The sequence below is a fragment of the Dermacentor andersoni genome, chromosome 1 (genome assembly GCF_023375885.2).
Source record: "Dermacentor andersoni chromosome 1, qqDerAnde1_hic_scaffold, whole genome shotgun sequence".
NCBI lineage: Eukaryota > Metazoa > Arthropoda > Arachnida > Ixodida > Ixodidae > Dermacentor > Dermacentor andersoni.
In genome coordinates, this window is record NC_092814.1 from 107,067,295 (window position 1) to 107,139,383 (window position 72,089).

General features: G+C 45.9%; 1 protein-coding gene across 1 annotated transcript; it reads left to right on the top strand.

The window, feature by feature from the left end:
* The first annotated feature begins 7,350 nt into the window (after positions 1-7,350).
* LOC126545579 (uncharacterized) lies at positions 7,351-47,941 on the top strand. Its single transcript, XM_050193500.3, has 3 exons — positions 7,351-8,270; positions 30,033-30,337; positions 47,418-47,941. The coding sequence occupies exons 2-3, from the start codon at positions 30,033-30,035 to the stop codon at positions 47,509-47,511; spliced, it is 399 nt and encodes a 132-aa protein (XP_050049457.1). The 5' UTR covers positions 7,351-8,270; the 3' UTR covers positions 47,512-47,941.
* The last annotated feature ends 24,148 nt before the right edge of the window (positions 47,942-72,089 follow it).

Consider the following 72,089-nt stretch of genomic DNA (forward strand, 5'->3'; position numbering starts at 1 on the left):
GCGAAACGACCACCGATGAAGAACGTTCCCGCGATGCTGAACAAAAACGACAATCGCGAGCCCGGGCACCTACTCGGCGCTCCTCGTACGCATGTTGTTCTTCGGGTGTACGAACTATATGTGTCCGCCCCATCGATAACGCAGCTGTTTTTAGCGCCGATACCTCTCCCGCTTATATACTGCGATAACCTTGACGTCATGCTATTATTAACAGCGAGCGTTCTAATCTATTCCGCATTTTGACATCGGCGCCACCGCACTGCACCCGTATGTTCGTTAGAAATCGATAAGTCCGTTCCTGTTGCCGGACGCCGAAAAAACTACGGAAGGTTAGTCATATACAGCTTTCGCTGTAAAAAAAGCAAGACGAATAGATTAACATAATAACGAGCACACACACACACACAAACACAAGTCCCAAGCCCATACTCAGTGTCACTTTAGAGGCACCAGCACCAGAAGCACGGTTTGATCGGTACCTGGGACAGTCGCACATCGCACTAGATTGTGTGTGTGTGGGGGGGGGGGGAGGGGGGGGTGAAGTCCACACAAGTCCTTTCATGCATGCATACATGTAGCATCCATCTTTGCTGATAAACCTGACCGTGGAAAGGACAACACCATTGCAATACAAAAGTGTTTTTAAAAAGAGTAGAATAACAGTGCAGAGCGCATAAATCAGGAAATGTCACTAATAAGCATTCCGTGAGATTATTGTCCACTAAATCTCGCAAGCGGTGCTGACGGCACACCTCTGCTTATCAGGGTCTGACTCTGTTCCATGTACATTGCTCACTATGAGAGGTCGTCTGTCAGTGTCAATGATGTTCAAACGGTTACGCAGGCGAACATGCTGCTGGTCATATTGAGGACATTATATGTAAATACGCTCCACTGAAGCGTCGGGGTTGCCAGAGAAACTACAATCTGAAAACTGTATCTTTTTTTTTTTTGATACGACACAAAAAGTGAAGTGTGAAGGTAATGCCTAAACATAGACGAATAACTGTGACGAACATGCGGTCTATCTTTCATTTTGGTGAGAACCGCAGGAATGGATCAACGCCGTACAAGAGCGAAGATTTTTTCTGTTCATGGAACTATACATCCTTGCAACGTTCGTGCCGCAGAGTGCGAAGAACAATTTGGTGTCTGATACGGAAGATGTAACAGGGGTCAGTATATACTTAGTGCGTGACCTGCAGTAGCTAATATTCCTGCTGCGCCATTTCCTACGATATACAGGGTGGTACAGCGAACACTTTCAAAATTCTTAAAGGTTGCCTATGGCAGACAGCACAATTCTAGTTTACGAGGTGGTCCACCCGAAGCGGCGGACACTACTTGCGCAAGAAATTGAAATCCATAATCGACTAATTATCAAAACTTCACTAATTAGTTTATGGTGCATATTGCAATTGACAAATCCTATCCTTGTAGTTCGCAAGGCGATCCACTTGGAACGAATTCTCGGGATGACACCCGTTTCGTGATATTAATTCCCGAACTTTGCGGAGAAATGCATTGGCGTTCCAGTTACCTTATATATTGCCCCATTAGGCGAAAATCCAACGTTGTCGTCGGCAGCGTGACCGAAAAGATGGTACCGAAAGTGGCCGACGGCGCGACGAGTTAAAATATGTCAAAAATGCTCGGATTCACGTCAAACTTGTCAGGCAGGTTTCTGTAAACACAGTCAACTTACGCAATCGAAAAGACAAATAGGTAAATTTCGGTCTGGGTGGGAACCGAGCCCGGGCATCCGGGGTGCGAGACGAGCATGCTTCACCGACGCCACGGTTGTGGTTGTGCCTAGTGCGTGCGTCATTGCACAAGTCACGTGACTGCCCCCGTCACTGCCTCCCACTTGTCACTTGCTCTTCGAATTTTATCGGTGCTGTGTCTACTGGAATGCACTGCGAAGCGTCTACTTCAGCGGCATCTGTGACATGGGGTCGCCCACGGAAGCACGCCGCAGTAGACGAAGCAAGGGAACATCAAATGGAATGCCGTGCAAGTTTATACAACGTGCATGACGACATACGGATAAATACTTAAGCGAAAACATGTCCCCAAAGTGACTACAATTCTTTAGCATTCCCACACGTAAGCAGTCTTAAGTGTCTCTGCCGAAATTTTGTGCTTGAATGCATAAAACGACGTTTTCGTAAGAGAGTAACTGGGACGCCGTTCCATTTCTCTTCAAACTTTGGGAATTAACATCTCGAAACTAGTGTCATCCTGAGAATTCGTTCCAAATGGATCCGCCTTGCGAACTCCCCGGTTAGAAGTTCTATGTTGTAATGTGGACTATATAAGCTGAGGAGTTAAAAAGTTAATTAGTGATTTTTGTTAATTAGTTGATTATGCATCTCAATTTTTTGTGCAAGTAATGTCCGTCTCTTCGAGCAGACCAGCTCATGAACTAGAATTGTGCTGTCGGCAACAGGCAACCTTTGAAAAAATTTGAAAGTGTTCGCTGAAACACCCGGTAGATGTGGCTCTGTAGCCGCTGAAAACTGACCTCGTGACCAGTTAGAGAAGCAACGGGCAATTGTTTTCATAATTTTGTACAGCATGGAGTGATCAGCATAAGATTAAAAGTCTTTTATAAATTATAGGGCCCCTTTGAACTCGGAATACAGGGTGATCATTTTAAGTTCTACAGAATTTTTAAAATTAGACTGTTGGAGATAACAAAATTCTAGTCCTGAGCTGGCTTATTCAGAGAGGCGGACATGCACGAGAAATTAAAACAAATATTCAGATAATTAACAAAAATTACTAATTATATGCTGAATTAATTACTTTACGGCGCATATTGCAACTTACGAATTGTAGCCGGTTTGTTTGCAAGGTGTGCACTTGGAATGAATTTCCAGATTGACGCCAGTTTGGAGATGTGTGCCATCAAACTTGCCGTAAAAGTGCCCTGTTGTTCCATTACTTTTTTTCACAAAAAACGCCTTTTTATGCATTGAAGCACAAAATTAACTGGAACGCCCATGCATTTCGTCCCACACTTTGGGAACTAATACCTCGACACTGGTGTCATCCTCGAAATTAATTTCAAGTGGATACGTCTTGCAAACTCGCTGCCTACAATTCGTAAATCGCAATATGTGCCATAGAGTAATTATTTGACAAATTATTTAGTGATTTTTTGTTAATTAGTTGAATATGTGTTACGATTTCTCGTACCAATAATGTCCGCCTCTTTAAATCATCCAGCTCAAGGACAAGAATTATGCCATCTGCCACAGGCGATTTTTTAAAAATTCCATAAAACTTAAAAATGATCATCCCATATATCATCCAATGTCGACGGCGATCATATCCGGCAGTGAATATTGAGGCCTGCAAAATTCTGAACAGCGCTGCCACTGTGGAAGACGTCTTGTGAGGTAGCCGATAACTTCTGTCTACTTTATATGCTGGGATATGAAAGGGCGCAGTCCAGCTCCTTTTTTTTCGTACAGATCCGTCGGTGAAGACGAATGTGTAGCTCTCCTGGAACTGGCGTGTTTGATGAAGCGTCAGAAAATTTGACTCTAGGTAGTAGTGCATGGCCGATTTGATCTTTCCCATTGCTGGGATGTTCAACGTGGTGTGGGATTCTCCCAGTGTGGTGTGGTGACTTGTACTAAATAAATAGACCGTGCATCCGATGCTGATGCCCATCTTGATATTTTACTTGTGTGCTTGTGACGTCTGCCTATAGCGTATGCAGAGTTATAATTTATCTTTTGTCCTTCTTTCTTTTCCCGACTGTGCTTGGAACTTCGGTATAGTCTGCCCTAAAGAGTTGTACTTTCCATTTTTTTAATTAGAAAGAACTTCTAAAGAACTGCGCTGTCTTACGCGATTGAGTGATATGATGTTGAGCAACCGAACTTTGAATTCCGCCACCATTTACCCTCCTTGAACGTGAAAAAAACTGGGGGACATTGCGGAAAGTACAAAAAGTATCGTAAATACATATTATTTCCCCACTTTCTTGCAAGAATACGTTGCATTCAGTGCAATCAACCCCAATTCGACCACCCCGAGGACATATGTGAGGCTGTAATAATGAACAAATGTTGCCCAGGCAGTTTTCAACTCGCTCCACGCTTGAGCAGTTCAGCCACGCCAGCTTGACGCTTCAGTTTGGCTCTGCACCCCTGCACTGCACGCACATTTGCCGTTTTCTTAGCTTTACTTTTTCCAGTCTAATACTTGGTGCTAATCTCTGGTCTTGGTCCGGCGGGGGGCTGGACCTAAGCCGAGACGATAGAGAGTCGGTGCGGGCTTTGGGTTCGACACGAAACTACGTAGATATGTTCACGAGTTAAGCGTATACGCTTAACGATGACTGCCATGTCATTAAATTATGGCGTTTTACATGCCAAAACCACTTTCTGATTATGAGGCACGCCGTAGTGGGGGGCTCCGAAAATTTAGACCACCTGGGCTTCTTTAACGTGCACCTAAATCGAAGTACATGGGTGTTTTCGCATTTCGTCCCCATCGCAATGCCCCCATTTCACATTTCGCCCCTATCGCAGGGATTCGATCCCACGACCTCGTGCTTAGCAGCCCAACACCATAGCCACTAAGCAATCACAGCGGGTTGCCATGTTATCGCACAGTATCTTAGTTCCTGCTTGCTATCTCGGTGAAGCACTGTAGACGCTCTAGCCCACCGGGACGCCTTGGTGGCTAGGGCGTTCTGCTGCTGAGCACGGGGTGGCGGGTTCGATTTCCAGTCGCATTTTGATGGGAGTGAAATGCAAAAAACACTCAGTGCTATACTTCATTTTCGGTCTGCGTTGAAGGTGGTCAGTATTAATCCATCCACTACGGCGTCTCTCATAGACTCACTGCTGCTTTGGGACTTTAAACACATTGAATCAATCAGTCGTAGTCGTTGCTGAAATTTTCTCGGTGGTTTCTTGAAATGTGAAAGACGTGGGAGATTTGCAACATTAAGAAGATGTTTCCTCTCGGGCACTTGTATTTCAGCTTTTCTGGATTGTAGATAACTACAGCCTATTAGCCACTTTTTTTTTTCTCGCACTGAACAGAGAGAATGACGCCACAGAGCTTCTGCACGCCACTGTGACAGCCACGGCGCCGTGATTGGAAATTGATAGTGCTTATGACATCATCGCCCTATGTCACACAAAAACAACCGAAGACTTTAAGGCGACCGCCAACATCGCGTCTTCAGCTCCGTGCAACCCCGCTTCGGGTTTTTGGAGCTTGAATGGCACCACAGGATTTATCTTGTACTACCACGTACGAGTGTCGAATCGTGCATTGATCATATATGTATTGCTCTTGAAGCAGTGAATGAGTACATCTCTGTAGGCCTAGTGATCATGGAAGAACCGGATCAGGCGACCGAGATTTGCAGAATAATTGCAGCGAATTCGGCACACACTCCCAGTTGGGGAAAGGTGTTTTAACGATAACGACTATTCAGCCAGTAGGAGGCTAACAAAAAGGGGGAAAAAGAAAAGAACGAGAGAGAGGGAAATAGAGAGAAAAGAAACGAAAGAAATAAATAAATTAGCACACAGAAACGGTGAAAAACAATGAACAAAGAAAATCTAAAGAGTCCTTACACGAAACTGCAATAGAAAGGACTTGCGATGGCAATTTCAGGTCTCTCTTGGGCACGGTGCCACTGAAGCGCGTGCCACTAGCGCCAGCAAGGCGCAGATACCACGTACCTTGGTGAAGCATCTGTATTTGCTGCTGCGCGGTATTGTGGCGCCATCTAGCATGTGCCCGTCGGCTGACGGCTGCTACCTCCGAGATGTTTCTGCAGACTTTGCGTTTGTTCCTTTTTTGTTTATTGCGTGATTGGATTATGACACTTAAAAGGCTTCAGACAAGACATGAACCAATGCAAACACTAAGGACAACTTGCGATCCCACGCAATATTTCTAAGTGATTACAGGTCTCGGAGGCACACATGGCACACAAAAGGCTTCAGACAGGAGGAAGCTTCAAGGACCAGTGCAAACACAACGAATAACTTGCTATCGCAAGTAAAATAGATAGAAGGACCGCCGTATTGTTTAGGGATCAATGTGGATATTGCAGTTGAAATCAATAATGGGGTCGGGCAGGTCGCGTAAGGCTCGGAAAGGCATACTAAAGTTACAGAATATATGGTATATGATAGGGAAACGCAGTTGATGGTGGCAGGGAATTACATGACAAGACGAGATTACAAAATATGGGGGCAAAGTGTGCTACATGAGCTGACGCAAGACAGGGGTAATTGGAGATAGGGAGAGGTCTTAGTCCTATAGCGGACTTAGCTAGGCATATGATATAACAATATGGGGGCGCTGTCGATATATGGTTGACGCGCACATGTTACGTTCGTTGATCGTTAGATTTGGATTTAGTGTGCTGTGTACGAGGCAGCCAGCTGACTTCCGTCATCTTCAGCTAGTGATAAAACGCAGGGAGTGAAGTCGGAAGGTCTTGTGGAAAACTTTTGCTTTTGTGAATTACAACTGAAGTATTAAGTTCATTCTCTCTAACACAAATACCGATTTTTCTTTTCTCCGTGGTGCCTCGGTCGTTGTTTTTTTCCTGCAGTGCGCAACGAAGTATAAGGGTACCTGCTTTCATCATGAGTCACCTGTAGCCTAGGTCACTTGTGCGCATAGCAGACGTATATATATATTAGATGACCAGCTCATTGGATCACTCATTGATCATTGTCTTAATTTCCTGACGAATAAATCACACAACGCACACATAATACAAAGCCTTTGTGCTGTCAGTTTTCGTACACATGAAAAATGATTGCTATATGTAACTTCTATTTCTTAGTAGAAGCTGCGAACAAGTTTGCATACAGTTCCGGCTTCATTTGTTTTTCTTTCATGCGTACGCGTTTCTGTCGGACGGAACAGGATGAAGTCGCTAGCGTCTAAAAACTCGACGCACACCTGCTTTTGCATGGCCCCACCGCCGCTTGACGCGAGGTAATCGCGCGGCCTGCGTGATGGATGATGACAGTGCGGCTTGGCTTCGGGCGAGAAAGGGTGAGCAGGAGTGCGCCCGTAGTCCACCGTTCACGGAATGGTCAAAGGGCACATGTATAGCGGACGAGCAGTCTCACTGAACACCGTCGCTCGACCCGCCGCTCTTCCGGTCAGGGGAAGGGCCATCTGAACGAAAATCTTCCCAGATTGGGGCGCCCTCCGGAAGGAAGGGCACATACGGTTGGCCCGGCGGTCACGTTTGTGTTTGCGGTAAACACGTACCGTTTCTGCGCGCATGCGCCATCGTGCACACGCACATGCAGAAACAGACACTGCGGCGCGCACGCACAGGAATGCGCGCCGCGCGCTCAGGAAGCGGTGGCGGCGTCCGCAGCTGCTGCAAAGCGACACATTAGCTGCGCAATCGTTGAAAGGATCGCGCGGCGGCGATTACTTGCTTCCTCCTGCGCCGCGCTCAGTGTACGATCACTGGAGCGGGCCTCAAATGGGTTAGCCCTCGACTATCTATAGCGCAGGTGCAGCTCAAGCAGATCGAATTCCGGACTCGGCCACATGCACGTACCATAACGAACGATGTAACCCTTTCCTCGTGGCGCCAGCATCGGTGAACGCGTGGCGGCCAACGTCGGGCAACCCGCTGGCGCCGCGCGCGAACATGGCAGGGCGAACTCTTGCTTCGGGGCTAGCCGGAGCCGGTTTTAAAGCGTTCCGGGGGCACCTGAGCGGGTGGCGCGGTGATCGCGAGAACAACTCATCTTCACGTGCCGAGAACTCTTTTTTTTTCTTTTTTTTTTTTTTCGGTTCCGTCTGGCGCGTGCGGCACCGGGGAGACCGGGTCCGTGCCCGAGCCGAGGGAGCGGCACCAGGAAGAGAAAAAATAACGAATTGAGAAACTTTCGCTGACTTGTCTGTTATGCCTTCACATCCTTCCCGCTTCCTCCATTCCCTGGCTGAGCGCGTGCATCGTCGAGCGTGTAAACTTGCAACGAGGGAACACAGGCCGAGCAAGGAACGATTATTTACCGTGTGGTCACAGCATCCGGACTCAAATCGGCCCATACATCACGGTCGCGTGGCAAAACGCTCTGCTGACCGCGCAACATGACCGTGACCGCACATAAAGTAGGAGGCATCGCGCTCGAGTTGTAGATCCGCGCGAGAGTTCACTGTGTGACGGTGCAACAAGGCTGCTTAGTTCGACTCGGCAGGGACCTGCAAGTGTTTTCGGACTGGTGCGAGGCATTCCTCGGTAAGAGGTACGTGGGCCTGAATCACCGTGGAAATTTGTGTCTTGAATAGTGCTTGTGAGGCGACCGCACCGACATGCGATCGCCTCTCAAATGAAGGCACGCGCCGATGAGTTGAAAAGAGATGCCACCTGGAGAGGCTGTCCGAACTACTCGGCCTATATAGGGTAACTAAAGTAGAGCTGAATGCCAAAAAGCGGATACGTTTCACTGACAAAACAACCACGAGTGGCACACAGCAGTACATCTATAGATAATGTCTTAAATGTCGATTTTAATGCGATAGCTGTTATGGTCTCTTAACTGGACTTGCCATGTCAGGAATCGTCAGTTGTACACGACGGTGTACATGCTTTATTAGTGCAGGTGCATTAGTGAACTGCCGCGGCTCCGCAAGACAGTTTCGCATTAAACATAATCTGGAACTGGTGCATAGGTATGCAGGGCATCCTAACTATCATGCGCCAAGATTTAAACATGTTCAAATGCCACGCAGCTGGACAGAACCAAGGTAATGCTGTTTGCCATCGCTTGAAGATACTCTGATTATATTTTGCGTTCTGCCTAATTACATAATTAGTCTTAATTATTTCATAAACTTCTCAAATATTATGAATAAATAAAAAGTGTGAACAAGGAAATTGTAGAGCAACATGAAAAACTCTCGATACAGCTTTCTGTTGCTCAATATCTGTTACATAAAAGTGTTTTTCCGAGTGTGAAGGAAGCCCGCGAGTACACGCAAAGTGCCTCGAGCGGCCAGTCGCGCGGCGATTTTGCCTGTATTCGCGGGTTTCTTTCACGCTCGGAAGAACACTTTTATGTAGCACGTATTGAACCGCAGAAAGCTATATCGGGAGTTTTTCATGCTGGTCTACAATTTTCTCGTTGACACTTTTAATCTAATTATAATATTTGAGAAGTTGATTAATTAAGACTAATTATGTAATTAGGCGGAATGCAAAAAAAATCGTCTGAATATCTACAAGCGACGACAAACAACATTACCTTGATTCTGCCCAGCTACGTGGCATTTGCATATTTTTAAAAATCTTGGTGCATGATAGTTGGGCGACCCTGTATATACAGTGTACTGTCCACATGAAACCGTCCTTATTGAAATAGAGTGTAACTTTACGTACGCCTTAAGTGTCACGAGCATTTGCTCGCCCTGGAGTAATTTTTTAAGTGCATGTTTAAGGGTTGTCCCCTATTTGTATTCTTTAGACAATGTACACAATGTACAATGCGTGCGTAGGCCAACTGTTAAGCATCGTCAGGAGGCATGCAGGAGGCCCGCTGGACACTCGGCGTCATACAATGTGTTTGCTTATGCGTGTACATGTCTGTCAAGTGGAGCTGCAGCTCGTGCAGCGGACGCTGTAGCTACCTGCCTTTAGGTGGACACCTATTGCATGGCATAGGGTAAACCATACGCACCCATCATTTGCAGGTGGTCCCGAGGACTGACCGGGTTCAATCTGACGAGAAGACATAAGCCGCACTCAGCTATTGCAGTCCATGTTCTGTGGGGTACTCACAGGGCTCCGAGGTTTTTATCCAAGAGCTATATAGATAGCACTTTGAGGGAACTGCCGAAAGTTCGCTAACGTCAAAAAGCGAAGCGGACTGCCTCATAGGCCCGAGATGCTGTCGGTGCAGTTCACAAAGCAAGATACATTGGCGTACAGGTATACGCACAGGTCAGCGGACTGATCCCAAAATTATGTACGCCGATACAAAAGTGACTCGCAAGTATGCGTTCGAAAAAAGACGCCGGCCTTTTTTCGAGAAGGGTGCTTTAGCGTACAGCATTGACTACATACGCGTATTTGTTCTTGGAATAGGCCGGTCGCTCATGGCACGTAGTATGCAGCACAGGAAGCTGCCGCTTGCGGACATCGCCACACTGTCAAGCTGACTTACTTCTGGACCAGTGTTGACGATAATAGCACTGTGTCGTAAGAACTGTCGCAATGCGATAGGGTAAACACAAGTACCTGCAGAACATCCAGCATTCGAGCCTTCGGATTATTCTCCGAATGGCCCATCAAAAACGCACACTTGATTACTTTTTGTTTTCCGCAGTTTAATAGTGTTTTGCTATGTGTTTGGTAAACGGGCTCTATAAGTAAGGAAGGAGCTGTGTTGATCACATTTGTCGCCGATGTGTGCATTCAACTGCCCGAATGTCTTCGGTCTCTGGCCATGGCTTTCCGTAGCCTTGTTAAGAAGTGTGCCGTCGCTTACTCAAATTTTGATACTGTAGACGACAGTGCTTTTGTAATGGCCTGAGCCGAAAACAAATAATTTTTTTTAGGGCAGGCCGTGCATATACTAAGTTCTGGGTTTACGCGCGGTAACCAGCACCACCATCTTCAAAAACTGTAACCCCTAAAGGAACGTTCATCGCAGTTAGAAAATCAGCGCTGCAATAAACTCGCATTGTTTTTCATTTGACGCTCCCTATAGCAGCTTGACACGGCACATGCAATGCGCATTCGTCGGTTTGCAAAGTTGAAACGCTAAATACGACACCCGTCCTTCAGGTTCACCGCCAGCGCTGCGAACGTGCCATCGTGCGCCGCCAAATGAATGGCCCCTGTGGTGGGAAAACTTCCTGCAACGCGAGGAAACACGTCCACACGCCGCACACTCAAATACTTCCTTCCCTCGGCAAAAGGAAAGCCAAGTGGTTGAAAGAGCGAGAGAGAGCTTAGAATGCGCTGGATTTATAGGCAGACGAGTTAAAGACGAAAAAGAAAAGGAAAATAAAATAAATAAAACGAACAAAGCTGCGCCATTGCTAAGCGGCTTGTTCGACTGTTGAGGAAGACTTAACCATTTGTTCCTACTTGAGCGCGCAGCATCCATGTAACCCGTCTAACTATAGTTGCGCTCTCTAAAAATAAAGGAGTACTAAGCGCCCATACATCCGGGAAAGATACGCGTCGCCTGCTTCCTTGGCGAGAAGACTGCTGCGTATAAAATGCCTCGCATAGGACTGCTCCACACGCTCCCTGTAAATACTTCAAACAATAAAGTTTTTCAGTCAGTCAGTCAATAGCATTAACATCCCTCGATCCTTTACATGGGCTCGGCCGATTGGGCGAAGCAGTAGCGACGGGTTTAGAGTTCAAAGTCGTGTGAAACTTGAGCGATTCCACTTCTCTAATAATATTGAATGGGTGAGCCGACAAAGTTGCCTATAGTGGCGCCAATCTTTGAAAGTGAGATTGGAATACACTGACTCTCTTCGTAAGCATGCATCGAAGGGCGGATCGGATAGTGAGTATCCGGCCGTGTGCAGAAAATGTACCACGTGCGGACGCACCCTAAATCCCTTATCTATTTTTGTTCAATGTTATTCTATGCTGGCGGCCTGAAGGTAGCGATGGAAATCTTCATCGACACAGCGTGCGGCGCGAGGCTTCCATTTTATCGCCCTGGAATTTTATACGGAACGTCACGGCGACGCCGACGGCAAAAATGCTCCTGGAGTGTCCACATAATTGCTATCGCAATAAAAAGTATCTGACGTGTGCGAGGGAAAGCGCGCGAGGGTGAGCTGGCGAGCGGAGGTCAATCGCGCACGCAACGGACAAAAGCGGGGATGAAGCCCGCCGCCTTCCGTCGCGCGCAAGGCCTCGGGGGTATGGGAAGGAGGGGGCGGCGGGGGGGGGGGGGCGTTTTAATCAGGGCGGCCCGGGCTAGTGAGCTATTGAGCTGCTCCGCTGTATTTTGAAAGCCATTTGCGACGGGTACAGAGTCCGCGCTGCGCTGTTTTCTCAGCATACTTCGCGTTGATGCGAGCGGCAGCACGAAGGTCAAAGCGCTCGCTGCTACTGCCGCGTTTCCTCACTGTAGCGTTTTTACAGTGAGTTTCCGCTGTCATAGAGGGAGATGTGTTCATGTTTGTTTGTGCGCGCGTGACACCATGCTTGTTAGCATAGTTAGTATGCCTATGTTTACAAGTTTATACGGCCGATAAAACTACTATCCTTACTTCGTATAGCTCTCCACTGATTTTCATTGCAATCGATGCTTCGCCTTCCGGGCGAAACTGCGACTTTTTTTTGTTTAATGGCGAAAAGTTTCCTAGCTTTGTATAGGCGATATTTGGACTCGGACAAGAGGTGCTATACAGTGGTCTTCAAAACACGTCTTTAGTCCAGTGACTTCAAGCAGACGCTAAAGGTTAGAGATGCGGGGACACTGAAAAAAAGAAGGCCTGTATTCACAAATACTTACGCCAGAATTGTTCGTAAGAATTAAATGCAAGCCTATTCTTATGTTGGACATATTAGTTAAGGCAACCGGCCAATTGGCAAGGAGCACTTATGAACGATTATATTTGCGAGTTCGGCGCTAGAATATTCGGGAAAGTGTTTATTGTCTGCTTTTTTTTTCGTTTTTTTTCTCTGTATACAGAAAGTGAAAAAAGAACAACATAGGGGTCGAAATTTATTCGATAACATGAAGCACATTGGAGGTAAATGGTGTAAAATTGAGGTTGGTGTTCCTGTTGTGAGTATACATGTTTTCGGTATCCGGTCGTGTGCTGCATCTACGCTATTAATTTTGTTCCCATGAGCAGCAACCGCGACAAGCATCGATCGTTTGTCGCTGGACGCATTCAGAACTCGATGTTTTACGAACGAAAACCGAGAGGGAGGTAAGTCCACGTACAGTTCTTATTTACCGATATTCTGCAAAATCTGGCATCGATGGCCACCTTGCCTGGTGTATACATGGACGTTCGGGACGCAGAACAGACTTAGCCCTTGTCGTTACACCGTGTTTAAGTGCACAGGAGCTGAGTGAGGGACAAAGCTTTGCGACATTTTTCAATAGCATGCGCTATAATTACGTTTCTAGGAGTCAAAGCAAGAGCGCTACCCTAATTAGTTTTCACCATGGTTGCACAGAAATTGACCTGAATAGTTAGAAAAAGCCTTACCAGTAGCTGTTCCATGTAAAGCGAGCAGCTTAGCTCGTCTTTCCATCTGATTCTGTCAAGAAAAAGCTTTATATAAGCTCCTTGCTTCGCTTGACTCCGAAGTTTCCTGCACGCATTCATGCAGTTTAAGGCCACAATCACGATGAAAGACCCGCAGAAACACCTGATAGGCGTATGTTCTGCATCGCAGTTGCGTCGGTGTGCTGCATTATATCGATAAGTGCACCAACAGCCCAGCAACGTGTCCTCCGGCACTATACTCTATAGTTTTCCGCTGGCGGGCTGTCTGGCTGCATTGCTTGAGTTGATGGACTCATAGACAGAGACTTTGAAGATTATGCTACATAAAGATAACTTGATTCGTAAAATTTACCGTCAGGCGGACAATCTGGGCACTTTAAATTGTGCGGCCATAAACTGGTGTCAGAACGGAGTCCACACTTACTTATGTCTTTTGCTACAATTCAGTACATCTAAAGACACCCAAACGTTTCACCTGGCTTTACCCATGGCGAGCCTGCCCCACGAGTGTCCACGTCAAACACTATACTCCGAAAAACCACGCCGTAAAGCTCAACTAATGCAAGCGTGCAGGCCTGCCTTTCGTAAAAGAGCCCAAAGTTTACCAAAAATGTCCGAGCGAATAAAATGTGAAGTGATTGTTATACAATGTCAGCCATCACCGTAACCGGTCGAAACATCTTTCATTTTTGTCTTCGCAATGCTAAAATAGTTTAGTATATCTTTCCGACGTTTTCATTGTTTCCCAGAAAAAAAGTTCGTGCTTCTTTATTTTTCGCCTTCAAAATTTTCGAAAAGTTCCGGAGTCGAGGAATAAGATAGCGTCGAACCTTTAGGAATACGGGAGTTGCTCCTCTTGTCAAAAGAAGCCCGCGACTCGAATGCACAGCAGCTGATACGCTACACCAAAGAGAGCGGTACACGGCAGACTTCACGCAGTCTCCTGTTCACTGCATCCCGATGCGGCTCGAGCCAGCACTGTCCCGGCAGTCAGTCTGCTGTGCTGGACGTAACCGAGAGCAACACATTTATCGTTTATTTTATTTTATTGCCCTCACGGCGCTCGGTTCATCATCTATACAAAGAACGGCGTCTATAGATAACATGAGCGGATGCGTGCGTTTCCTCTTTACGTCGCGGCCATGGACCCTCGAGCTGTTAATGCAGTATATAGTACAGGCTCGAGCGTGAGGTAGATATCCTGGGTCTGCCTGCAGGCTTGATAGGATCTCCCTCGGCTCGGCGGTCGCACATCTCAAGGTACATCAGTTTGTTGTTTACAGATGCTATCTCGTGCCTGCTGGCGCTTGGCTACGCCGTCACGCTAAGGGAAGGTTTAACGGGGCTTCAGACAACCATCAGGTGGCGTTTGCGCAACTTTTGCTGTTATAGCATCGAGTGGTCTGCCGCTGGCGCTATCCCATTCATAAAGAAACCGCGCTATGGTCAAGGATTGAGGGTATAGTTTAGTATATACGCGGCAGATCGCAGAGCGGCAGATCTGCCGTCTTGCTTTTGCCATTCTAGCCCCTCACCTGTCTGTTGGATCGAAAGTGAAAAACCAGAACAAGTTTCCAGCTATTCCAGATTGATATGTAATATTATATAAGGTAATTACGAACAAAAACGTAAGCTCTGCTTTATTTTCTGCAATGGCTTTTACGCGATGCTCGAGGCGCGAAGACACTCCGAAGGCTCTATGGGAGCGATCGGCTTCGCTCCATATGTGGCTTAGCGTTTTCTGACGCTATGCCAGCGCCTCTTCATGACATGGCACTGAAGTACTACAAATAAAAGAAACATATAGGGTATTACGTGCCAGTACCACGATCTGATTATGACGCACGCCGTAGTGGGGGACTCCGGAAATTTGTACCACCTGCGGTTCTTTAACGAGCACCTAAATCGAAGTACACGGGTGTTTCCGCATTTCGTCCCCATAGAAATGCGGCCGCCGTGGCCAGGATTCGATCCCACGACCTCGTGCTTAGCCGCCCAACACCATATCCACTAAGCAACCACGGCAGGTAGAGCAAACAATGTTCCGTACTTTTAAATAAGGCGGCAACGCTGTCGACCTTGCCTTCCAACAGCTACGTGCCCAATGCTGGCCTTGTTGTTTAAATTTAAAAAATTTACCCTGACTCTATGGCGGGATTTCGACGCGGTCGTTCATCGATTGACAGTGTCATCGATCTAGTATCATCTGTGGAACAACAAAAATCTCGGAAGCGATTATCAGTAGCGCTCTTTCTTGACGTGAAAGGCGCTTACGACAACGTTTCCCATCAAACCATTCTAGACGCACTTCTGACAATTGAACTAGGAGGGCGAGTATATCGATGGGTCAGTAATTACTTGACACAAAGGTCCTTGTTCGTACGAACGGAAGATGGTCCGACTACCGACCACTACACATGCCGAGGCGTTCCCCAAGGCGGTGTTCTAAGCCCTATTCTTTTCAACCTCGCGCTTCTTGGACTGGCCGAATCCCTACCGGAAACAGTGAGTGTTTCAATCTACGCCGACGACATCTGCATCTGGACATCAGCGGTCACTCGCCTGCAGGTTCGCGCACGGCTACAGAAAGCAGCAACACAGGCATCTGACTACCTTCACACACAAGGCCTTACCATCTCAACAGAAAAATGTGCATTAGTCGCTTTTACGCGAAAAACGATGACTCCTTATCCAGTATGCATCAATGGTCAGCCTATCTCCTACAAGAGAAATCACCGGTTTTTGGGCGTCATTGTAGACCGGGACCTCACTTGGAGCCCTCATGTTGCCCACTTAAAGAAGAAGCTCACATCTATTGTTCACGTGTTCAAGTTCATCGCCGGCAAAACATGGGGATCGTCAGTGGGCTCCATGCTACAGTTATATCGAGCACTGTTCATCGGATTCCTACGCTATAGCTCCCCCGTGCTTGCTAAAACATGCAAGTCAAATCTTCGAGAACTTCAGAGCGTGCAGGCGCAGGCACTACGTGTTTGCCTAGGCCTTCCGCGCAGCGCCTCGACAGCTGGAACCATTATATTGGCCCAAGACCATCCGATCACGACTTACATTAGCACCGAAACGCTTAGAGTCCATGTTCGTCATGTTTCACGGATGCAGTCAAGCTCTCTTGCGTGCCTGCCAGAACGACGACCACAGGCGTCCTTCTCCAACAAGGTCAACATCCATCGTGCCTCCTTACCATCGGGTTTCACACCCTATGCTCGTTCAACCTCAGCTTTGTGGTGTTTAAAACAACCTCAAGTGCGTCTTACGATTCCAGGGATAAGAAAGAAGACCGACCTGCCTACCTTGGCCTTGAAGCAAGCGGCTCTGGATTGTTTGCACACTTTCTACTTTGATCGAGTACATATATATACGGATGGCTCTTCCACTCTGACCAGCTCCACCAGCGCAGTGGTTATACCATCCCGTTCACTAAGCATCCAATACAATATTTCTCACTTGACAGCATCGACTAGTTCGGAGCTTGTTGCCCTCCGAGGTGCCGTTGATTATATTAATAACCAACCGGCTAATCGGTGGGCTATATTCTGCGATTCGAAGGCGGCCTTACAATGTCTTCTGGCATCTCTTCGTCGCGGGTCATGCGAACAACTCGTGTCGGAGATACGAGAAATGCACCATCACATGATCGCGAAAGGACACGACGTCGTGTTTCAGTGGCTGCCTGGTCATTGCGGTATCTCCGGCAACGACCTCGCTGACGAAGCTGCTAGAAAAGCTCACGAGGGAGCAACCCTTGTTTCAATACCTTTATCGCGGACCGACGCAGCCCAACACTTAGGCAAGCTAGCGCACTCTTTGACATTGGAGAAGTGGCACACACCTGAATTCACTCACCATCGCTTGCATTCCCTCGATCCCTCTATGCAACTGCGGCTGTTACCAGGTCTTCCGCGAAATGAGGAAACAGTGCTGTGCCGCTTACGTTTGGGCGTCGCATTCACAAATGCTTATGCATTTCTGATTGGAATGGCTGATAGCGCCGAGTGCAATGCCTGCGGTGTCGAGGAAACCATAGAACACCTACTGTGCTACTGCCCATCTTATGAAAATGAAAGGCAAGACCTCTGCACAGCTCTCAATCAGCTAGATGGAAAGCCGTTCACCTTGAACAAGGTCTTGGGATCATGGCCTCGCATATCACAGCTACAAAAGGCCACAAAAGCGCTGCTGCGATACTTGAAAGCGACCGGATTGAGTCAGCGTCTATGATCCGGACTGAGTGACCGACTGATATCTCCAGTGGACTTTCTCTTTTTTTTTTAATATCTTTCCGTCCCCCTTTCCCTTTCCCCAGTGTAGGGTAGCCAACCGGGCACAGTCCTGGTTAACCTCCCTACCTTTCATTTATCATTTTCTCTCTCTCTCTCTCTTGTTGTTTAAAGCAATTATTATAGTCAGAATTATCCTTGAGGTGAGGAAACGTCACAGCGTATGCGTACAGCAGCTTCGAATTTCGAAAGCCCTAGCATGGAAGATATAGGCAGTAAGGTAGAACACAGCTGAAAAGGAGCCGCATTCACAGTGCTTTTTGTTCGTAAGTGCCTTTTGCCATTGGCCGGCGAGCATTTTTACGTGCAGCATCCGATTGGCTCGCATATGCTAGAAATGCTCTTGCGAGCATTTTTGGGAATACCGGCCCAGATTAATTAAATTAATTGCTATTTGTAGCGTGCAGTTTAGGTGGCAGCATCATATACCATGTACCTTAGCTAACGTCAGCCAAGTGGTTCAACGGAAAGAAAGATTAAAAAACAATGCAAATTTCATGCTTAAATATTGGAAGCTATGTAGAGTGGAAAACGTATACTGGGGGTTCTTGTAATGTAGAGGTGATGCGTGTATGTTGATAAATTATGCTGAAAAAGAATGTCCACACATTCAGCGTGTAAAAATTTTCACGCTATGTTGCTCAAAACGTGAAGATTTCCTTTGTCATTTATAGTTACGGCAGACACTGCATTTTACACGGAACAAAAACCTTGCCATTTGGTGTATTGTAAATGAGCATAATAAGAAGGACATTGTCTGCAAAGCCTTGCATCGAGCTTCTATTGGTCTGGTGAGTTGTTCTAGTGAAATGTACGCACTACATTAATGCGTAAAAGGAAGACTGAGACGCCCATTCTTTATGAACTAACTTGCTACTACTGTCTCCGTTCTAAACAACAGCCGCTTAGAAAAAGCGTTGTTCATGGCTGTTAGGCTGCCTGTCACATATAGTATATGGTTCACCAATACATAAACACTAATCGCCTCCAATAAACATTTGTGTTTAATGAGAGGCTTTAGGACGGGGCCGAGTCCGATTTCCCTATTCAAATACACGTAAAATGCAGAAATGCTTTTATGAGAAAACCGCTGGAGCTACTCGAATGAACTTCGTTGCATTTGAGGGAGAAAGTTAAACTCTAGGAAGTAGAATTGCGATTTAGGACCTCGGAAAATTTCTATAAAAGTTGCGAAATATTGTAAGCTAAAAAAATAGAAGCACGAAGTTTACAAATCCATGACTAGGCACCAAAAACAGATATCGCAGTATACTCAAGTTGCATGTAGTATCTCCGAATGTCCAGGACGGGTCTTTCATTTCCCTCTGTCTCGAGAAGCGTAATTCTAAACTGAAAGCGTGTTCAGTGCTGCATAAAAATGTGAGCGTGGAATGTTACCTACACGTCTTAAGGGGGCTTTGCCGGGCGACGACTCACTGAAACGTAGTAGCTGGGTCGTGAGAGTCTGATAAGCCCGAATACGCAGAGGGCGTGACTCAGCTGCGTAGAGCCCTTTTTTTGCTCGTAGCCGGCTGAGGGACTCCAAGGCAGAGTCGAAGACCTAATCTCGTATTGACTATCTGCGCTCGTATTGACTATCTGAGGGTGACATCAGAGACAACTGGTATAGGATCTGACTCGTAGCCAACGCTGTATGTAGCCGTAGCAGCGACGTCGGGTGTTTGCGCCAGTGTATGCCAGCGACTCGTTTGAGCACATGAAGCCTCTGTGACGATGAGGCCACCACGCGGTCAACAGCGCGGCGCCAGAGTAGCCTGTGGTCTAAGGTAATGACGAGAAATCGGACGTTGGTGACTTATCGAATCTGGTATCCATCCAAATTCAGCTTCAAGTGTAGGGATTCTTTTAAACCCAGGAAATAGTATGAATGGTGATTTCTCTGCTGATAGCGATAAGCCAAGCGTTGCCAAGTGGCCCTGAATGGCATTGACTGCTCCCTGGGCTTTTCGTGCGAGGTGACGATGCTGATAGCCGGAGACCCATATGCAGATATCATCGGCATATACGTATAGACGTATTCACTGGTGTTCGATGGTTTAATATTCTTGGGAGACTAGCCATGTGGATGTTAAATGATAAGGGAGCTAAAACACTCCCATGTGGTACGCCGCGAAATATACGTATTTGATCGCTCAAAGTGTCTCGAAAACGAACTCTGATGCGGCGATTATTGAGATTTAGAACGACAGAAAGCTGAGCTAGTTGGTAAGGATTCATTATGCAAAAAAGAGGTGAGGCCTGCAGACAGGACACAAGAGTAGAGAAGTGGACAACACGAACGCCGACTATCAACTGAAGGGAGCACTGAGGCGAAAAAAGAAAGAAGACACAAAACTCATCTGCGCAAGCTCAGGAATGGTATCACCACGTGTAAGTCGGGTACATGTGCCGGTCTACGTGAGAGATAACTGTTAAGGCACTTAATCTCTTCCTTATGTAAAGTAATCGAAGGCTGGCTCACGCATGCACTTCCACCATTATAGATATGCCATGCCTTGTACAGGCATAAGAATGAAGATACGCGTCTTATGGTAGAGGCATGGCATATCTATAATGGTGGAAGTGCATGCGTGGGCCAGCCTTCGATTACTTTACATAAGGAAGAGATTAAGTGCCTTAACAGTTATCTCTCACGTAGACCGGCACATGTACCCGACTTACACGTGGTGATATCATTCCTGAGCTTGCGCAGATGAGTTTTGTGTCTTCTTTCTTTTTTCGCCTCAGTGCTCCCTTCAGTTGATAGTCGGCGTTCGTGTTGTCCACTTCTCTACTCTTGTGTCCTGTCTGCACGCCTCACCTCTTTTTTGCATAGCGATTATTGAGAGACGTACGTATGAAGTGCAAGGGGTGACCCGTGACGCCTATAACTTGTAACTGGCTGACGATGGCTGTTTGAGACACGTAGTCGTAAGCCTTGGAAATATATATAAAAACAGCAAGTGTCGACAGGCCATCCGTACTGTAATGTTCTATATGACGTAGCAGGCCCTGCACATTGTCTTGAGCACTTGTAGAGGCTGCTGAAACCCAGTCATACACGACGGTAGTTTCCAACCCTGTTCGACGAACCAAGTGAGTCTTGTTCACGCCATCTTCTCCATTAGCTTCGCTGCACATGAGGTCAGCAATATCGGTCGTATGAGTCCAGAGCTGCAGGATTCTTTCCAGGCTTCAGCCCCTGTACCACCCATGCTACCTTCCATAAATGTGGGATTTCCCCTCGCGCGCCCACACTTGTTAAAAAATTTCAGAAAATCACGCCGTCTCTCAACCGGTAGGTTAGCCAGCATCTGATTACTGATAAGGTCAGGTACCACAGCGCAGCAACTTTGGAGGCTGCTCATAGCTAGTTCCAACTCTCTCAATGTGAAAGGAGCATCCATCAGAGACGACGATAGCGGCGGAGGCGGGTTGGTTGTGCCGGCTGACCTTCCAAAAGAGTATGCTTGAGCAAAAGCATTAGCAAGACAAGCGATCGACTTGCCTAACTTTAATGCTAGGGCTTCAAATGGCTTCTTTAGTCGTAAGTTTCCAGCAAGGTTATTAGCGACTCACCATACGCATGGTGTGAACACCGATAGGCTTGCACAAAATGCTGCTGATTGATCTTTCAGTTTCCTTGTGTAATGGCGAATCACTGCGTCAATTCTGTTATACATAGTCTTCACTAGTGGGTCACCCTTCATCGTCATCAGCTTTCGTTCCACTCTTCTATGGGCAGCGCATAGATTTTTGAGCTTTAAGTCCGGAGCGGAGAAGTGGTCGGGTAGCTTCAGCTCAGCGGCAGCTAATCTTTTGCTACGTAGCATATCCGCGAATAGGTCTCCAGAAGGTTCGCTTGGACCACCCTTGCACCTATTCCAATACGTCACAGGACAGGATCCTTGGTCGGTGGTTCGAAATCCAACAGTGTTGACGAAGACAGGAAAATGGTCGCTGGCATGCTCTCTTTACTCGTTTACTCGTTGTTGATGCAGTCAAAGAACTGCATTCCATCTGCAGAAGCGAAGTCACTAGTCCTGAAACATTTGAACACGACTTACCCGAATCGCCTACAAGTATACAGAGATGGCTCTGTCAAAGCAGACGAAGACCGCTGCGCAGCTGCATTCTATATCCCCTCTCTAAGATATACGTGGTCTGGCCGTCTGGACTGTATAGCTTCGTCGACAGTCGTTGAAGGCGTGGAAATAGCTGCTGCTCCACGTAAACTAAAGACATTGCCTCCACAAAGTGTGGTCCTCCTTACGGACTCAAAGGCCGCGTTGCAACAACTATACCGTGGCCTACCGTCCATCAAGTTCCCACGCAAATCACTAGCCTTCGTGAAAGAACTCGGCAACAAAGGCTTCACAGTACAGTTCCAACGGATTCCCTCCCACATTGGCATTGCTGGCAACAAAAAGCTGATGTTCTTACTTACGTAGCGCTCTATCATCCTCCCAACGTCTAGGCCCCAAAGACTAAACAAGTTAAAAAGGCTGACCTTCGAAATCACTTTGGGTCACTTTGGGTTCCACAACACATACGCCCTGCGAAATCAAGAGATTTCGTCGAGAGGTAGCCTCACATCTATATCGAATATGGATAGGATCTGCTCGAGCACCAGCATGGTCATCTAAGACGGGGCGTATCAATGCTCCGAACTATACGGCATGTGACGAGACAGGAGACATTGAACATTTTCTGTGGTCGTGCCTGAACTGCCAAGATGAAAGGGACGCTCTCCTGGAGAATCTGCAAAAAAAAGAAAGAAAGAAAGAAAGGAGCTTCCGCATGCGTGCCTCCAACACCTTGTGTTCCCATAAGGATCAGTTATAACCCGCAAAGAAGCTTTACGTCTCCTTATTTCATTCTTAAGAGAGTCTGGTTTGATGGACATGTGGTGAAACACCGCAGTAATGTTGTGTGACCCGCTCGGGCGGAGCAATTTTTAGCTTTGATCGCCAGGGTAAACCCGCGTGTTGCTACAGTCCACCACCACCACCACCACCACCACCACCACCACCACCACCACCAGGTATCGCAGGTCTATAAATTGCATCTGTTAGAGTAAAGCAGACAAATTTTGTGTACCAATTGATGGCTTACGTGAGATTGTTATAGTGTTTACGAGGGTTTTGCAAAAATCGTACTCACAAATATTAGCAGAACATTTCAGAGTGGTGTACAATACATCAAATCTGTTCATTTTATGTGTATGAGGTTCAGTTTACAGAACTGTGATATCGTTTTTCATTGTCGCGTTAGAGTTGTAAACTTGATACTTGAGTTTTCAAATATTGCAATTTTGAATAATTCTTCTAAGTAAAATTGATGGCATAAATTCAAAATTCACTGCCTCCAATAACTAGCTTTTGACGTTTTCTTCTAAATTGAACGTACCTGATTAAAATTGGTGCATTGGCTGCAGAAAAATACGATGTCTTCCGTTCCCATACATTTATATACTGTAAAGATTCCTTTTAAGAGCGAGAGCCAATCCATTCAAGGTGACGGAATAGTTCATATAAGGCAGCAGCCTTCATACGACGGTTCGGCACACACATCTCGCCACAGCAACAAACGGCCATCATCGTGGTTAGGTACTTATTGCTCGCAGACCAGTCCTTTCACTACAACTTTGAATCGAAACCACAAATGAGTACTTTACAGCGCCAGTTAGAGTATCTACGTTATATTCTAGGCAATAGAACTGAGCTTGAGCTTCCTAAAGAGGAAAATAAAGTACTTTGTGCAGTGAGATGTTCTGAACCCTCTTGGTTTAAGTACAAACATAACTATTCACTTTGTCTGTCCATAAAGCATCTCCGCATCAAGGAGACACCACGAGTATCCTATCAATGTGCTTGATTTTGAACACCTCAGTGAATTAGTGGAATTTCAGTCTGTCCCGCATTCTTAATAGAGCTTCAACTTCTTTTCTGCTCCAACCATAAGGTCTCAGAGACATATGTAGCCCCAAAAGTTGGGCCGAGTATCCATGTCGAGCTTTGCAAAACGAACCCGTCGTAACTGTTCCTGAAGCAACATAAATATGTAAATAACTGATCTGAGTTGAATTTGCAGCATTAAATGTGAATAACTGTTGGTCACTGCCTTTCTGTATATCAACGACAACTGACGGTCTCAATAAGTTACTGTCTCTTGTAACCGGCGTCAAACAACCTACTACCTACTGGCGGCAAACGGCGCCAGCAGAATCTCGACTTCAGTGTTAGTTCAGTTCCCATGCTACTTCCGGACGTTTCAGTTTGTAAATGCGAAAATTGGGTGTTTTACCATGTACCACTTGTCGTGATCAAGCAAGCTTTAATGGAATAAAATCAAGGTAAATGTCTTAGAATTTATATGTTGCGAGGATTTCTTATATTCTTATAGCAGTGCAGCATATATTCCTCTGGCCCGTATTCACAAAAAAACGTTCTTACGCTAAAAGCGTTCGTGCCAGCCAGTAGTGCTGTGGGACATATTAGCAAAGGCGATCAGCCAGTACTGAACAGCACTTACGAAGGAAAAGCTTTGCGAATGCGGCCCCTGATCTTTTAGTGAAATCTTCGATCCTATTTTCACGTTTATGCTTTTATTAGTCTCCTGAACTGTCGCTCCAGAGCTTAGAACCACGCATCAAAAGTTTTCAAAGAAAATGTTATTTGAATGGACCATCAGAAGTGTCCTAGTGTAGGGAACTAGAGCGAACAAGCGGAAACACTGCGGACTCAAGTCGACCACAGAACGCCCCTACAGGCCGCGCTCGAGGCTAGGCACTCTCGCATGCGCAGTGCTGTAATTTCTACATCTCTGGCTCTATTATTATTATTATTATTATTATTATTATTATTATTATTATTATTATTATTATTATTCGAACGAGTGAACGTCCAAAACTACATTTGCACCATATCACATCGTCCCCGTCCATTGGCTACCTCTGCGCTCGCACTCCCCGCGATCTTTAAATGACCGCGTGAGTTTTAGTCTCATCTGGAGACATCTCTTCTGCCGTGGAAAAGAGGCGGCCGTGCATCCGTTAGCTGGGCGCAAATGACGATGAGAATCGTGCTATGCACCCGTTCCCTGGCGGCGCAGTTTCTTTTCCCGCGCGCGCACCCACACACACACGCACAGACGTCTCGCAAAACACCAGCACGTGCCACAGCGCGGCGTTACCCTCTGCGCGGGCGGCGATAGTTATGTGCTCGGAAGCCACTGACGCGCCCATCCGCGATCGCTGGTGCGTCGTGCAAGCTTTCGGTCGCCGCAGCCGTGCAACGCGCAGTGGGGTGCACCGCACGCCGACCAGGGTGGAGTCGTGCAGCAAAGATCGGTGCAACGGTTCCTGCGTGCGCCTCTCCCGTGCTTCTCGGCGCGCGGTTCGCTGAGCACAAAGATGCCTGCCGGTAATGTCGCACTTAGTACCACTTTCACGCTCGGCGCTCAGAAGGCGCGCCGGGATATCGCTACAAGATAGAGATAGAGATAGGCGTGCCCTCGTCTGGGTAGGGCACGCCGCCGACGCCGCAACGACTCATCGAGTCGACATCGAGGTCGCAGCGGGTCTCCGTGGTGTCGGAGGAAGCGTTCTGCTAACCCGGCGGTTTGTGGTCACTGGGTCCCAGCGCCGTCTCCGCGCGCGTTCCATTAATTTGTACGCGAATTAAAGCGAAATTTTCTTTACTTCTTCCTTCGACTTTTTCACTGGTGCAGCTGCGGCTACTGTCTTGCACGCCCCGTCGGGGGGTGGTTGAGAGCGTGTGTAATCTGCATGGCAGGAGCGCGGAAGAGGGGAAGGACGACGTGAGTAAGCGTGCCTCGTTTGGGGTCTATTAAACCTTTCAACGAGAGTGCCCTATAGGCATCACCACAATGTCCTCTGGACAGTTGTAATTACGCGCCAGCCTCCCGCAAAAGCGGTGCAAAAACTGCAGCGCTTACCTTCGTACTCATGCGCAACAGTCCAGCGAGGAGGTAGAGTGAGGAGGCAGAGCATGGTTAGAGCCAGAAGCCCTACCCATTCAGCCACCGACACTGTCACTAAACAAGTGAATAACACCGTTATCACTTTTCGCTCGTGGCAACTCGCATACATGGGAGATGTATGGGAAAGGGGAAAGGCGACGTCAGAAAGCATATATCGTTTGGAATCTCTTCAATAAAAAAAAAAAAAAAACGCTACGACGCTACTACTAGACATGGCAACAGCTACAAACCAATCAAAGAAACGTAAATTCAATGTACAGTATGGTGCATTTCTGCTATTTCTGAAGAAAAAAGAAAGTGAAAACCTTACAAGTTCGTCCGCGTGAATATAACGCAAGGCGTGCAGTCGCAAAACCACATTAAATCACCGGCCACCCAGTCAATCAACACTCCTGCCACGACGCGATGCGTCGTGTAAGGCGATGACAGTGCTAACCTCGCTGGCTGCGAACAATGGCGCGCAACAACGCCTCAAGCAAACACGCCTCTCTGTGCGCTCAGTTAACTGCGACAGCAAACACGAGTGGGTGCACGCATGGTAACGTTAAGCATCGCTCCGCTCGCGTATTGCACTAAGCGCAGGCGCAGAACAACTTGAACAATCGCCGTAAACTTCACCACCAATTATCGTCAATCAACGCAAACAGCACAGAAAGCTTCGCTTACACGAATTCTCAAAATGCGTGGGATCCGCATTATATATATATATATATATATATGTGTAGCTTTCACATCGCTGTCGAGGCAATCCGGGAACGCAAAATCATTGTCTATTCTCCTCGATTCTCTGTGTCAACAACAACACAGTTGCGCAGTGGTGAACAAGCAGACGGACACAAACAATAATAATAAATAAATAAACAAACCTGCTCCGAATCGACGAGGTTTCAGGGACGAAACGAGTTCTAGTGCCCTGTGAATTCGTCCCACTTTTTTTGTATCTTTCTTTTTTTTTTACTTTCGTAGAAGCGGGACGGCATGGTCCGTGTTACAAGCCTGAAAATGAGAACCAAGCTTAATGGAACGCGGAAGTGGAATTTGAAGAAGGCCCTAGTGCCGGATAAAAGTCTGCTCGCTTTTCCCCCAGCGCATGCAATATTGCGCGACACCATAAAACGCACTATAGATCCGAAGTTCCTGCTTAACGACATCTGGACCAACACACCATAGGGTTTTTCGCAAGTGGAAGGTGTACGCGAAAACCTCGTTACTTATTTAACATACCGCGAACTTGTTGCAGGACAATTGTATGTGAAATACCTGCCACAGTGTGTCGCGCGCAGGAAAGAGGTTGCTGTTCTAGTATAGATAATAGCATATTCTAAACAGTTTCACGAGGACGCTTTGTCCTGAGATTTCACGTTCAAGCAGTTCCTAGTTTAGGCCCATGCTTGAAGTATTATGAATCCGACAATCAGATTTGAATAAAGCACATAGGAATCAATACACACTCGTGCTCCTTCAAGACGGTATGAGCCTTGGGTTGCGATGGAGAACAAAACATCGAGCTTGATAAATTCGCACAGTGGGGCACCTGGTAGCTATGAGTGAAGTATGAAAGCAAATTCTACAATAAAACCAATAAACAGAGAGAGAGAGAGAGAGAGAGAGCACCACTAACGGTTAGTATGCAATATGCTCATGACCGTGAATTAACGCCACTTAAAGAACGTTTGAACTGAGAGAGTTAGAGAGAGAGATAAATGGGGTCGGAAAGGCAGGGAGGTTAGCCGGAAGAGATTCTGGTTTGCTTCCCTTCACTGTGGAAAGGGTAAGGGGAAATGAAAGACGCAAAGAATAGCGGAGAGAAAAAGCAAAGGCACGAAAAATAAATATACGAGGTTGGAAACGTCCATGAGAACTAGAGTCTCTCTAATAGGCCACTCGAACACAGAAATTTGTAAAGGGAAGGAAATGTAGGGAGCTCGACAAAACGAGGAACCCGTTCTATTGAAGAACATCGAAAAATACGAGCATCCAGGGGCCGCATCCTTTGATGGTTCTTTTCATTTTTGATTCTTTATGTCATTCGTCATCGGCTCGCACGAAGCCACGCTCCTACTATCGCCGGGATCGTCCACTCGGCAGGATGGATGATGGAAAATGAACAGAACTGGAGGGAAACAATCCTTAAAAATACGAACACTGGGCCCATGCACTCAAAGAAGTTTGCACGCTTAAGCGCATCAAACGAATACGTGCAATACAATCGCGACAGTGAAACATGTATTAGCGCAGGCAGCCGGCCAGTGACGAACAGCTCATGAACGAAAGCTTTCGTTCCATGAATGGCATTCATAAAGTATTTCGCATGCAAGACCTGGGGTGCTATGCAGGAGGACCGGTGTTTGGCAAAGTTCTGGATCTCCACGAGCTCTGGCAACGCCCTCAGATGAATGAGCTAATGGTATCAAAACATAAAATTCAACCCTGGGCACGTACGCTGCCAGTTTCATTAATTTAATTCACTCTTGAGTTATCACTTGGGCGTTCCTTCATCCATGGGTGGCCGAAAATGGAGTCATATGGTCAAACCGTTGCTGCCTTCGTTCATTTGTTTATGGTTCCACCCAGTGGAAGTGCAAGTAAACCACAGAATAAATGTTTTTGATGTATTTTTATTAAACACTTTATGGTAGTTTATAAGCATCCCAAGATGAGGTAGATGTGCACTGAATAGGCTTTAAAATAATTTGCAGGTTATTACATTTCGCGTTGTACCGCGAGGGAATAGTGTATGGCCAGATAACGTCTGAAGCAGGTGATCACGCCCGCGACGCGCTCCAGGAAGAAGTGGAAAGCAGGTTGCGCCGAATGTGTAGATAGATAGCGGGACAGTCACGGTATTGAGGTATTGCGATTTGTGTTGGTAACAATAAGCGGCGCTGGCGCGTAACATTGCACAGACTTCTGTGTTTGAAACCGGGAAGCGGGGTGCGCAGGATGCGCTCCTGTGATGACATACGTGACTTTACGTTTTAATGTCCGCAGCTTTCATGTGTTCCACGCTTTGTTCACTGGCAGCCCGTCGAGCAAACTCAGGCGAGCGAGAAACTCGGGACATCCTGCACAGCATTCCTGTTCGCAAGTAGGGCCAACCGATCTCTATTGCTAACGATATGATAGAAAAGGCCCTGGACATTGGCTAACTGCCCACTTCGAGAATCGAATTCACAAAGCTTTTAGTAGCTAACGCTCCTTGTCATTGGCCGGTCGCCCGCTCTAACATTATGTTCATTATAACGATTAGCAGGCACCTATTCTTAGACTTCTCAAGCGCACAAACTGTTTGCAAATACGGGCCCTGCGGCCGTAATGACAAAGCTTCTCCGACGTGAGGGCGTTTCCTTATTGGCTTGTGTTCAGACCACTGCTACTCATGATAGCGAATACGGGCCCTGAGTCGGTATTCATGAAGTGATTTGTGCACGCTAGATCGGCTCATAAGAACAGGCCCCCGTTTATTGTTATAGCAGACATCATTAATGAACGCGGTCGGCCGGCGAACGAGAAACCGTTCTCACCATGAAAAAGCTTTGTGAATTCGACCCCAGAGCATCGCTTCTTACTTCAACAAGGTCCGTACTTTAAAAGAAACTCTTGCACTAGGTCCAACACATTGAGGAAATTAGATGATTGTCCTCTGAGTGAACAGACAGTACTAGAGCAGCATCCCCACCGATCATCGGCTCAGAAGGCAGTGAAGGCACTTTTGTGCTTTCTCAGAACGTCTGGTTTGCACGAGGGGCTTTGACTCAAGTACTCTCCATGCACGTCTCTATACCCTCTCTTTCTCCGTTCTCTCTCTTCCCCTTCTCCCTTCCCCAAGCGTAGGGTAGCCAACCAGACTCTTGACTGGTTAACATCCCTGCCTTCCTTATATATTCTCTCTCTCTTACACTGGAATTATTCGTAAGAAAAACTTTCAGCCAATCGCAATGCTGGACATATTGTTACGGCAACGATAGATCGAACACTAAATACTATTTACAAAGTATATTTACAAAAGCAACTGCAGGGCTGGCATAGGTGGTGCTGGTTCAGCCGACAGCTCGAGACTCAGGAATAGTTCGTCTTCTTCGTCGGGGCTCCTGCGTGCATTCTCCAAAAGAAACATGCAATATGCACGCAGCAATCTCATTAGCGATGGAGGTCGGCCGATGACAAAGGGCACCGACAAGCGAAAAACTTTGTGAATTCAGCCGCATAGCTCGTATGCGTAAGACTTCTCGTGCGTAGCATTTCCTCGTCCGCCGGTGTTCGTGCACCTGCTATTCAGGATAGTGATCAGGGCGATTACGTGATGATCTTCGCGGCGATGACTTATCACGGGCCGCACCTAGGTGAGCAAAGTTTTTTGAACATGGTCCCAGAAGGAGGTGCCCAGAAGGCCTTGCTTCGCGTATTCGCGCAGACGCGGGGAAGCGCGCGAGAGCGTCTGTTGTGGCTGTCGTTTAACCCGCCGCTCTTGCGCACCTTTTCTTGAAGATGAGTGCTGGCCGTTCTTGGAGCCCCCGCTGCCGCCTCGTGGCCGTGCCGCCGCTGCTGGTGCTGCTCACGCTGCTGGCAGCAGTCCCTGCGTGTGTGGGCAAGAAGCTGCACAAGATGGCTGTGCTGGCCGGTGCGTACGGCATTGGTGCCGGCGGACACTTGCTGGGCGGCCTGGGCCTGCTGCATGGCTTGCATGGTCTCTACAGCCACCACCATGGGCACCACCACGGCTACCACCACGGTCATCACTACGAGCACCACGTATCGTACGCCGTGCCAGTACCGGTGCCGGTGCCAGTGCAGTTAGTATCACGTGTGTAGATCACTCGCACTGGCGTCACCACGGCTGTCATGTTGAAAGGCCCCATGGAGTGGTGAAAACAACCTAATTTGTTTAATTTTTGTACCTTGAGCAGCGCTGTGTAAGCTATGAATTTCTGTACCGTGTAACCGAACCTTCCCGATGTGCTCGTAAAAGTGCGGAAGGAGGTATTGTTCCATCTCTCCCGGGAGTGACATCGCTTAGGCGAGAAGTTTCTCGAGGTGTGAGGCTGGACTGCTTTCATTTATAGGAAGTATGGAGGACAGGTACTACATATCCATCCAGCTATGAAGAGTCCAAGCAAGGTTCTCGACTTGGCCGTGTGTGACAGTCGATCCACGCGTCCATAATAAATCCAAGAGCCAGAAGAGAGAGCAGTGCATCCGACTATGGTCATGTCACCGTAGTGACGGCTATCTTGGTTTTCATGGTTGTTCGCCTTGGCACCCGTCGTGTTCATTTATGCGTCGAGTGCAACGACTTTGTTTACGGTGCCGTATGACAGACCCCTTGTCCGGGAAAGACCATTATTCTAAAACAAATCCCCTCACACATTGACACAGGGTAGTGGAGGGGGGGGGGATTACAGAGGTCAATGTACTGGGTGATGACAGGTTGATGAGTATGTAGCTGTGGGACACGGCACTTTCGGGTGCTATGTCGTCTTCCCATCTGACAGCGCTACCAAGAAATTCAGCCTTCGTGTTCCCGCGCGATCTGCGTCCCGTCAACGACTCATTGGCGTCCGCTTCGACGTCCAGACGTGGTCTGCCGGGGATCCTGCTTCCTGCTAGTCTAGGGGATCTCAGCTCATCATCACCGGCCCCGCCGTCACACCCCGGGGATGTGCGAGGATGGCGTCGAGGCCTTTGCCACTGGCGCCCCCCAAGAAGCACTGTTTTAAATTCGAAGGGTGACAGAACTCCCGCATATAGTTTCGCTGTCCTTGAAGTATGAGTTTCTCCGATGGGTAATTTTATTTATTTATTTATTTATTTATTTATTTATTTATTTATTTATTTATTTATGGATACCTCCAGGGTCCCAATAGGACATTACATGAGGAGTTGGCACGTAAAAGACGGGAATGATGATGATGATGACATTAGAAAGATGAGTCGGAACACTCGATGGCAGACCTAAAGCGCGGTGTATCGCGTATGAGGGCAGTTTGTCTCGGAACGCCATTCCAGTATCGAGCAGTTCGGACAAAGAATGACAGCAAGAAAGTAGTGGCGCTGGCTTGAGGTGGGATTACCGAATTCGGATGGTCTGTTCGACGAACACGATGAGCCAGCTGGATCAGCTGGCCGTCACGAGGTATGGAATAAAAAAAAAAAAAAAAAAACGTGTGATAGAGGCATAGGCGTGAGATGCGACGACGAGAGGCAAGAGGCGATAGGTCTAGTTTAGATTTTAGTGATGAAACGGTAGCGTGATATGAGTAATCTGAAAGAATAAATCTAGCAGCACGGTTTTGAACAGATTCAAGGGCTTTAGGGAATTAGTTTGGTAAGGGTCAAATATAGCACATGCATTCTCAAGTTTTGGTCGCACGAGTGTTTTATAGGCAACTGATTTGACGGGTGGCTGTGCCATGAAAAGATTACGGCGAAGATAACCACGAATTTTGTTAGCTGAATTAATTATGTGGCTTACATGATTTGTCGAAGACAAATCTTTGGAGAGGTGAATTCCTAAGAACTTGAAGGAGTCGGTGGTAGATATAGTACAGTTATTAATCTTGTAGGCAGGGGGGATGTAGTTAGGTCGACGATGGAATGAACTGTGTACAGTCTTACTAATGTTCAAGGACATCAGTCATGTAGCACACCAGTCTTGAATATGAAAGAGATCCTCTTGAAGGGAAGAGACGTCAGCGACGTTATTGATAGGGCGGTGCAGGATGCAATCATCAGCGAAAAGACGTATTACAGAGGTTACAGTGAATGGCAGGTCACTAATGTAGAATAAAAATAGGAGTGGCCCAAGAACAGTGCCTTGAGGTACACCAGACAGAACGGAGGAAACGGAAGATGTAAGGTTGTTAGCATGTACGAACTGTTTTAGGTTAGTTAAAAAACAATGGATCCAGTTAAGAACAAGTGGGTGGATGTTTAGGCGTGATAATTTTAGCAAAAGACGAGAATGTGGAACTTTATCGAAAGCCGTGTCGAAATATAAAGAACAGGACGTCAGTTGGAGTGTTACAGTCAAGGTTTAAATGAATATCATGGATAAATAAAGCTAGCTGCGTTTCGCATGAGTGATCTTTCAGGAAGCCATGCTTATTAGGGCGAAAGAACTTCACTGAAGTTAGGAAGTTAGTAACATGAGAGTAGGTAACGTGTTCCATGATTTTGGAGCATACGCTGGTGAGTGAAATGGGACGGTAGTTACGTGAGGAAAACCGATCACCTTTCTTGAAGGCTGGAGTGACCTTCCCTATTTTCTAGTCTCTTGGAACAGTGCCCGTGTCAAGTGATTGCTGAAGAATGATACAGAGGATCAAACTACACACATAATTCGTATTTTTTAACACTTTGGCATTAATACCGTCTATCTCACATGATGATAAGCACTTCAGGCCATCTATAACCTTAATGGTGCCTTCTGGCCTAAAATCAATACCTTCCATTGGTGGAAAAGCGAAAAATGGTAAACCTGGAAGTTCATTGGTAGGCTGTTTTGTACACATTGAACAAAATGCAAGGTTCAAGGCATTAGGAACATCTGATTCAGAAATGGGTGAACCAGAATTATCACATAGAAAAATAGAGCTATTATTTTCAGGTGTTATCGTTTTCCAAAAACGCTACGGGTTAGAGTGCAGCATGTTTGGGACGGTAGTAGAAAGGAAATCACGTTTTGTGTGTGCTTTTAATGAGTTGTACTGTTTAGTGGCTTCGTTATATTTTTCCCAGGCAGGAAGAGAACCTGAAGATTTGGCAACGCGAAATAATCGTTTCTTTCTTATTGTTTAAGGGCTTTAAGATAGTGTTATACCTGAGGGAAAGCGCTCTTTCATTTATGGTGATAGTCGGAATGTAAAAACCTATTAAACGCAGCATTTGTGCTTTGAAAAGCGCCCAGTTACTCTCGGTCGACGGCTCTGATACGTAAGGGCAAGTTCCTCGTGAAAGACAGAAAGTTTACGATTAATACTTGAATAATCGGCTTTATCATATAGCGTTAGTACTCTATTTTATATTTTACTTTTGAGGTATATTGCAAGGAAACGTGGCATGGATGACGGTGTGATCGCTAAGACCACAGACATACGTAAGAGGAGGCATCTTATCGGGGTGTGACGTCAAGACGAGCTCTAGGATATTTGACGAGTGTTGAGTTATTCGCGTAGGTTTAGTAACCACCTGTGATGAACCGAAGAGCAAGCAAACATCTGCGAAAGATGTTTCTCATGAACATTTATCTCTCTCCCTCAGTACCCATTTTGTTACTCTCATACGCCAACATTTATCTGCTCTATGCGTTACATGACCTGTCTAACTTCACTTCTTAATCTCAATCACCCAGGCCGGTAGATTTTTAACTGGAACGCCTTTTGTGTGTGTGTCTCCACGTGTGCGTGTTTTTTTTTTCTTTTCTTTTTTTAGCGTTTTCCTCTCTGTCATCTTTCTAACCCCTATCCCCCATCCCCAGTGTAGGGCAGCAAACCGGAGACTCATATCTGGTTAACCTCCCTGCCTTTCCTCTTCATTCTCTCTCTCTCTCTTAATCTCAATTACAGTACCAGCTCTAGCTACCCGAACTCGCTCTCTAATCCATACCGCCGTCCTCCTGTCTGTTAACATTACACCTATTATTTTCCGTTTCGTCGCTCGTTGCGCAATCCGTAATCCTTCTCCAAGTTTCGTTCCGAGATATAGTACTGGGGTATACACTGATTATCAACATCATTTTGATGAGGGCTAGTTGTCCCACCTTCAAGATAAGCTGAAACAGGGCAGCCGAATCTGTGTTCGTGTTTCTTTCTTTGCCCTTGTTTAGACGCGCTGTTTGAGCTTATATAGCACAATTTTCTTCAGATTACCCTTCTTCCAGCGTAGGTTAGCCAACTAGTCACTGTTGCGGTTAAAATGCCTGCCTTTTTTTCTCTTTCCCTCTATCATTATGTCGCGCACATGACTCTCTCTCTCTCTCTCTCTGTCTATCTTGCCCCTTCCTTTCTCAGTGATAACAGTAAACGGTCATTCATGTTTTGCCTGTTATTGCCTCTGCATTGCCTGCAATATGCGATCGAATACATTTTTATTCGTCTGAAGGTTTCCTCTTGGCTAGCCTGGTTCCTGTGCCATCCTCAATTAGATAAACTTAATCCTACACAACATCAAGTGGCTGGCTACCATTACGAACCCCTGTATCCTGGCCAGGCTATAGAACATTTGTTTCCTGCGTAACGATCCGTTCATGCCTACCGTTAGACTTTATCGCTTCATTTCCTCAATTATTCTTATTTTTTAAGCATCTCTAGCGTTACTGAACAGGACATTGTTACCAGCAAATCGCCGTTTGGCGCGATATTTACTGTTAATCCTTCTTACTTACATATACTGGGCAGTGAAGCTAGGCAAGTAAAGGAAAGGAGGCACATCCCTTAACCCCCTGTCCCTGCGTATAGGATAGCAAGCCGGACGCACGTCTGGCTGACCTCACAACTTTTCCTTTCTCTCTTCCGTCCTCTTCCTCCAAGGTAAGTGAATGATTTCATCTGCCAAACATTGAGTAAATGTCTGATTTGATCATCAAAGTGAGTAAGGAGCTTTATAATCCTTGTAACATGCCCTTTCCCCCACCCCCAGTGTAGGGTAGCAAAAAGGGTGCTCGTCTGGTTGACCTCCCTGCCTCTCCTATCCTAGCTCTCTCTCTGTCTCTCTCTCTGCACCACGTACGAGTCGTGAGATCAATATCACATTGCAGATTTCTGCTCTCCGTTTCGCACGTGTCATAATCGGCATGATACGCTATTACTCACTTTATTTTTCCCCATTGCTTTGTGATAGCGTTATCGCACTAAAATTGATCCAACTGAAAACGTTAAAATGAAAACGCGCCATGAAAAATAAAAAGGAACGGCTCTTCAAGTTCAAGACGGCAATGCTCAGGGACACTCCCCAGTCTTGGATGAAACACCAGGCTGTGGAAAAAGAGTACTGTCATGCTCTTCGCACCGCCAAACACAAATTTATGTCATGTGCAGTGACGTATTAACGGGGAGGAGGGGGACTGTGGACCCCGAGTTCCAAGTGCCAGTTGGGGGGGGGGGGGGGTTGTGATATACGTCTGAAGATCCCTCTCTTTTCGCCGGCTTGACTGGGAGTAAATGGCATAAAACGCTCCGATAACCAGCAGCCCGAGCGCATGTACCCGGTGTACCAGATGTGTAGTGCCGCATAATTGTCGTCTGCAGCTTTATCAACATCTTACGTGATAACTGAACGTATATGTCGGCTAAAAAAATTTAATTCGCTATGTGGTCGCTCAACTACTCGCCTTGGAGGAACGTTTCATGTGCGGGGGGCACTCGTTGGATGCGCTCATGCTCATGCGTCGCTAAACATACAGTCTAGCGATGTGTCTCTTGGATCCTTCTTCCGTTCAGTCCGGGCTATCTTAAAATAGAATATATTAAATAACTGGTTAATTAAAATTATACAGAAAACCTTGCAACGCAGGAATTGAGGACCATATTAAAAAAAAACTTCTCTAAACAAAATCGTCTTGGGTGCTAGAGCCTCCTGTACTTTGGCACTGCGGGCGGCCCAGTATGACAGTACCGAAAGAAATATGAAATAGTGCACCAGTGACGCCGATCTCTCTATTCTGTCCATTGCGAGTGCAGACCAACAGTAGCGCAAGCTTTCGTCGGCACGGGTTTGATGGTGGCCTTCTCTTTTTTTCCCTTTTTTTGCGTGGTGACGCCAGGAATCGACGCGAAGCATGCTCTATTCCGTTCCCAACCTTGTGGCGGTACCGCAGCTCGGATAATTACGTTTGCCAATAGCAGCAAATAAAGTAAGGCAAACTCAGTATATTGTAGTCAAGGGCGATTTCAATCAAAAGTGGGAAAATTGCAGAGTGGTGAACAATCAATTGGCAACTACGGCGTGGATTCTAGGAACACTCGAGGAGAGATGGTAGAATTCGCGGAAAGGAATAAGCTGAGAATAATGAACACCTTCTCAGGAAGCGTTGGAACAAAAAGTGGACCTGGAAAAGCCCTAATGGTGAAACAAGAAATGAAATTGATTTCGTACTTTCTGCCGGTCCCAGCATAGTGCAGGATGTAGAAGTGTTAGGCAGGGTTAAGTGAGGGCTAGGATTTACCTCAATTTGAAGAGAGCAAGAGTAAAATTGGTCAAGAAAAAATAGGCCAACGTAGACGCAGCAAGAGTAAAAGCAGACCTATTCAGGTTGGCACTTGCAAACAAATATGCAGCCTTAGAACAGAGAGATGAAGATGACATAGAGGTAATGAATGAAACCGTAACTAGGCTGGCTTCAGAAGCAGCAATTGAAGTGGGAGGTAAGGCACCAAGGCAGCCAGTAGGTAAGCTTTCTCAATTAACAAAGGACCTAATAAAGAAACGACAAAGAATGAAAGTGTCCAACTCAAGAAATAAGATAGAATTCGCGGAACTGTCTAAAGTAATCAACAAGGAGAAAATAAGGGATATACGAAATTATAACGTGAGAAAGACTGAGGAAGCACTAAAAAATGGACGCAGCCTGAAAACAGTGAGAAGGAAACTAGGCATCGGACAAACCAAGATGTATGCACTGAAAGATAGGCAGGATAATATCATCAGCAATCTCGACGATATAGTAAAAGAAGGTGAAAAATTGTATACTGACCTGTACAATACCCAGAGGAGTCAGGATACCTCCATTAGAAACAGTAATGAACAGGTTACAGAAACACCCCCTATAACTAGCGATGAGGTCAGAAGGGCCTTGCAAGAAATGAAACGAGCAAGAGCGGCAGGAGAAGATGGAATAACAGTTGATTTAATCAAAGATGGAGGAGACAATGCTCGGAAAACTCGTTATACGAAGTGTCTATCAACTGCAAGGGTCCCAGAAAACTGGAAGAATACAAACATTATACTAATCCACAAGAAGGGAGACGTTAAAGTATTGAAAAAATTATAGGCCCATTAGCTTACTTCCAATATTGTATAAAATATTCCCCAAGATAATCTCCAATATAATAAGGGCAACACTGGACTTTAGTCAACCAAGGGAACACGATGGTTTCAGGAAGGGATACTCTACAGTGGATCACACCCATGTCATCAATCAGCTAATCGAGAAATGCGCAGAGTACAATGAGCCTCTTTACGTGGCTTTCATAGATTACAAAAAGGCATTTGGTTCAGTCGAGATGCCGGCAGTCATACAGACGTTACACAATCAAGGAGGACAGGATGATTACGTAAATATCTTGGAAAGGATCTACAGAAATTCCACAGCTACCTTAATTCTCCACAAGGAAAGTAGGAAGATACGGTACCTATAAAGGAAGGGGTCAGACAAGGAGACACAATATCTCCAATGCTATTCAGTGAGTGCTTGGAAGAAGTATTCAAGCTATTAAACTGGGAAGGCTTAGGAGTAAGGATCAACGGCGAATATCTCGGCAACCTTCGATTTGCAGATGACATTGTCCCGTTCAGAAACAGTGAGGACGAGTTACAACGAATGATTGAGGACCTTAACAGAGAGAGTATAAGAGTGGGGTTGAAGATTAATATTCAGAAGACAAAGATAATGATCAATGGCCGGGCAAGGGACCAAGAGTTCAGGATTGCCAGTCAGCCTCTAGAGTCTGTGAACGAGTATGCTTATATAGGTCAATTGCTCACAGGGGACCCTGATCATGGGAAGGAAATTTACAGAAGAATAAAAATGGGTTGGAGCGCATTCGGCGGACATTGTCAGATCCTGACTGGAAGCTTGCCGTTATCATTAAAAAGAAAGGTGTACAATCAATGCATTCTACCGGTGCTGGCATATGAGGCAGAAACTTGGAGATTGGCAAAGAAGCTCGAAAACAAGTTAAGGACCGCGCAAAGAGCGATGGAACGAAGTATGTTAGGCATAACGTTAAGAGACAGGAAGAGAGTGGTGGTGGATCAGAGATCAAACAGGGATAGCCGATCTTCTAATTGACAGTAAGAGAAAGAAATGGAGCTGGGCAGGTCATGTAATGCGTAGGTTAGACAACCGGTGGACCATTAGGGTTACAAAATGGGTGCCAAGAGAAGGGAAGCGCAGTCGAGGACGGCAGAAGACTAGATGGGGTGATGAAATTAAGAAATTCACGGGCGCAAGTTGGAATCGGTTGGCGCAGGACAAGGGTAATTGGAGATCGCAGGCAGAGGCCTTCAACCTGCAGTGAACATAAAATAGGATTATTATTATTATTATTATTATTATTATTATTATTATTATTATTATTATTATTATTATTATGACCGCGCAGAAGTTCCTGAAATGGAGCCTAAACAAAAGCTTGCGCGGTATCCAAGACCGCCGTGCTGGCGCTGAAACATCAACGCCCGTCCCCGGAAAATTTTCTCGGGTATCCTCGCCTTCTTGACTACACCCAGGGAGGGGTAGGGGGGGACTGAAGACTTATGGGCCCCGGGTGCCAGACGGCCTAGCTACGCCACTGGTCATGTGACCTTGAATCGCTTATTAAAAATAACCCTAGAAAGTTTTGGAAATCAATTTCTCCCACCAACACTGCCGTTGAGATCATTTCACTGGTGGATGATGATGACACAAACGTTAAACCGGAGAATTCTGCTGCTTTATTCAATTCTTACTTTACGAGTGTTTTTACAAAGGATGACTATTCCAGCATCCCATCTACGGAAGAAGTCGATTATAGATACATGGATCCCATAGCCATAACTACTGCTGGAATTGCAGCATTAACAACCTCAAAGTATCAACATGCGCAGGAATTGATGATATTAATACTAAAATCCTTAAATACACAGTCACAGTATCTAGTCTCATAGTTGCCCACATCTTTCAACAATCATTATCAACGAGTGAAATACCGCACGAATGGAAAATCAGGAAAATCATACCAATATTCAAATCGGGCAAGACATCTAATGTTAGTGATTATCGTCCAATATCTTTACCGAGTGTCCCATGTAAATTACTTGAACATGTGATTGCTTCCAACATCGCCCAGCACCTAGAAGCTAATAGTGTTTTTTTTTTTTGCCTGTACCAATACGGTTTCAGAAAAGGTTTCTCATGTGACACACAGCTCTTAAAATTTACGAATGATTTACTCATGCGCATGGATAATAACCTAGACATCGACAGCATATTCATCGACTTCTATAAAGCTTTCAGTCGAGTTCCGCATTGTCGTCTAATATCTAAACTTTCGTCCCTTAATTTAGATTCCTTAATTTTATCCTGGGTGAGAAATTTTCACACCTTCCGTACACAATACACCATCATCAATTCCTTCTCATCTGCTCTTAGTGATATCACCTCCGGCGTCCCCCAGGGTAGTGTTCTCGGTCCCTTGTTATTTTTAATTTGCATTAATGATCTGCCAGCGGGTATCTCCTCTAACATGCGACTTTTCGCAGACGATTGCGTAATCTACCGTAAAATCTATTATTCAGCTGATCATCTTGGTCTCCAACAGGACCTGGATCTCGTAACTAATTGCTGCTCACGCTGGCGAGTGTCTCCTAATACCGACAAATGTATACTAATGACCTTCATCCGCAAGAAATCAGCTTCAGCATCTAACTACACTCTTAACTGCCACGTAGCAGGCACAACGTCTTACAGGTACCGTGGCGTGCATCTGTCACCCAAACTTTCATGGACAACTCACACAGATAAAATCACAGCACAGGCATCACGCACCCTCGGCTACCTTAAATGAAACCTTCACGACGCTCCTACTTCGACCAAATCACTAGCATATCTAACATTTGTCCGTCCTCAACTTGAATACGCGTCATTAATTTGGTCACCTCACCAAGCCTATCTAATCAACGCTCATGAACGTGTTCAAAATCGCGCCGCGCGTTTCATCGCCAAAGAGGACAAGCCGTCGTTCCAGTGTTACTAATATTAAGCCATCTCTGTCCTTATCCTGCTTAGAATCATGCAGAAAGATAGCTCTAATCTGCTTATTTCCTAAAATAACAAACCGCCAGCAGCAAACCTCCCTCCCTCTCTCCCAGTCGTTACGAACATCTCGCCGTTTGCAAAACAACCACTCCTTCAAACGTATCTTTGGGAACACAAACGCCTTCAATCCATCAGCCTTACCCCTAGCGATTGAACTATGTAATAGTCTCCCTGATAATGTTGTGACATTCATGACCCTGTTTAGTTTCGTCATGAAGTAACCGCTATTTTTTCGTGACCAGTTGCCTTAATTAATTTTCTCTTAATTATGTACGCGCTTCTCGCTAACTTCTGTAGTTGGCAATGTCAAGAAATGTGCCCTTGCATTACTTTTGTAAAATTTGACGGTGTTAAATGATGTACCCCTACATTGTGTATGTCGCCATTCATTCCGACATCAATCAATCAATCAATCAATCAATCAATCAATCAATCAATCAATCAATCAATCAATCAATCAATCAATCAATCAATCAATCAATCAATCAATCAATCAATCAATCAATCAATCAATCAATTTTATTGTTACATAAAAATAATATACAGATGGAAGTATACAGAAGGAGGTCCCATAGTTAAAACTGAATTGGGAACTCCTGTTCAGGGTATATTGCGCTTCGCTAACTATTATGTAACGTCACCTAGTTTTATGTACCTTAGTATAGGTCTCATATACTCGTTATCTCTTTACATTCCTTGTAATGAAGATGTATATTGTAGAATCCCCCCTCACACAATATTCCTGCTGAAGCCTGTAAGGTTATTTTCAATAAATAAATAAATAAATAAATAAATAAATAAATAATCATAACACGCATTCTGTTCGTACCATAGTTTGAAGGCTACTGCTCAAGTAACAGTAAATGTTTCTTGAGAGTGCAGCAGTTCTTCCTACGGCGCTTTAAAGGCATACAGTGAGGAGGGCTTTTCTTCATTTCTAGGGGGTACATATTACCGCGACGTGGAAATAAAGACTTAGTAGAAGCGAGTAGGGAAAAACAGAACGAGAACTAACCTTGCCCTTTCCTACTCACTCCTAAACTAAGTATTCGTTTCTACGTCGCGCTAATATGTACCCGTAGACTTGAACTAACTCGCCCAGCTAAATATTTTCTTCATTTGTTTATATCGGAGTGCCGCATTAATTGTCACTCACGTTCGAGCACACAAACATTGCAACAGTAGCGATTGCGCGCGGAGGGGCCTTGGGGCCTTTAGACTTTGGTACGGGGACCTCTTTCATAGACAAGCACAGCCATGCAGTGGAAAAAGATATGCAATGTTCTCAAAGTTAAACTATAAGTAATTTTAATGAATAATAACAGTTTCGCCCGAAAACCAATACATTGATTGCGATAGCAAATTACTAGACAACTATACGCAGTAAGGTTAGTATTATCAGCTATATAAACTGCTGTAAAACGTTCGCGTACGAGCTAAATTAACAAGTGCGGTGTCACGCGCGCACAGGCAAGCACGAACACATCGCACTCGATGAACGCGGACACGCTGTCAAAACGATGGCGTGGTGACGAGCAGCAGCAGCGGCGAGCGAGTTCCCCTTCGGGATGCCTCTCGCTTCAACGCGAGCTAGGCGCGCGAGAACATAGCGCAAACGAAGGCATCAGGTCAGCTCTCTCGGGTCGGCTAACCTTCGAATCCACCGCAGATTACCTCCAAGATCGGACGCGCGCGGCCACGCTCTGTTTAATGCTCAGCAGCGTCATGCGCCGCCGCGGCCGGAGTAGAAGCGGAGACGCGCGCTACCTGCCCCCTCCCCCCCCCCCCCTTCCCCTCCTGAGAGCACGCGCACATCTCCCCGTTCCCGCTCTTGCGCGCGCTAGAAGTCGGCGCGTCCCCTCCCCGCCTTCCTCCCTTGCGAGCGCGAGAAGACGCGGCCGCATGAAACCACCATGCTTCTCGGCTCACCCTCGCAACCTTTCCTTCCCACCTATATACAGCATACGGCGCGCGGCCGCGATCTTATTGAACGTGGACTTAATACCGAACATCACTGTGACGCTGACGCCAACGCCGACCACAGCGGCGGAAATTCTGCTGTAGTGTCCATATATCTGCCATCGCAATAAAAATAATAAATAAAAATAATAAAAAAGGCTAGCCCAGCTACACAAATGCTGCTTGCACAGGTGGTTTATGCGCTTCGGCGAACACAGTTTTTGCGACCAAGTAGAGTACGCAAGTACAGAATTAACACAAACCTGTTAATGAACTTTTCAAATCTCACCAATATATGACGTTTATATTAGTTACGTGAAGATCATCGCACAAGTATATATCAACGAGTATATTCGAAGAGGAAATTTTTAAAAATTTTAGGAATGTTTCAGTCGGAACTTAAGCAGGTGTGCTAAGACGAAAATTTTTTTGAAATTAATGCTGAGGTAGCTTATAGAATCTTCTTAGAAAAATTTGCTGCAACATACAGAAATCACTTCGTTTCTCAGGAAATGATGTGCAACAAGAGCATTAGAAAGCCGTGGCTAACTAAAGAATTATTAAGAAAAATTAAAAAGCGAGAAAGGCTCTGCTGGCTAATCAAGACACGAGAACGTACCTCTATACTTGAAAGAATTTTAAGCTTTTCCGTAATAAATTGTCTAAAGAATTAAAGAAAACAAAGAATTCATATTTTTTGCGACAAGTTTTATCCTGTGTAGGAAACAGTGATAAACTATGGAAGAAAGAGAAAGAGAGAGAGACAAAGAGGAGGAAAGACAGGGAGGTTAGCCAGTTTAAGTACCGGCTGGCTACCCTGTGCTGGGGAAACGGGTAAAGGGAATAAAAGGAGAAAGAAGAAGAAGAGGAGAAAAAAAAAAAGAGAAATCGGAAAATTCACGCAGTAACGCGATAGTACGCGATACAACACTCAAAGGCGATCAGACAATTCGCATGTCCTTAAAAACTTCAGCAAAGCCCTTAAGGCCTTGAGTGCCGAAGCCCGTCTGGACCAGTGTCCTAGAGCTTTTTCTTCTGTAAAGGGGCGATAAGGTAAATGCTATTGCTGGGCGGAAAGAAACAGCTGAGCAGATAGGAAAAAAATCCATAGATGGACATGTAACAACTCCACAGGACATGGTAAATGCGTTCAATCATTATTTCGTGCACAGCGGCCTTATGCAGGTATCAGAGCATCCGAAAAGTCCTTTGCCTTTCAACCAAAGCACAATTTTCTTACAGCCATGAAACACTGCATACGTTCGTTCAATATTCCAAGACCTTCGTAACACCTCCAGTTGTGACACCGATGGCTTACAAATACGACAAATCAAACACGTAATTCATGATATAGCTCCTATTTCAGTCTATATTTTCAATTTGTATATTTTCACAGCAACATTTCCTTCTCGAATGAAGACTGCAAGGATTGTAGCCCGGCATAAGAAGAGTGATACATTTGACATTCGAAGTTACCGACCGATTTCTATTCTCCCAATATTTTCCAAATGTTTAGAAAGAGTTCTTGCGTAGAAGTTGTCCTCGTTTCTTTCGAAATACCAACTCCTCTCAAAGACTGCAGCACGGTTAAAAAATATCCTGTCAACGGAGCTTGCGCTTCTTGACTAAAAAGAATTCATCCTCCGTAACTTCGAACTCAAACTTCTGACCTTTGGCATATTTGTAGACGTTACCCCGGCTTTCCATGTTATTAATCAACAAATATTATTTCAGAAACTTGAAAGATACCGTATAAGGGCATCGCACCAGAATTTTTCAGCTACCTCACAAACAGACAGCAGTTTGTGTCAATAACTAAACTAAAGTCACATTTAAAGGAAATATTTTCAGGCGTCCCTCAAGCGACCCTACTAGGCCCGTTGCTCTTCAACCTCTACGGGAATGATGTTGCATATATCCATGAAGAGTCAAAGCTCATATATGTACGCTGACGATCATAGCATATTTATATCTTTCGTCTGCAGAAGGATCGACATTTGGGCGAGTTGGTACTGGTTGAACATCTTGAAGGGGCAGCGCAATGAGACGGAGACAGAAGGCAGGAACACACAGGACAGCGCTGTCCTGTGTGTTCCTGCCTTCTGTCTCCGTCTTATTGCGCTGCCCCTTCAAGATGTTCATCCGTCGTCTGTCCCAACAAGTTAGTTCGCCAAGCAAATGTAATTCTTCGAGAACTGAGCACATGGTCCATGCAGAACTTCCTTCAAGTTAGTGTCACCAAAACAAAAGCCGTTATTTTCCACACTAAAGGTACACGTATTCTATCAGACAAGTGTAACATTCAATTCAGCACAGATTGACATAGTACTAATAAGATTCTTGGTGTATATTTTTTGCCATCTATTGTGGGACAACGAAGTTTAAAACTTCGTCGCTCACAAAGTTAGCCGCACTGTAGGCCTATTAAGTCGAAATAGATATATTTTTCCTACGTCAGCAAAGCTCTTAATATATAATGAATTATTCGCCTCCCATATATAGTATTGTCATTTTGTATGAGGTTCTACAACTGAATCGAACATTAACAAACCGTTACTACTACAAAAAAAAATCTTGCGTATTATTGAAAACTTACCATATACAGAGCACACGGAAGCTGTCTTTGCAAAGTATCACCTTCCTTCAATTCAACAAATAAGTACCCAAAGGCTATTAAAGAAATTTTATCTCATCCTTGCAGACATCGCAAGACGTTCTGCTGAAATAGCTAACTTACAACAGGGTCAACCTGCGCGACTTCCTCGTCACACAGAAATGTGGAAAGTCCTTCGGTCTTGAACTAATTATGGCGATCAAATGCTTCAGCGTCGCCTGTCAAACCTTCTGAATAGTTTCCACGATAGAGGCATAGAAATTCACAACCTAACTCAATCAGAATTTAAACTGCTCATCAACCGTCACCCTCAGTCAATATGTTCCACTACTCGCTAACACATTTTAACACTGCATTAATCTGACCCCATTATTTGACGTGGTTCTTAATTGTTTGATTTTGAAGCTACAATACCATCTTGAAGTTTGCATTATAAACATTTGTTTCCAGTGTATTGCAATTCATATTACTCTGTTGCTCTGTGCAAATGAACCAAAACTACTTTTGTATTATTTGATTTTGAAGCTATAAGATAATTTTGAATTGTATACTATATATTTGTTTTCTCTGTATTGTAATTCATATTACATATTCTATATTTATGTGTTGCTCTGTGAAAGTGCTCCAGAATTATGTAACCATATGTGTACGCCTCTTATAGTTGCTGCTTGTGTAGGGATCGAGGGCTCCTCAAGCTGCTTGTACGCAGCTTTTACCTCGACCTCCTCCATTCTAGAGAATGGGAAATAGGGAATAAAGAATAAAGAGGAATTCGTTTTTCCGCACATATAGCGCGTTTGTGTTCCGGAATGCTAATAATAAAATTAAACGCTAAGTACGCCAATCTCGCATTCAGAGGCGGTAGTGTCGATACAAAAATGACCCCCCTCCCCCCTGCCCCCTCTGAAGCAGCCGATTGCGGGGGAACATAGGAAACCAGTGTTTTTTTGCCATCCGAGAGCAGAAACGTAGCTATATCATCAGCTCTACCCTGAGCTGCGCCACAAGGGCGGTTAATCTTTGGGCCGCGACTTCCGCCCCTGAATGCGAAATAAACATATTGAGCGTCAAATCTGAAAATGAATATCTTTGAACACATTCGCTTTAGGAGTGACAAATAAAATTGAGTTGTATTCGAATATACGATTGTCTTCAAGTTCCTAAGTACACATGTACTACATCACGATATTAAAAAAAAATTCAGAAGTTTTAGTTAATTATGTAGTTGTGGACTCGTTCTCGAAAATTGCCTCCACCAAAGCGCATCAACCACTTCCGCAAGCAACTTTTGCGTAGCGAGCATAGCCTTTTTTATTATTCCTCTCGACCATCCAGAATAATGATTGTAATTTACGAACTACTTATAATGCACTGTCCTGTGCGTGTTGTATTGTGAGAGCTGGGCGGCGATTTTGCAACGATGTATTTTCTTATGCTATTCCTTTTCACCCATTTCCCACTTTTCCTGCGTCGTCAGTGGTCAGAGCGATGCTCTGCTCGCGTTATCAACGAGAACAGCCGGCCGTGAACTGTGGCGATAAGAGTGGCGTAGAATCGACCGGAAGGCGTCGCTAGAAAAGCGAGGCCCTGATTCTACTAAGTGTATTTTCTTATTTGAGTCTTTATTGAATAAAGGGAAAATCAGACATCCACCCGTTCGTAGCAATTGCTACAAAGGAAACCCAACATGTTTACATATTACACATGTTACATACATATTACAACATGTTTCTATTTCTTTTTTCGTTAATAGCGTTATTACTGGTATTTTCCTTTTAGTATTTTAACACATTTTGTATTTTGTTCATCTACGTGCCCATCCTGCTAAATTCCTGTAGATGACAGGCAGTAGCAATAAATAAATAAATAAATAAATAAATAAATAAATAAATAAATATTACCTTAAGTTTAACTTTGAGGACCCTGTATATACTTAACTTTGGCACTAGTGGAATATTTCCGTGGATGATAAGCGTCGTGCTCTACCTCCGCTTACACTTACACTTCCAGAAGCTATATCCTCAGGTAACATCAATCCCAAAGGAGGCTGTCTGTTGTAGCCATCACAAAATCTGGAAAGCAGGGACATCTATGACATAGTGTTAAGCCCTCGCGTTTACAATCCTGGCGGAGGAAGTTATACTTTTCGAAACAAACAAACAAGCAACCAATCAGCTTTAGCCATGTCTTTCTCATTGCATGAATAGCAACCGCAGGTGGCGAAAGCCATGCCCTTATGTAAACTATAAGTGGCGGTGTCAATATAGAGCGTTGTTGAAACATGCAGCGTCCACCATGTGCACACGGGATATCACCATGACCTCGGCTACCACGGCTTCGGATACCACAGCGGCTACGGGGGATACGGCGGTTGGTGGTGAAGCCATGAACTATGACCTCAGCGGAGAGCACCAGCTGGCTAAGCAGCAGACCAGAACATCAGGGACTCCGGAGTGTAGGCCTATGTGTGAATATTGCATGTGACAGCACGTTCCGACCCGAACGAGCAGGTTACATAATGTAAGAATCATTTTTAAGGCAGTTCTCTTAACAGCAGAATTTCAACCAGCTATCTGCAGGAGCAGCCTTGTGATGGCTCAGACTGGATCCGCCCGCATCCTCAGGAAAGTTGACAGTTGCCTTTCGATACACTGCTCAACAACTCGACATGATCCTTACGATCTACTTGAGATCAATGAATTTCTGACAGGTGATCAATTTGGCTCTGCCATTAGTTCCTAGTTTCCACCTGTATCGCGACACGCACGCACAACTGTGCAAGCTCAATAAATATATTTTAGCCACCCGTCCCGAGCATTTATTTATTTTTTTAATAAAGAGTTCACCAGAACACCATTACGCTTCACTGTAAAACCATTAACACATGGCGCCTGTTACCCATTCTATTAAATACTATACAGTCGAAAGAATAACGAACGTCGACTGAATAGTCCAATAGTTACATTTCGCTTGATGTAAACCTGAAGCCATACTTTGTGTTCGCATGTTTAGCGTGATTAATGGTTATAAACACACGTATCTTCACAGTTAAACTAACCGCAACTTTAATAAAAATAAAGAAGTTATGCTAGATTCGAAGAACCTGCTCGCACAGGTGGTTCATGCGCTTTGGCAGACTAGAACCATCCTAAGAAAAGTGGCGATTAGTCGCATTTACACGAAAAACAATGACTCCATATGTTATACGCATAAATCGACAAGTATTTGGTTACGAAACAAAGCACCGCTTCCTTGGAGTTATCGTCGACCGTGATTTGTCTTGGACGCCACATATTTCAGATATGAAGGAAAGGTTCACTGCAATAGCACATGTATTCAAATTTGTCGGAGGAAAGTCTTGGGGAGCATTTGTGCAATCGATGCTACCCCTATACCATGCATTATTTATGGGCTTCCTAAGATACAGCCTGCCTGTGCTTGGCAGCAACCGTAAAACGAACCTTCGCACACTCCAGAGTATACAAGCCCAAGTTCTACAGAATTGCCTCGGCCTCCCTAAGCATGCATCCACAGCAGCCACAATTGCCATAGCGCGTGACCACCCTACAGCAACGTACATTACAGTCGACGCTCTAAGAGTGCACACTCGACATGTCGATAGGATAATCACCATCTTGCTTGCCGGCCAACAACTAAGCCAGATACGAGTTTTTCGCCGTTTCCTGTCTACTCACGGAGCATCGCGTTCACCTCGAGTATATATGTGCCTTTCCATTCTAGGCATCAAGAAGGAGGCACAAATGCCGTCAGCAGCATTGAAGCAGACAGCATTATTGCTACTACATTAAGTCCACAGTGACCGCCTTCGTGTTTACACCGATGGGTGGGTCATGCACTCTGGTTCAGCAGCTGCAGTATTTGTCCCAGCAATATCTACAGTGATGAAATTCAGGACATCGCACTTAACATCAACGACAGCTATCGACTTTGCAGCTCTGCATGCAGCAATTCAATTGATCAATCAGAAACGCCCCAGAAATTGTCCATCTTCTGCGATTCCAAGGTCGCGCTCCAGAGGTTGTTATCTGCATTACGCCGTGCATGGCGTAATGCAGATAATTCAGGTAATGCAGATAATGCAGATAATGCAGGTAATGCAGGTAATGCAGGTAATGCAGGCAATGCAGGTAATGCAGGTCGTTCGTGGGGTCCATGGACCCCACGAATGACCTGTCGAGGACGCCCGCGAAATTTACCATTGTTCAGTTGAGAAAGGACATGACGTCGTATTTCAATGGTTGCAAGTCATTGTGGGATCCATGGAAACGAGCAAGCAGACACAGCCGCTCTATCTTCACATAACAATGGCGATTGCGTCGCTATCCCGATGTCGAGAACAGACGCAGCGAGAAAGCTCCGTGCGCTTGCTCGCAAGGTTACGTTGGATTTGAAGATGAATATTCAACTCTGAACAGAACCACTTCAGGAGAATCAAAGTGAAGTTGTCTTCAAATAGGATTGCCGTGACGTTTAGACTATAAACATATGCATAAATAGCAAGAAGTTATACGTCTTTTATTAATTATGCATTTGATGACTCTAATTGTTCGCGAAAACTGTGTCTGCCAAAGCGCATAAACGGCCTGCGCAAGCAGATTTTGCCTAGTTATATAGCACCACTTTTTTTTTTATTGAAATACTGTTATTTTAACTTTGAAGACCCTGTATAGGAATGTTTTTAACAGAGACAAATGAATGACGTTTAAGAGACAAGCTCAAACACTGAAGTCTGCCAAGCATGACGGAGCGATACTTAATTCTTTACTCCTGATAGGCCCTAAAGCATGGCCACTTGTTAAATGAAAGGAACTATACGTCCTTGCATGCGCTGCGTAAGCTTACCGAGATAGCATGTGGCCGCCAAGTTGGGCTGTTTATTTTGACATTGTGTTAAACCGACCCTGCTACAGCTTACGACAAATGAGGCTCCACTTACGCACACGCTGACAACTTCCCATTTCACGGAATTGCCAGTGCCAGCATAGATTCAACAAGGGCATTTTACAGCGATGCTGTCTATGGCTATGATCCCGGGATTTGTTCGCGGCGTAACGTCGACAGACAACTGTCAGCATCTATGGCTGATATCCCCGAAAGGCAGAGGCTACAAGCCCTCAGCGAAGTTAAGCGAGTAGTGGGTACATGCTTTGGATTCACGCGTACAACATACAGAACGGCATACGCTTCAATAAAGAACAAGCTCAAAAAAACGCATCCGAACCACATAACTGATGATAAGGCGCTCCTGCGCCTACACGCAAATGCGAAGCACGTAGCGCTTCCCGCATACGCTTCCCGGTAAAGATTACTGTGGCGCAAGCTGCCGCGGCGAAGGCAGCTGGACCGTAGCATACGAGGCAGGGAGTGGCGTAACTGCCCTTTCTTACGTAAAAGAAGGACCCGCCTACCAACTGATCTGTGTTGCGGCAGTATGAAGGCCGCGTACAGTGAGGACTCCTGAAGAGCAGCTTGCGTAGGAGGCGCGGCGAATTTCTCTTCTCTCTGGTCCACTCTTTGTAGGTATAGGTGTACGAAGTAGTGGCGCAAGCCAAGTCGCAGACCATCGAAACGTCTTAGGCTAATAGTTAGGTAAAGTGCATGTGAATGGCGCCAGGTGAATAATTTCAACCTACGTCGCAATGGGTAATCATTATATTTACTTACAGGTTCGCTGTCCAACCACCCTCACAGCGTGGATTAAAGACCTTTTTTTTTCTTCGGCAAAGTACATTTCTTTATTTAATGCTTACTAAGCTGAACTTACATTTATTAAGCAGATCTTCAGTTCGCCTAAGTGTGCACAAACTAACGAGCGTTTCACTCTTCAGTGTCAGGTTCCGTATAGGAATGTGGAATTACAATGTCACAGTGGAAATTTATGGAAGGATACGACAGAATTCCACGTTCGCACCATTCTTACTGGCAGATATTAACTTAGCCTAGTTGAATTTATTAAATATATGTAAAAAAAGCCTGACCACTAATACAATCTGAACTCAGGATAGGATGTGCCTGCTTTCACCAGAAATACTTGCTTTCAAAAATGCTGTGCTTGATGAGTTTTGCAAGATCTATTCGTTATTGAGTTAAAGAAAGGCATAACATCGAACTTGTTACTGAGGTTTCATTTATTTTCTAATTATGAGTTTTCCCTAGTTTCCTTAGTCTAGCTTGACCTTTGACAAAACAAGAAACGGCAATTTATGCTCTCATACCAACGTGGTAACAGCTAACCTGCATTGCATGTCCCTGCTTGCAAAGCATGCCTATTCTGGGACCCGCCGTGGTTGCTCAGTGGCTATGGTGTTGGGCTGCTGAGCACGAGGTCGCGGGATCGTATCCCGGCCATGGCGGCCGTATTTCGATGGGGGCGAAAACACCCGTGTGCTCAAAATTTCCGGAGTCCCTCACTACTGCGTGCCTCATAATCAGAAAGCGCTCTTGGCACGTAAAACCCCATAATTTTTCTTTAATTCTGGGAATAAAGGTTTTCTTTTAGTAGAAACAACACACGTCATCTTCACTAGGAATGGCTTATAGGAGCCCGTTATTCCGTATATTGTATTAATTTTGCGTATTATCATTCCGTGTTAATTACGTAACTTGAGACGAGAAATTTACTCCGCACTGGCAAATTCGATCAGAGACACCTAGCATTTCAAAAGAAGGAAATTTAAGAGCACGGGTGGAAAACTCTGTTCAGAAGACAGAAAAAAAAAAGAGTTTAGAGCAGTGTGGTGCGCTTCCTTGGTCACAGCGGGTCGTTGCTTTGAGCACGAAATCAAGTTAGGGAATCTTTTGCTACAATAGTCTACTTGCCAATGGGCCGTTTTAATTCATTCCGCCCTTTGTGCACGCGCAGTCGTCCACTGAGGCTGATATCCTTTCTTCTTATTAATTTTTTCGCTTTATTCATCTTGCCGTTGAGGAGGCGAACGTACTCCGGTTGGTCTCCTCTCTGCGTCCAGGCTTGCAAACAATGCAAAGATGAGAATAAACGACGCCACTGAGCGAGCAAATCACAATGGAAATTGCAAACAAACCACGTAGGCATACCAGCATACGCAGTGTCGCTCGTCGCATGGGAACGAGGCGACTGATGAAGAATACTTTCCTGAGGTGGCGCAGCGAAGCGAAAGAGAGTGAGAGAACGAAAAAAAAATAAGAAAGGGATAGAAAGGACGCGAAGAATCTTGGTAACTGTTTGTATAGTCGGGCGACGAGAGATTGCGAAACTAGGATGGGTGCAAAGGCGACCGCGGGAACCGCGACCAGCGCAAGGCGTGTCCCCTTTGTTACGCCGCCGGGCCACGCTCGACAGCGGTCAACGGCGGGACCGCAGGACGACGAGCTCGCACGGAGTCGGAAAACTAACGAAACACTTATGTCTAGGGGACATTTCATCTGACGTGTGTGCGTAAATCCGCTGTCCTACGACTTCCTGGCGGCATCGCGAGCGCGTCGCATTGTACGCTCGATGCGCTTAGATGATAACAGTGCACGTTCTACATTTTCCCTCCGGGTGCTTACTGCCGGGAGGCACGCGAAGCGTATCTTTGTGGGCGGCGCCCGCCCTCGAAGTCGTCCGGACGACTTGTCACCGCGTTGAGCGCTGCGCGACGCCCACTTCGGAGTTTGGTGAAGGTGCCACCGTAAATAACGGGCCGGCGAGGAAATATAGCGACTGTTAAGCGGCGCTGGTTCGGTAGCACGGAAGGAGGCGGGAGAGCGCACGTGTGAATACGACGTGGCTGCAGTGGTAGTGCAAAAAGTACTAGTGATAGTCGTAGACTGCGAGAAAAATATTTCGTATGACGCTTACGAACGCTCACTCTCGAAACAGGGCTAGCCTACTGACACCATGAGCACTCTCACTTTTCTTGCGCCCGCCTGCTTCACGAGCGGTACGAATGGCTATAGATCGACGCACTGCGAGAATCAGAAATTCTTAAGCATTATTGTTTCTTTTATTCGGGTCAATTTGCTCGAATTTGCTCACCGTACGTCGGTGCTTAGAGTACAACCTAAACTGCCTCGTCGCCACCAGTGCGCCTTAATCCTGTGCAGCCCCTGACCTTCTTCTGGGTGGAGCTTCAATTGCGATGGGCGCCTGTTTCACTAAGCTCCAAGAAGTGTCGCATTTTAGGCCGTTCTCTCACAAAAAAAAAGAAAAGAAACACCTGCGACACACAGAGGCACAGATAAGCGTACCCGCATGCATAAAGGCATACCAGCTATCAGCCCAAACTCCGCACAAAAATAAGTTGCTCACTCGAACCATGCGCGCGTTTTGTATGACATGTGAGCAGCTCCATAGGGTATATATACGCCCGAAAGCAAGTACATTTCAAAAATTACTTTTTTTTTTCTGTCAGCGTACACGGTGTTTACGTGAAGAGCTTACGGAATTAAGTTTACTACCATGACGCAAATCGGCTAACCGGGAAGCTTTCGCGAGAACGCGCAATTCTTCAGCTGTACAACGGCGTATATGCTAAGCATAAACGAGAGCAACGTGCCCACTAAGCGGTCTGCTTGTGTCCATACGCTTTTTTTCTTTGCCCATGCTGTCTTCGACTGGTGCAGTCTATAACTGTGATCTGCACCGCAGAATCACGCTCTAATCACTCTGACGAGTTTATCCGCTCAAAAGGAAAGTTCGATTTACCATTGCCTCACGTGCATTTCACCGAGTGTTTTACGGTGTCGTGTCACCGACTTCCTCGTCCGAACCGTATTTCAGCGTCCATATTAAACACCGACATGTCCAAGGAAGCCGCTAATTCGCTTCGGCTGGTACAGCACACCGTGCATGGGTCCGCCTTCAATACGTGGTACACGACTGAAACTTGCCTCCCGATAGAACACGGTACCGGACACGGCGTCGTCGGTATAGGCGAACACTGACGTGGCATGACTCAATCGCTTCCCGCTTGCACCGCTTCGGGTGGCCTGCGCTCGCTTCCTCGTGCTGTTCCCCATGCAGACAGCTGCAGGACAAAAAGTGTACACCAAATTTCGTGAACCGTAGATCCGTTCTAAAACGAGACCACACTGGTACCCCTTTCTCTGCGTGTAGCATCGCCGTGGGCTAACGCATGCAAGCGGAGCCCACTCTTATCAGGAGGAAAGAAAAACACGGCGCGTCGAGTAGCGTCATCCCTCGAAGGTTACACAATGTCTCGCCGCGCACGTCCGCGGCGGCACGACGGTAGGAGATGCGCGCGCTCTGCTTCCTCGGCTGCTTTGCGTGTACACTCCTGTCAGCGCCTTTCCTCCACTGATACGGACGTTGGTCCGCGTTAAAGCGAGTCGTTCAGTAACATGTTCTGTTCTAGCTTCGTTTACTGTTGGCCGCAATAGCTATATAGTACTGCGCATGCGGAAAAAGTAGACCCCAGGCGTATCACTGGCGCTCATCAGTTGGAATATCTGCGAGACATCTCTTATGTGTGGTTACCGATAGTGTGAGTCCCATCATATATATATATATATATATATATATATATATATATATATATATATATATATATATATATATATATATATATATATATATATATATATATATATATATATGTAGTTGCGGGTGGCGTCGAAGGGCTATAGCCTATACAGGCGTTGTCGTACTTCCGCGTACACATAGCGCTCATAGTGCAAAGCCATTTACGAGTATGTATCATATTAAATGGGGGCTCGACACGTCACCCAACAATTAGCGGTTTTCTGTGAGAAACTGTAGTAGAGGGTCTATTATGGCTATACACGTGTAAAAATTGGGCTGTAAGAGCACATTTCTGTCCAAAATATGAGCTACAGCTCGCCGGCTCTAAGCCCCACCCTCCGGCGCCGACAGCCATGTGTGACGTCATGTGCTACCTGGAACCGAGCCATCGTCTGCTACAAAATCAGCCACCGCACCATGTCAGGTCGGAGCATAGCTGCCGTTTGTTGCCGTATTTGCTCCAGATATCGCGTGCCGTGCATTCGACGCCGCCAACTTCGAGTGAAGAAGCAAGCGATGGATCTTTGAGCAGCATAGGCAGCGATGGCGTCTTATATAAGACGTGCGCAGCGTATATACGCTGCGCATTTTGACTTCGGCCCCATCGCCACCGGTGACGAAGACAGCGTAGAAAACGCGTTTAACTGAGGTGACGGCAGTGGTGTTGCGCGAAATGCTGGTGATGCCCTTCCGCACTGCTGAGTACTGTAGCTTTATTTCATCATATTTCATGCGTTTAGCATCGCTCAGCCAGCCGTTCACGGGAGATCAAGTCTGGCACTGCTTCGCACAATGTATATCGTCATGTGCGTAGGTTGTTTGCTTGCATGCATTCCTTGCATGCATGTCTCTCGGATCCGTACTCAGCAAAACTACAATTTTGTTAAGCTGCAGCGCGTTCCCACCAGTGGTGGCCCAAATGCGCTAAATTTTGCCCACGTGTTCTTGAACGCCCAAGGATTAACTCACACAATACAGGTTCTGATCGAAAATTTACATGTTTCCTCTTTAAGGAAACAGATATATTAAATTATGGGGTTTAACGTGCCAAAACCACTTTCTGACTATAGAATATGAGGCATGCCGAAGTGGAGGACTACGGAAATTTCGACCACCTGGGGTTCTTTAACGTGCACCTAAATCTAAGTACACGGGTGTTTTCACATTTCGCCCCCATCGAAATGCGGCCGCTGCGGCCGGGATTCGATCCTGCGACCTCGTGCTCAGCAGCCCAACACCACAGCCACTGAGTAACCACGTGCGGGTAACAGGTATATTCTTAAATAAACACTGGAGAGGTTTGCCTGCTCATATACGACTAGCACGCTATTGTATATGATACGGATTACGTATGAAGGACATAAACCTACACAGACCAGTCGCGCATAAAGGCAACAGACGTTCAATAATCTGCTATAGAGCGCATTGTATTAGGGCTACATGTGGTGCCATCTTGAACTCTTGAATCTTTATTTCTAAACCACCTTAATCGCTGCTTTCGCTCACACAAAAGTACCCAACATGTACAACACTAGACAAGTGTGCAAGACTATTTTGTTATTTGTCTATAAGTGGCTGTAAACGATGACGCTTCTAAATCTACAGTGGTATGGTTTAAGCGTTCCTAGGTGGTTATGCCTTGAAAGCTGCAGATGATACGCATTTCTTATAATGGTAGAATACAATGTCACATAACGTGACAAAGTTCTCTGCGTTAAGTTTCATAAAGAAAAATGTTAAAGCATATCTGGCACGTTTGGTGACTATATCTATACTCCTGCGTTGTATTCAAACTCTCTAATAATACTAATATGCTTATTCATTAAAAACGTTCCTGCAGATAACATGCCGAACTTACTTGACAGGGCGGATTGAAAGAGAGAAAAAGCAACTTCTTTAATGTCATGCGGAATATTTTGCCGCCATGTATGTAGCCGCCTCCGTGCTATAAGTATGTGTGGGGTAAGAAATCGGTGCATCGCTGAAGGCTGGAACAGCATGGTGAAAACGCCACTGGCCTTCCACATATCTCACAACAGCTATGATGTGCGCAACAATGGCGTTCATTTGACTTCACACAAGAAGCAACATAATGGTCCGCTTCGTGAAAAGTTCATGGGCACAAACATAACATCGACACACTGACACGAACGATTGGACCATGCTATAAAGAATTTCGCGTCCACGTGTAAAGTACCCATATAACAAAGGTTTCACCAAAATTCTAAATATATGATTGGCGGTTCCCGCATAATAGCCATGAAGGCACGACAAACTCTAACGGGGGTCATTCCGTCAAGAAACGTCGCTTTGCGCCGTATGGGCGCGCAGCCTGGTATGCGGGTTTCAGGCTGTACTACTACTTGCGTACACGATATCGTACGATGTTACCTACTACGCGGTCGCAAACTGCTCGGAGATTGTGTTTCCGCTGATTCGGCGGTCCGTAAACGTTGGACGCCGATGGCACATTTTATGGTCCCAGAACACAGCAGAGACGAAGATAAAAAATGTTTAAGTGCAGTGCCAATCGTTTTACTCATAGCGGAGGACAAGGCCTGCGACACAGTAGTATGTTATGTTGTTTCACTTCATGGAAATAGGGAGTGAAACAAAAAAAATTTTTTTTTTTTAAAGTTATACAGATCGCACTTACTGTAGGAATCGGTGCTGTACCAAGCATTTTCCACGTAGCTGGCTATCCAGTATCATTTGCGGTTCCGCAAGGCGCCAACAGGTGGGACAACGTGTTCGTGTAAAGCGACCAGTTCTGTATGTGAGGCGATCGTGTGTGTGACGACAGCAGCAAGACGACGGCCACGGTGACGACGATCGTATCGGGTGGCGACGGCATGATTTCTGCTCCTGCCGTTCGACACGAGTTTGTACGATATGCGGATTGTTTGGGCTACATAGGAACTGGAAGGACGTAATACGACAAACACATATGGTGACGTCATCGACGATTACGCATTACACAGTCGTATGGATACCTATCCGTATGTCTATCTCATCTCTCTGTTAAAACTACGATGCCATTTGTACTCGTAAGAAGAAACGTCAAAACCTGTTCAACCTGTGTCGAACAACGTAACATACCTGTTTATATGTAGCCTTCCTTAGCTGCAAAGAGGAAAAGATTGAGGAATGTTGGCCGATCTCGAATGGTGCGCACTCTAACACATGTCTCCAGGCGCTAGTTGTCACGGGAGAAGAATGCGAGAAACTGGCACGTGACGCATGCGCCAGATGTCCCAAAGAGCTAGTTGACTTTGGCATGACAAGAAGAATGAGTGCGAGTGTGGCATAATGGTTAGAGCATCAGGTTGCTGTGGTGGAAGACAGATCCCAACATCGCTCACGCATTTTTTTTTTTATTGAAGGGGCCCGAAAGGAGGCGAAACAGGAACCTACCAGCGCAAGGCAAAGTGCCTGGAATGAGGAAACGAATGCTTCGCATTAGAACTGGAGAGGTTTTCCTGGCGGCATGCCTAGCACGCTACTCCAGGATGCGATGATAAATGAAATGAAACACACGACTTACGATATTTAACACACACAAAAAACACAACATGCACAATTAAAGTATCTCGTTGAGACCAGGGCCCCGCAGAAATGTGTAGGTTGGACTACAGGAGAGTGGAACTCTGGGCTAGATGATACCACGGTACCTAGCGCTGTGTGGTGTTTGATGTTCCTTCAATATCTGTGTCGTTGTGCCTGCGCTACAAGAATCTGGAAGACTTACCATTAATCGCCATTAACTTACCATTAATCGCTAAAATTATGTTTGAATTTAGGTATATTCAACAAAGGACGAGGTGGTGCCGGTTTGTTAATTGAACATAATTGTTTAAGGTACAGATTATGTGGGATGTAGTCAAAGTAAAGGAATGTTTGACAAAAGCAAAGCTTCATGTCGGCAAAAGCAACCGAAGTTTAGTATAGCTGAAGTTAGTTCGTGTGGTATGTTCAAACATTTCTTACACGTAGGCTGTGAACTAGTGTTCACAAAGCATTTAGTACACAGCAGCGGTTGGCAATAACAACGACCGGCCAATAGTCATGGCGAAAATATTAATGAAGAAGGTCGGCCAAAGGCAAACTGTTCTTAAGGATAAAAATCTACGTGAGTTAAACGCTTGACGTTTCATCTACAAGAGTACATTATTTCATAACGATATGTCCCCATGATGACTTGTGCAACAATACCGGCAGAGGCCTCAAATTTCGTCAGCGAAGAAGACGAAGTCGATCTTTCCTGAGACAAGCTTCGTTAGGCGGCTCTGACAGAGCCAGTGACGTCTGAAAGACATGTGCGTACTTGCAGTCTGCGAACATTTCAATCACAGAAGTAGGTTTTCTCGCCCAGCAAACGCGCTTCGAGATGGAGAAGGGTAGAGGCTTGATTGACGTCAACATACCTGTTCGGCGAACTCGCAACAAGTTTTGAAAGACAAGCTCGCGTGTAGCGCCGTCTCCAAAGACATGCAGGAATCAATCCTGACTTGTTCGTGGTTCAACAGAGCGAGCGTCGTGATAGAAAACGACGACGGAATGGCTAACGGCACCGTGTGAATGGCTAACGGCACCGCTGAAACAACTTCGTGCATTCGTGTCCGCAGGAGTTTGCACATCCTCACTTATTAGAATGCACGTGTAAAGCAAGACACGTGGTTAAGTTGTGACGACTGAAAAGCCAATAACCAATGAACATTTATTCATCTGAAAAATTCTGTTATTTTACTGAGAAGCAGTAAAAACATTCGTTTGTTTGGGATCAATCGCAATGAGTTCGGTTGTCGAAGGGTACGAGTGGGCGGGTAAGGTTCTCCCAGTGGCCTTTGTTGTCATACTCTTTCAACGTACGAGGCGAAAGAGATGTCAGAAAGCACTAGCCCTTGTGCTAGGATTCAGCCTCAGTACAAAACTCAAACATAGGAATGACTTCGCAGATGCCACGTAAAGCTTCGAACACACTACAAACACATTTCTGATCATCCAGAATAAGTCAATTAATACGGACAAAACGCATACTGCTGCTGAATTCTAGTCGGACCACAAGCCCTGTTATGACCAGCACAGCTGCGATATTAAGCTTCATTCATTTCCGCCCCGTCTGTTCAATGATCAAGAAGTTTATAGCGCAAGTACAAGGGAAAGAAGAATTAAATGCAAGACCATAGCGCTCTAGTTTGTCTACTATTTCTTTTCCCCATGTACTTGAGCTACGAACATCTAGTAGTGGCATACCAACGAGCCCAAATTGTCACAATGGTGAACTTCACTCTCGATTGAATCTTTGCCTCAAGGACACCTCGTGTTTTTCTTTAGCGAGAAAATGACGTACTGTTTCTGAGTGCGCCCCCGTATCTCTTTCGATTAAACTTCGCTTGGCCTATACTCACGGCCGCCTCATCTGCGTCTAAACAGTACATTGCGGCCTACAGGATTACTGAAAACGTCCGAGAGCTGAAGCCTACCACTTGGCATAATGAAAGTTAAGAGCATTTGGCTGAGCCATTTTTGCATTGAAAAGAAAATAAGGAGATTTAGGCCCCTTAGTGTTGTGATGGCTACTCCTTTTCACATAGTAGTAATAAAAGAAAATAATATGAGAAGTATTAGCACAAGTTCAGAAAATCAAGCATCCACGAAGATAGCTAATAAAAAGTAAACGAGGTCCCCGATGGATTCTGAACCAGTATTCAATATTTCATTGGAAACACAGGGAGCGAAGAGCAAAGCTAGTAACTCCCTATCAGTGGTTGCTGTTCTGCCGCCTCCGCTAACGTCGCCTAGAGTTATTTGACGAACGGTGCTTCCAGGCTGCTGTCGCCCTCAGCAGTTGGCCACGCAGTCGTTATCGGCAGCATCGACCGGTATTCGCATTCCGCGCGTGATCAAGAAATGAAAGGCCGAGTTCCTTGCGCGGCAGCTGCCCAGATCGTCCCAACGGAAACAACATCGCCAAAAAACGTGCGCTTTGAAAGCGTGCCCGCGCCCAGGCTCTATGAAGTTGTGCAACCGTTCCCGTGCTTTGTGTTCCCACCTTGCCGCCGACGCGAAAGGCGCAATTTATTCGGTTGTGGCGATGGTATACAACATGCGTTTTCCTTCAGTTAAGCCCGAGGGTTGAGGAAGGGCGATGGGGGGAAGGGCGGTTAGGTAGCGTCCCTTGCGCCGCACGGACGGCGCGGATCCCAGTGCCCGTATCGCCGAGCGCGGCCGCCGGCCGGCCACGCGAAAGCGGAAAAAGAAAGCGGCTTATCGCGTCGAGCGGGCGGCTAAGTATGGAAACACGACGCGAGCGGCGCTTTTCTCTTTCCTTGATATTTCTATCGGGCAGTGGTCATAATGGATTGCGCTTTTTCAGTTCGTCTCTCAAGCGAGCGAACGGCGGGCGCACGGAACCCGTCTAATTACACCGCGCTGCGCTGGCGCTCTCGGCACGCGCCGCTGCCCCGCGGCTTCTCCGGCGTACGACGACGAGGACGTCACGACGACAGCGTGCGTTGGAATCCGGCCGGCCAATGGAGAAACAAGGCATCGCCCTGGAAAGATACCGCGGACCTACGTCTCCGGACACGGTCGCCGGCTCATTAAACCAGCCGCCAAGACCGCTATACCGTCACCAGCAGCGGCTTTTCCCCCGAGAAGAAAGCCGCACGCTGTGCTGCATTTCCGAGGCGTGCCGACGGCTCGAGGAAGGATCGCTTGACGAGACGAGTGACAAAGTAGTGGAGAGAGATATATTATGGGCAACGGCAGCGGCTAGGCGGCCGCTCGTTTAGCGGGCGTCGTTCAGGAAGCGATCTCTCATAACGCTGACTGACCGGTGCACGGAGATTTCACGCCCTGCCACTCACGCTACCCTTCGAGGAATGGGAGGTGGAGGCTCTGTCAGTTGCGCCAAGTGGGGCAGTGGCCGCGGTGCGCGCCAGATTGGCCTCGTACGTGGCTGAGAGCATCCGGTCTTGGCCAAGGTGGCGGCGCGGCACATCAGTGCCCTCGCGCGTATTAATGAGCCGGTCTCAACGCTTTTCGCGCGCTCCCAGGCCAAGAAGAAGTAAGAGAGAGAGAATATGTGACGCTTATAATAACAGCTTGTTGACGACGCGCTGTGTCTGAGTACTATCGGAATAGTGATGTTTAAAACAAGCAGGCAGGAAAGAAAGCGACACCCACGGGGGTATAAAAGAGCAGCTTATTCATTCATTCATTCATTTTTATTTCCTTAAAGACCCCCGAGGGGGTATTACATAAGGGGTGGGGTTTTTTTTGTTAGACAGAATATTGTTGATACCGATCAGTGCGATGTTATATTTGATATGCTATGCATGAAGCTTGATGGGCAGGTGATAATGGCGATGCTGCGAGAAAGGCCGTTCCAGTCTTTTGCTGCTCTGGGAAAAAATGAAGCAGAAAATGTTTACGTGCCAAATAGGTTATCACCTCCACTGACTATAACGCATTCACACGCACACATCCCGTTACCAGTTAGCACTATCTCTCACCGGCGACCGGTTTTCATGGAGCCCAGCTAGTGCTTGGGAATGAGACATACAGCCAGCTTGCATGCGCGGCAGGATAAAGTCGTAAAGCATGGCATCGGAGGCGCGCGCCGGAAAGGTATATGTGCGTTCACACATGAGCGGAAATTTTCCACTTGAACGGGAATGGTCTGTAACGCAAAGCGAACAGGAAAAAAAAAAGACCTATGCAATCTTTAAGAAAGTTTACGTGTATCACGGCGTGAATTCGAAATTATGGGGTTTTACGTGCCAAAACTACGATCTGATTATGAGGCACGTCGTAGTGGGGGACTCCGGAACTTTGGACCACCTGGGGTTCTATAACGTGCACGGCTGTTTTCGCCCCCATAGGAATGCGGCCGCCGGGGCCGGGACTCGATTCCGCGACCTCGTGCTTAGCAGTCTAATGCCATAGCCACTAAGCAACCACGATTATGGTACGGGCACGAATTCACAATGTAGTTGGTATATTGTAGCGGTTCGTAAAAAGAGGCACCAGCCAACAGTAATAGTGAACATGTTGGTACAAGTTATTACGAGAGAAAAGTTCTGCGAATTCAGTCCCGGGTTGTCAATGTCCGAATCAATTAAATGATGTAACGTAAATTTTTTTTTACTGTAAAGCGGGAATAAAGAAAAGGCACTTTTTCGTGCAGAAAAGAACGTTTTAATATAGTGCATCTCGCAAACCGTTACAGTAGCACGTCGTCCAGGTGCGCATGCGCCGGTGCGGCTATGTGTGGGCAGATGACACCTTGACAGCGCCCCGTATCACTTCAACGGATTACAATTAAATTCTCGGGCTTCACGTGCCAAAACCACAATGTGATTATGAGGCACGCCGTATAGTGGTGGACTCCGGATTAATTTTGTCGACCTGGGCCGCTATATTGTACGCATTCGAAAAGCCGACGTTCGGCTTCGCCTTACGGGAATGTCCAGGCCGCGCCGATATCGCGGCTTTTAGGCCAATCTAGGCCAATCATGTGAGGCGCAAGCGAACGTCGGCTTTTCGAACTCGTACAAGATGGCGGCCCTGGGTTTCTTTAACGTGTACCCAATGCACCATACAAGGGCATTTTGGCATTTCGTCCTATAAAATCCCGCGTCCACGGGCTTAGCAGCGCAATGCCCAAGCCACTACGGTGGCTTGGGCATTGCTTGGACATATATATATATATATATATATAGACGGCCCTTAGACGGCGCCTATGCACGAGGTAGTTCTCCTTCCCCGCTCTCAAATGGGCGCGCTACTCTCACCAGCCAGATCTTATTAATCCACAATTATTGTCCGCCTAGAGAACAGCCGAATATCTCCTATGAACACGTGCCCGTCATTTGGAGCCGTCCGGGGGAGGCTGTTTCGTTCCTTCGGCGCACAACGACCTCGAACACCACGAGAGCGGACAGATCTTTCTCTAGACATTGGACTTCCGGACGCACTGCAGTTATGGCAGGTCTTTCTGCTATACTTCCGCGAACCAGAGGAACGTGGCCGGTTCATCGCCGAGAGGACGTCATGGCCGTCGGACATCGACGAAGACGGTGGTCGCCACCTCCCCGACCTCCCTAATCCTCATGCCCTAAATAACTGCAGCAAGGCAACTTTAGGCAGAAATAAATACGTAATTTAAAAAAAAGAGGACATTCAAGTAATACAAGTGGAAACTATCATTACGGTGCTACGCTAAATAAATTGTTGACAGTCACTTTAGTAAACGCACAAGAGGACGAAGGCGAAAGACTGCGCGCTCACGAGACATATTCATTAATTTACTTGACATTCTCATTTGAATGCGCTGTTACTTCCTATTACTTGCTTTCTGCCACTAAAGGACGTGGGTTCGAGTGTCTTATTTATCTCTATCTTAATTAACTATGCCTTAATTAATTTCACCTTAATTAATACCAAAGGTCTTGGATTCGACTCCCACTAATGGTCCTGGGTTCGACCATCGATGGTGGCACCATCAATTTTGGTGCCGTTGAATTTTCGTCCACCAAAGGTGGTCGGTTCGACACCCACCAATGGTTGCGGGTGGCACCATCAATTCTGGTGCCATAACGCCGGACGGTCAATTTTTCGATAACGCCGGACAACGGGTTTTTCGCCCCATGGACCACTTAAGAGCGTGCGCCTTAATATATCTTCCCCAACTTATCATCGGCGCGAGTGTACAGGTGGCAGAGCACCGGAGCATTGCACAAGTGTACCTCGGACGCACACGGTATCACATGCGGGCGCTACTGGAGAGCGGAACGCTTTCGGTGCGCTGAGCAGAGGCGCTGGGCCAGAACGCAGAAGGAAAAATCCCGCGTGTGGTTAGACCGTTGCAGCAGCGCCGGCCGGACATTATTTTGCAACCGAAAATACGCGTATAAGTAGGCAGGCACTTCGCACTTCCTCCAACCACATTTATAGGCCGGCGGTCACTCTCCGCATTACGTGCAGTCGTTCGCGCATCATTACTGAGCGGGCCGAAGACGAAAAGCAGTAACTTCAAGAAATAAACATATAGAGGAAGCGCCCGGTATGGGCATCTTCTCTCAAAATCCGTGCATGGGTCGCAGCGTTTGGCGCCTGCTCGCGTCGTCAGAAAAACGACAGCAGCAAAAAAGAAAAAAAAATATTTCATCAGCCCTTCCACTTTGTGAAGAAGGAAGAGCATGGAAGCTGTGATGTGTTTTACCTCAATTGACGCATCTATGTATATTATTATTATTATTATTATTATTATTATTATTATTATTATTATTATTATTATTATTATTAAAGGACACAGACAAGGAATGCATCTATTGACTGTGGAGTGAGTTATTCTTTTATGAAGTAGTGACGTGTGCAAGTTTACCGCCGCATGGCAGACGGGAATTCCACATATTTACAATTTTACTGTGAACTACGTAATTACGGAAAGTAGATGAAACTCGGCGTATAATGTTAGAGTCGTTTCATTTTCATTTAATTTGTTTCGCGATATTTTCGATAAAACAAGAGTTACAGCCGTTTTCTGTAACAATACTCCCTCCATAGACGGCCATGTATTGACAGCAGACGGGATTTCTGTATATGAAACTCGGGCGCAATGATAGAGTCATCTTAGCGGCCGATTTCAGTATGATTTTTTACAAGACGCCTACATTAGATTGAGAGCTACAGAGCATTCGCGAGAAACCGGAGACGAACATTTTTTTTTTTTTTTTTGTATCGACGCGACGCGTATAGACGGACGGACATCGACCGCCGCCGGAGGGTAGCTATGTACAGCTTCGCCGTAAAAGTTCGGCAGCACGTTACACTCCTGTAACACGTGAAGGGGAAATCCTGCTGCACACGTGGTAATGCATTAACTTATGCAATCGGAGTGGTCAGACTTCTTGCAAGGCATAACGAGCCGCAGTGTGAAGTAAACGTACGGCGCTGTAGGTTGATCTCCTCAACGACGCATGCGAGACCTATCGCAGTACGTAAATGTTCTTTGGTTCTTTCTTTCGTTCTTTTTTCTTTCCGTCTTCCTTGCTTCCTTTCTGTCTTTCTTTGTTCTTTCGTTCTTCCTTTTGTTTCTTCTTTCGTTACTTTGTTCCTTCTTTCGTTTGTTCTTTCTTTCTTCCTTTCGTTTCTTCGTTCATATTCAGCCATTGCATCTTTGCATATTTCAATATGCATCTTTGCATATTCAGCCATTGCATTGCATATTTTTTGCTTCACTGGACTATAGACGGCGCTTTTTTCGGGTATGGGTCATTGCAACGAGCCACCTATAGGGCTTTCGCCTTAAAAAGCGCTTAAAGTTGTGCGGGGACAGCACGCCACCAGCTGGGTCACTGTGCCCCAAGGCGAGCTCAGACGCGGCGAGAAAGGAGGTAGCGACGCCCAACAGCGCCTCACGGCGAGAAACGTCGCTCTCCCGCGCCATCCGGGAATTGACCCGCGCACAAGCTGCGACATAAAGTAGCTTGCTGAGGAATACGCATCAGCGCCACGAGGAAAGAAAGACGTACGAAGGAGGGAGAAGAAAGAAAAAGAGCGGGGGCTAATTGTTTTTTCTTCTCCCTCCTTTGTATAAGTATTTCTTTCCTTGTAGCGCTGAATGTGTATTCCTCAGTATTCAACCAACTCGACCAACAACAAATGTTACAGCGAAGCTGTCAGGCTCTCGGTGGTTGCCATTTTTCGTGTCCGTTCGTGAACAAAAATTATCATCATCAGCAATGGCTCATCACCCTAGTTTTACAGAGGCTACAAGCACTTAGCAAAGTGAAGCGAACAGTGCATACATTCACTGGACTCGCTCATACAACGTACAGAACCATTAAATGTTAAGTCGCTTTAGCATACGATAAAGAGGATGAAGGTTAAAGTCTGCGGGCTCACGAGACGTTCATTAAATTACTTGACATTCTCACTCGGATGCGTTGTTACTTCTTATTACTTGTTTCCTCCCACCAAAGGTCGTGGATTCGAGTGACTTAATTAACTACATGGTTAGTAACTGTGCTTTAATTAACCTCGCCTTAATTAACAACAAAAGTCGTGGGTTCGATTCCCATCAAAGGTCGAGGGTTCGATCCCCAATTTTGTGCCATTGAATTTTGGCGTCATTGAATTTTCCGGAGGGTCAAATTTTCGATCCATGAGCCTACTGGCTTACGTCTTTATTAAGCACTGCATACCCCCCCCCCCCCCCCCCCCCTCAGCAGTTGTATAGTGGTGATTTTGCAACAGTTTGACTAGACATCCACCTTCACAGGGCCGGGATGGCGAGTCAATTTTTTTGATAAGGTATTTTCGTTTTTATTTAGAGGTAGAAACACGGGAAGTTAGGCTACGTTAGAGACGGCGATCCCCAAATCCCATATTCATTATTCTAGCAACAACAACAACAAAAAAAAAAAGCAAGAATGAAAGAAAAAAAAAAAGGCGCTGTACACACAAGTATAACCATGTACCAACTAGTCCAACAAGCCACTCTCATAAATGCACAAACGATGTCTCTACGGGCACCAGCACCGAAGTCACAGTCCGGTAACTATACAGGACGGTCACCCAATACGCAGGAGTGGAAGATTCTGCGCAAGTACTTTCACGTGTACAATATACAAGATCAATGCGGCCACGTTCCCATTCAGCGACTGCTGCCCCGCGCACTGGTCCACGGTCGCGCCATCGGGACCATCTCGACGCGTTTCCAAGAGGTTGTGGGCAAACAATAAGCGCTCCTCGGGCGGGACGCCCCGGGCCCGATCGCCGCAGATGACCTCGCGGTGAGGTCGACGCCGACCGCAGTGAAAGTGATCGGCAGTCGTCCCGCCTTTGGCCGGCAGTGCCCGCCTAGGGCTCCGTGTCGGGTCAAGCGGTTGGCGTCGTGGATCGGGACTTCCGGAGCAGCAGAATATGACCTGCGCGCGCTGCCGGGCGTCGGCAGATAAACGCCGGGCGGTATACGCTTGGCCCCGTATGCGCCGCGTGTTCGGCGACCTGGCGAGCCGCTGCAAGTCCACACGTTCTTCGCGGCGATATCGGGCACCTGCGCCCCGTCGTTAATTACGTTCAATGGCGCATGACGTAGCGTCTGGGCTGTTGCGGCGGGCAGTGTAGTGGCCAAGGCATTTGTCGCCGATAATGCGTGTCGGGGGCAATAAGACAGCAGACAAGGTAAATGTACAATTGATTCGGCGCCAAACGAGCCGTGTCGCGCGTGAAAAGGAAGGCCGCGCTGGGTTGAATTATCGTAGCGAGATGGGCGCATAAATCCTGCGCGCACTTCATTGTGCGGCGAGACGCAGAAAATTATTATTATTATTATTATTATTATTATTATTATTATTATTATTATAAAAACCAAGCAGAGGTGTTTATTAAAGCGCCCAGGAATAACCTCGAGGTTCTTAGTGCTTGCCCACTCAGCAAAACAATGCGCATGAAGAACAATGCAAGCTCGCTCACATACGACACACACACACACACACACACACACACACACACACACGCACGCACGCACGCACACGCACACGCACACGCACACACACACACACACACACACACACACACACAAAGAATAATAATTTCGCTAACACAGATTTTAACAGAGCAAACCAATAGTGAAGAAACAGAAAAAGAGAATTACAGAATTACGGAACACACAACAGATATGAGAGTTTTTGTTTAGTTATTGAAATTCCTCTGCAACTCCTTTCAGAAAAATATTAAAATTAGGCATGAAGATATTCAGGCACTTTGAATAGGCGTTATATGTCTCCTGCACTCCAGATAGAGGGTAACAAAAATCGGAAGGCTGAAAGGCGCGCTGTTTCCTTGTACCTTTCTGCGGAATGTAAAAGCGCACATTAGAAAGCAAGTGCGAGCAGCAGATTTTTCCATGTATTAATTTGTGCAGAAAAAGAACATCCGATTTGTGGCGTCTATACAGGTGAGGGTAGGTAACGTGAGTGTCTGTGTTAGCTCTATGGAGATGGAAGGCTTTTGACAGAATCGATGTTTAAATATAGATGGGAACTCCTTTTGCACATTTTAGAGAAGTTCGCAATTTGACCGACAAGTGCCGCCCCAAACGACGGAGGCGTACTCAAGAACTGGAAGGCATACGCTCTAATATAAAGTTACAAATGACCCAGGTTATTTGAAGTCTCTCGTCAACCGACATACTGTGCCGAGCGTTCGAAGTGCACGCTGCCTCGTCTGTTGAGCGTGGGGCGAGAAACTCGGAGGGCGATCGTAGTACACTCCAAGGTCCTTCGTTCCCTGAGCTCTTGGCAGGAGAACATTTTAACGCTATAGGGAAATAAAGTCCTGTTAGTCTTCCGCATGAAGCTTACAACTTTCGTTTTTGATGCATTTATGACCAGCTTGTTTTCAGCGCACCATGACGCAAAATTTGCAATGTCCTTCTGAAGAGCGGCGCAATCACTAACGTTTTTTTTTTACAGCTCTGAAAAGTTACTGATCATCATCATATAAAATATTGAAGAGTTTTGAATGGCTGCCTAAACGTCGTTAATAAATAGCGAGCAAAGAAGAGGGCCTAGGACAGACCCTTGAAGAACTCTGCTTGTAACAGCATAAAGTTCTGACGACTGACCATTTACGCTGACGTAGCAGTACCGGTCGCGTAGGTAGCTTCTTATCAGCGTTGTGACAGAGTGGTGCAGATCAAGTTGTGTCAACTTCTGAAGGAGTATTTTGTGGCATACGACATCAAACGCCTTACTGAGCTCAAAATACATGACATCCAGCTGTCCTTTCTTATACACTGCTTGAGCAGCATGCATATTGAAGCTAACGAGTTTGGTAGTTGTAGAGCGTCCCGATATATATCAATACTGCTGAGGAATGATAGTATTTTCAATAGAGGATGAAATTATTATGTGCAGAGTTGACTCGAATAATTTAGATGCTGTGCATAGGAGAGAAATAGGCCTGTAGTTACACGCAGCAGTTTTTACCTCTGACTTAAAGAAAGGAGCCACCCGAACTGTTTTTTAAGCCTTTAAGAATGTGTTTGTCTTTAAAGCAGAATTAAATATACAAGTGAGCACTGGAACAAGCAAGGACCCGTACGTCCTCATCAAAGCAGGTGGAATGTCATCAGGACCACACGAGAACGACAGTTTTAAGCGTTTGATGCTCTTAAAAAGAAGTTCCTCTGAGACCGATAGACTTGAAGCCAGGGAAGGATGATTGGAAAGTTCACTAACTCTGTCACTGTACCCTTCACCATACACAAACCCGAAGTGTCAGGGCGAAGGCACCCGCGACATCTGGGACAGGTTGGCTGTCGCCAGTGAGTAGAGAGATGTCTTGTTTCGTATTGTTGGGTGACTGTTCACAAACACGTCTCCAAAAAGACTTTGAATTTTGGAAGTACTAGCTTCCACATGTGCTATATAGATGGAATGGTCCCACTTGTAAAGACGTTTAGAGAGTGCTTTATACCTTTTAAACTCTATATGCCAATATAGGTGTTAAATGTACACCTTTGATTAATAATAATAATAATAACAATAATAATAATAATAATAATAATCATAATAATAATAAACATAACTCGCCTGCATAACCTCGAGACATGTGCATGGTTGGGCAACTACAGTATCTGTCAGGCATCGTGACCACTACAGTTGATAAAAGTGATGAAAACCAGGCTACCCGCTTGTAGCTACAGCACACCGCCACTACCACTATGAAAATTATTCTGCACAATAAAGAAGGGATTAAGGCAAATTGGTACGAATATACCAACAGTGCACACAGCATATGACGGAGAAAAGGTACTAATAGTTTGTCTTGAAGAAGAACATAGAGAAAGAGAGAAAGAAATAGGAGTTATAAGGAAAAGCCAAAGAGGTCAACCAGACTGAAGCCAGTTGGCTATCCTGCACAGGGAAAAGTGAGCGAAATACGAGAAGAGGGAAAGAAGAAAAGTTCATAGTATGCTGCGCGCACACTGGCATGTACGCGCGTTCATCGTTCTCTTTGTCATGTTCTTGTCGCAACTTATATGACCGCCTGTAACAACTACATAGAAATACCAAAACTGGTTACCTTGAGACAGTATGATGAAATGCTACGACATACTATACCTACAATAGTTTCTGTGTGCATCCAAACTCTCAGTTATCATCGTGCATGTCACGTAGCTTTAAGTTCGTTTGTTTTTTCATGAAAGCGCAGAAATAAAAATAAACAGTAGCCAAAAGTTCTCAGGTGGCCTCTCCCGCCGAAACACGAAACGAGTTTAACAGAACGACGTAACAGTGCGGTGTCACGTAACTCCTAACTAATGACACGTCATCTTGACACTGAACGTGAATAATTACAATTCGTAGAAATTAATACTAGAAAAAGCTAGGAATGCGCGAAGAGGCTGTGAGCTTTCTATGATGCAATCCATTTAACACCGATAGAGGTGTAAGCAAACCCGCTGGTCCGTAATACGGCTTTAATTGCTCATGTGTTACAGCTCTCGTCTGGTGTTGTTCGTATGCAGACTGTTTTATTCGTGCTGCTGATCCCCCTTCCAAGAGCAGAACCATGTGATAACACTGTGAGCATAGAGATCCGTCCGAGACAGAGGTTCACATAAATGATGGAGGCTTGATGCGGTAAAAGTGGTCGAACGTGGGATTTGCCTGGAGAGACATCCCTTGTACGAACATTATTTGTGTACATCCCTTGTTCGTACAAGAGATGAAGTACTGTTCACTATGCGCACGAAGTTATTGTTCCCCATAAATACAACTCAGCAAGCAGACCAGTTGGAGAGCTAGGTTGGAAGCCCGTATTTCCTGCTGCCCAATTTCAGTTATATGTGCATGGCTAAGGTGCTATGACTCTACCCGTTGGATAACGGACAAGTATGGGAATTTATTGCTGCAGTACCTGCATCAAACAGGACTGCACGCATTTACTTGACGCCTCTTGCTAATTTTCTACATACACCTCGCGGCAAGTCCACCGAATCAAATATAAAAAGAAGAATCAATTGGTGGATGACGTGATGTGACATTTAAGTGAGAGGTTAAAAAAATGAACAAATTAAGTTAAAGTTCGAACGCATGCACGCTCTGTACAAAGTAGATACTGATGATGATGATAACAAACAAAATTTTAACGCATATATATATATATATATATATATATATATATATATATATATATATATATATATATATCAGTACTTTGAACAGCTCACAATGCCCCCTTTGCAATGCTTGGAGAAGGCCCAGGGTCCAAGAGTAATTCCTAAAAGAATTCCCCTAAAAGAGAGTGCAGGACTCTCCATTGTTCTAAACTTGACACGCAGTTCTCGCCTCTGCTGTTCATAAAGCGGACAAGTCAATAGCATATGTGAGATCTCCTCATCTGGTTCACCAC

Excerpts from the sequence above, each read along its gene's own strand:
- LOC126545579 (XM_050193500.3), top strand. The coding sequence starts at position 30,033 with ATGAGTGCTGGCCGTTCTTGGAGCCCCCGCTGCCGCCTCGTGGCCGTG. Across the intron at positions 30,338-47,417 it reads CCGGTGCCGGTGCCAGTGCA|CGTCCACCATGTGCACACGG; the intron begins GTTAGTATCACG and ends TGAAACATGCAG.